Below are 70,690 nucleotides of genomic sequence, written 5' to 3'. Positions count from 1 at the left end.
ACTTTTTTCTCTTCCCAAAAATCAAGTCTGCGCTGAAAGGGACCAGGTTCGAGTCCGTGGATGCAGTGAAAGCAAAAGCGACGCAACTCTTGAAGAGCATAACACAAGATGACCTGCAGCACTGCTTCCAACAGTGGAAAATTCGCATGGAGCGGTGTAGGGATCGGGGAGGGGACTACATTGAAGGGGATAACATTTCGACTGTCTGATTTTTTTTTAATAAAGGGTTAGAGCATGAATCCGGTTTCTTTATTGCCACACCTTGTACATAAACACCACTGGCGTTCTTAAACATATGCATAAATATATATTAATAACATATGTATTCAGATGGGCCCGCCTCAAGGGCAGTAACCGGTCAGAACATGATGATAAATGAGTGATACAGAACTACGCTGTGCCTAGCCGCACAGAACTCAAGTTAGGTACGCCTCATGGCGTCTCTCTACTTCTCCAGTACAAACATGTACTTAGGCAAGCCTTGAGGGCACAAGGAATTATAAACAGCTTACATACACGCCTGAGGGGCTATCTGCTGTTTAGCACAACCTTAGACAAAACCAAATTATCCTACGCCACACGACGTTCATAATCGAAAGAAAATAATTACTTCAGTAAGTCACTTACTTGTATTGCTGAATTTACAAACTCAATGATTTACCTCACGACTTGATCCACCCTTGACCATGTCGTGAGGGCACTCTTCCCCCTTCAATCACTGCTGTGGGCCGAAACCGAATTTCCAACAAAATCGATTCAACTTTACGAAACCAAATTTAGACGCAGCGATGTTTCCTTTCTGAGGTCAACGGGAAGAAAAAGATACATTCACTTGTACTACCGAGGAAACCTCTAAGTCCAGGAGGGGGGATACAAGGTCAGCTGACCTGACGTCAGCCAAGGACATTAGCCGGAATGAAGGGAAACGCTCGCATCCTGGCGCTTGGGTGGGGGACTCCAAGGAACTTAACGAAGAAGAACCGTTCCACGGTTCAATTTCACCACATCCGGTCGAAGACCCGGCCAATAGAATACTTTATCTATGCGACGTAATGTCTTGGCTACTCCCAGGTGCGCACTCAACGCTGAATCATGGAAATACTCGAGTATCATGGCTCGCAAATCCAGCGGAACCAGATACCTATTCGACTTAGACCTCGGGGAAAATAAACGATCGTGTCGTTCACCAATCGGAAATTTCGAACCTGAGGATCTTGCTACCTAATCTTTTCATACACCGTTCTACAATACTCATCATTAATTTGGTGCTGTCTAATTGACTGAAACGCCGCCGGTAAGTGTTGTAGAATTAGCCCCGAAAAAGACCACACGGGCGCATCTTCATACTGACGAGTTAGACAGTCAGCGACCACATTAATCTTCCCCGGGATATGAACTACATTAAACTTATACGGGGCAAGTCGCAAAATCCATCTCCTTACACGGCCTAGTTCCTTTACACGTTTCAGTAACCAAGATAGGGCCTGATTATCCGTATGGAGAGTAAACTCCTTATGCTCGAGATAGACGGGAAACCGTTCGCATCCCCAAACTACGGCCAGACATTCCTTCTCGTAAATCGAGTATTTACGCTCCGCGGCCGTCAATACACGACTGACGAAGGCAATAGGAGCTAACCCTTCCTCTCGCCGTTGGTTAAGGACGGCCGAAATGGCAACGTCACTAGAATCACAGACCAACACGAACTCCTTTGAAAAGTCTGCAACTTGCAAAAAAGGGGCATAGAAATAGCTCCTTTTAGCTGCTCAAAAGCTTTCCTTTGAGATTCGCCCCACACAAATGTGGAGTCTTTACGCTTCAGCGCGTGGAGTGGCACGGCCAATTTCAAAATATCCTTCGCGAAATTTGCATAGAATCCGGCCATGCCAAGATAACGGCGAACTGCCTTCAAATTCTTCGGAGGAAGGAATTGAACAATCACATCCACTCTCTCCAGTAAGATTTGGATCCCTTCTTCAGATAGAGAATGCCCCCAAAATTTTATCTCCGATTGCGCCAAATGAACCTTTTCACGGTTCAACGTGAAACCCGCCTTCTCCAGGCGACTAAATACTTCCCTCAGTAGCCATCACGACAAGGAACGTAATAGATCCAACATCAGAGGACGCCGAAGAACAACAAGACCTTCAAAAGTGAAAGTGCTGTCAATGTGATGAGTTGAAGTTTATTTCATGAACTTTTTAACCAAGTGGTAATATAACTAGTTACAGTGAACAAAATTTTAAATTTTAACTTTTAACATTTGTATTTTTAACTTATATTTTATAAGAAGAGCTTGACACATTATTTGAGCGTGGACCTGAACAGGATACAGGATCAAAAATAAGTGGAAAAACGAAATGTGATTGCGTGTGATTATGCAACTGTGTTCGTACACCTGAGGATGACCTCTTGAGGTCGAAACATGTAGTGTGACAGTAAATAAAAAAAGTGTTGTGTGGTCGGTAAAATTAAATCTAATACTTCCCTCAGATGCCCTACGTGTTCCTGCATAGAATGCGAATATACAAACAAATCATCCATGAAATTATAGACGTACTTGTGTTTCAAATCTCCAAACAACGAATCGATCACTCGCGAAAGCACCTGACACCCTACACTTATGCCCATCGGCAACTTAATGAAATCAAATAATCCAAATGGATTGAAGAAGGCCGTAGCCTTACGGATTTTAGCGGAAAACGGAATCTGGTAGTACGCGGAGTTTAGGTCCAAGATGGAGAAAAACTTCGCCCCTTGAAAATTTGCAAACGCATGCTCTAGACTCGGCAAAGGAAATGCGTCGAACACGACCTTCTGGTTAAGAAGTCGATAATTTACTACCATTCGATATCCGCCCTGAGACTTAGGTACTAAGAACGCCGGACTCGCATTCTGGGAAAAACTTTTCTTCACCACGCCCTTATTCAACAGATCGTGAACAATCTCACGTAGGACTTGCAAACGGTGGGGTGAACATTGGTAAGGCCGGGAACGAACTGGTACGTCATCAATCAAATCCAGCTGACATACCATGCCCTTCACCATAACTAGCTGGTCAGAAAACAACTTCGGAAAATCTCGCACCAACTGATCAAGCTTACGCTACTCAGAAACACACAATGACCAGGTACTCGCTACTACTCCTTTCCAAGGCACTTCCGTACACAGAAAACACTGAGAAGGCATGGAGGAAACATCCACTGGTACAAAATTATACTGACGCGATTTTTCAAATGCAATGGAAAACGAAGACGTCGCAAAATCCAACCGCATTTTTGCGAAAGACAGGAAGTCAAGTCCTAAAATGCAGGGCACGGGAGAATTATCAAACACTAAGAAATTGTACTTCCAAGCGAAAGAGTGAATTTTCAACTGCAACGAGTCGGCCTCCTTGATCACACGGCTGTGGCCACTAGCCGTGTTAATCGTATGGTTTGCCTCCTTTATTAACCACGGCAGTCCTAAGCTCTGAATCTGCTGAAAAACGTCTCGTCTGATGAAGGAAAACGACGAACCCGAATCCAAGATGGCTGGCATACAATAATTTTTTTCGTCAACATCACCCATGGGATATGGTTACCACCTTTTTCGGGCAATAATCGCTGAGCAGACCTCCCACTCTCAGGTGCTCGGAGCTGCAGAGGGTCTTTCACCTCCGAGAGCCTAACCCGTTTCCCTGCCTCCTTACAACAGGGGCGCTGGAAGACGAACAATTCTTTGCCATGTGGCCTACTCGTGTACTCTTATAACATCTAATCTCCCGGTTACATAGCCCAGGGCTCTCCCTTGTAACCATGCTAATTCGACACCTATCGCGCTCGTCCCCGAAACTTTACTTCCGTGAACACGACGCTCTGGGCTTTCCCTGCGCTACTCAACAGCACGGGCTTCAGCAACACGACTCGCGAGAATATACAACTCTTCTATAGATTTCGGTTCCGTCTCAAACGTCAACCAAGAACGCACGCTGGGGAAATTATTCTGGACAATATGACGGGCTAATGCCGGCTCAGAAACTTGGTATTCAAGGATACCAGCGGCACTCACTAAGACGCAACGAATTTAGACAAGTCTTCTGTTTGACCTTGAAACCGGTCCAAAACATACCTTAACAAGAGACTATCTGGGATGCGAGAAGGAAAGAATACAGACAGGATATCTGAGCAAACCAACGCCCAGCCAGAAAATACATGCAAATGTCCACTAATTATTTACATAAGCCTTCCGGCAGTTCTAGCAATTAATAGGGCCAAGAATTCCCCATCCGTTACCAACTTCAGGTCATAGAACTCTTTGGCTCAAACTAGAAATCGAAACACTTGCTCCGACTCGGTATCAGTCAAAATGGGTATACTCTTCACTAAGCTCGAGACCACATTACCCCGTAATTTACTCTGGGTGTGACTCATCTGGTCATGGATGTCGCCCCCTTGAATCCTAACAGTACTAGTTCTCGCAACGTCCATACTCGCTGCAAACTTATCTGTCATCTGAGGAGGTAGGTAGGTTTCCAGTGCTCTCCACTTTTCCTTCAGCTTCTTCCGCAAATCGTTCAAGGTCCCTTGGACTGACACACCCAACTCCGCCGCCAGCTTCTAGGCATCCTCCCTCGGAAGGTTGTGGATCCATATGAGTGGAATAGCAACAGCATAGAACAACACAAACACAATATATATGAGTCCACAGCCAACCCAACACTTCAAGAAGCAAGTCCTGATGAAATCGATCCAAAAGCTGGTCGAATCACCGAAACACAAAGGAAGACTAGGTTAACCACAGTTAACCACTCTCTGCTACCTCTTTGAGCCGTGTCCCCCCTCTATACAGGTAAGGGACAGGCTCATAAGAAACGACTCGCTTGTTGACGTGGTGAAGTATGCCTCACTAAGATTGGGTAAGGGACCTCGAGAGAGGAAAACCCAGGTCAGTACGACAGGCCAAGCTGGGCGGATCAACTAGGCAGGAGCTAGTATGGAACATATTGCAACACAGTGTACATATACTCAAACACTTTCCTAAAACAAGGAAATATATTGATAACTTGAGTATACAAATAAAACATGCCTGAGGGGCAGTTACTGGTTATTACATAGAATGACTGACTGAAGCAGAATTACACGGCGCCTGGCGGCGCACCAAATCAACTGTCCCACGCCTCATGGCGTATCCACAAACATCCAGTACACATGTACTCAATCAACTTTTCGTAACACAAGGAAATACATTGATAACCTGAGTAAACAGGTGAACCATGCCTGAAGGGCAATTACTGGTTATTACAACCTCTAACTAAAACCAAAATTCCACCGCGCCCCGCGGTGAAGCAAATCAACTAACCCACGCCACACGACGTATACAACAAAAGCCAATAATCCTTACGGCGTGCACAAATCCAGTAAGTCACCTACTTGTGGTTTGGCCAAAAAACTCAAATATTTACCTCACGAACCAGCCAGCCCCGACTAGCTCGTGAGGGCTGCTTCTCCCCCTTCGATCCGCGCTACGTGCCGAAACAAAATTTCAGTATCATCAACTTAATTGTTCCAAAACCAAATTTAGTCGTAGCGATGTTACCAGACGAAGATGTAAGGGAAGAAGAGAACGATCGCTTATCTTGACTTACCACGAAGGCTCGCAATCACCCTAAGGAGGGGGGGAAACGTGATTCTGACGTCAGCCAAGGACGTCAGCAGGGAAGAAAAGACCAGCTCGCATCCTGGTGCCCGGAGAGGCAACTCCAAGGAACTAACATAGAAGAAAGGTTCAAGGGGAAGAAGCAGAAGGATGTCAACTTGCCGGCGAAGCACTTATTATCACATACACGCCAAGTAATTATATATGTAAAATATGTAATTTGTAAATAAAAATGTATGAATCTCTCAATTCTAAACACTACTTCCAACACTAATTAATATTTTGATCCTAAAGACGCAGCACTTTAACACAGCAATTATAAGTTATTGGAAAGTTAAACTTAGTTTCTTTTATCTCTACTGTGTTTGGAAGGTTTTAGTTAAGCTCGTGAGACTCCTGTTTCTCTTTTCCGTCCGTTAGCTTATTAATTCTGGGCTTAATTGGAGAGCCAAACGGAGACAGTCAGAAAGTTGCAAGCAGTTCCTCTGTTTCGTTTTAAGCACAGTCATGGCAGAAAATGCAGTTTCACCAAGATATGTGGTGGAAAAACCAAGAAGAAACCTCACTAATATTTCGTGTAAATTTGGATCTTCATTTTTCATTCTTATCCAGAATTTCGAATAACTCGTAGTATTAAAAGTACTTTCCAGTTTTTGTCCGATGACAATTCAGTAAGTTGAAGGGTTTCTTCATGGGAAAGGGCTGTCTCTTTGTGTCCAACAAAAGGGTTCACAATCCACATATTTTGCCTCCGGGGTCCCTCATGTTCGGGTAATACAAGGTGAATCGTATGGAACCGGCCTGATGAATTTGCTAATAATTCCACAGGTGATGCATATAAACACTCAAAATTACGACATAATAATCCGTGGGCCGTGTTGAGTCGAATGGTGTGCGCATGATCCCGCAAGTGTCAGCCCTTATGCTGTAAGGTCAAGGACAATCCCGAAACGTGTCTGCAGTGCGCAAGCGACAGTCATGGAGTACACTGTTTAACAGCGAGTGTTTCTCGTGCGCACGTACTGGGTGACAGGCTCGATTGCGAACACACAATTGGAATTCAGGATGAAGTTTGGAGTTCGCAAGAAGCCAGCGAACTCGACTATACAGTCCTTGGCCCAGAAATTTGAAAGGATAGGGACACTTTTAAGTGAACGTGGTAAAAACCGCCCAGAAATGCCAGAAGAAACGATTGCAATTGTGCGGGACAGGTTACTGCAGTCTCCCAAGAATTAATTACGACGTCTAAGGCAGGAAACCGGATATTCTTATTCAACGAGTCAACGGGCTGCAAAGAAAGAGAATTTTCGTCCCTACAAGATCACCAGTGTTCAGGAATTGGGTGATGTTGATATAGATAAACGGGCACGGTACTGTTTATGCTTTCGGGAATTTGTGCACGATAGCACAAGAATTTTGGATATCACTTGGTTTAGTGATGAAGCATGGTTCCACCTATCAGGATATGTAAACGCACAAAATTCCAGGATCTGGGCGTCTGAAAACCCATATGAGTTTGCTGAATCACCACTACACCCACAAAAAGTGGGTGTGTGGTGCACCATTTCTGGTTTACGAATCATTGGACCTATCTTCTTCGACAAGACCGTGGAGAGCACCTTATACTGTCGTATTTTTTACGATTGCATGCAGCAGCTGGATGATGTGGAACTTACACATGATTATTTTCAGCAGGATTAAGCGATGTGCTACACGTCCAACATGTCCATGGAACCGATTGAGAGCTGCTTCCCGGATCGCGTCATCTCTAAAATGATGTGGCCGCCAAATTCCCCGACCTTACCAGCCTGGATTTTTTCTCTGGGGTTTACTGAATATCTGTAGATTCGTCCAGTTGTAATGCAAAGAATTTCGATTCTTTATTTTTTTCAATGACTTGCGTTTCTGTACCTTCTGCCACATCAGATATCCGCCTACCAACTCTATCATTTGACAATGGAATGTCTTTCATTTTACTTGCCGCAGACTGGCCTAATACTTTATTACAAGGAGCAATCAAAGAAGGCTTAATGAGTTCTTCCCCAATGGAATATTGTTTTTTACATTTAGCTATCTGTAGTGATATTAAATAGGATGCCGTCAGAAGTGAAGTGCCAGTGATTGAAGCTTGGTAAATAATTTTTTCTACTTTAAATGCATCTTTTTACGCATAAAGAATTCAATGGGTTTGTTGACTAGTGCGGAATGTCTTGTGTTGAGATGTCGGGTAAGTCACGATGGCAGCTTCATTTCCCAGAACAGTAGCGCAAATGTCACATTGATGTCGTGGCAATTGGTCAGTTTTAGGGCATTGTATGAAACCAAATTTTAAGTAGCTGTTCATGTACTTCCGAATGGATGCAGACTTTTTCTTCTGTGTGCTGGTGGTTTTCCCTTCATTTTGTACATCCTGGAGATCGCTATGTAGGCTTGAGGTGGATGAATCACTACTTGTTGCGTCACAAACACCTTCAATACGAGATTTCTTAACACCAAATTAAACAAAGTCCCCTGTCTCTTATTCGTATTAAAATTTAAATCACTCAGGTTTCGAAACAAGCATTTACACACAGCCTACGAACTTGCGAAGAAACAGTATTCAGTATTACTAGATTTGAGAACGGGTTACAGAATGCCTTGATCTTCAATTTCAGTTGAAACATTTTCTTTATACTTCTTGCTGATTGGTCACTGACATTTGCAACATAGATGTTATTTCGCTCAGTTCTGAGAACAGAGTATATACCGCCCATTGTTGTAATCGACTTGCAGGCAATTTTTATGACTGGTCATAGACATCGGTATTGCCTTTCCAGAATGTTGAAAGATTTGGATGTCTGAAAATTCCCGATCATTCATGAATACTTCCATGTTTAAAAATATGCGGCTTGGTCACTGACATTTGCTACACAGATTTAGGTGTTCTGTGTCTGAGCTTCTCGACACAAATATTATTCTCCTCAGAATATTTCCACTAAAAAATATTTATTCATAAAAAATGCTTAGAAAATGAAAATGACAAATTCCAGAAGAGCCGCTCGCGACCCAGTATAATTGATGCCAGGGCCCACTACTGGGCCGCGGCCCGGCGGTTGAGAAGCACTGATTTAGACAATCGGCTCAAAGATGGCGGTAAGGTTGTCAGCCTTACGCGCCGCCTCGCCTCTGAAATATAAAATTGTATGCAAATCCATTAAGGGGTTCTCGAGTTGTTATGTGCAGACACACGTAGGGAACGTAATGTAACTGTTCCACTGCCATGCAACCGATTTAAAGGAAATTAATTTATTAATCTGAAATCTTAAAAGTTCACAAAGAGATGCATTGTACAAGCGTAGGGAGACTTAGGTTCATTCTTGTATGTAAAAGTTAGCGTCTTCCCACGCTTACAGCAGAAACAGGAAGACGCCCCGTCGAGGGTTTCTCAGAAAAAGTTAAGTGAAAGAATAACTAAAGAACCTTTTGTGAAGTCAATACTTGACATTTTGTGCATGCTATAATTTAAAATAGTGAAACTTTTATAACCAAAGCCACGCTTCACATTTGTCAAATTCTGAGAAGTTCCTTGGAACTCAGAATGCCAGAAACCCTTGTAAGCTTTAAACGCAGTGGAGGAATACCTAATTAAGATACTCCTATGTCTCAAATATAACCCATCACTAAAATTTAAGGGTGTGAAGGAGCCGAAAAGCTGAGGAAACAAGGACTTGAAGGTCCGAGTAGAAGTCAGTTGTCGAAGGGTGTCACACCCCGGGACTCGTAAGAACCAGACGTGAAAGTCACGTACCGGGAATCGTAGGAAAGAAGTAGTCTCACACTCCGGCCATTGAGGAAAATACTGTGTTAGTCAGTTGTAAAGTGATAACAACGTAGACTGAACCATGTTTTAATAATGATAATGAATTTAAACCTGGAAAGTGGTTTAGTTAGATAAATGGTACAACAAGTGTCTATTAATAATAATAATAACACATCAGAACTTTATAAGTGTTTGGTAGTCTGTGTTATTTCTGCTCCTTTGAGTTTGGCCCGTATACAGCTCTGAGATAAGAGAATCCAGTTCTACTGAATCCAACAACCTCACCCCTTTAGAAACCAACTAACCCTGAGAAATTTAGAATGAACACTGAGATAAAAATTTAGCACAAGAAAGATCACAAATAAGTAGAAACAAGAAGGTAGGTGAGAAGGACTGTGAAAAAGGTGACCTCAAGAAGAGGAGGCGAGAAGAGTGCAGTTACAGTAAGAGGCGCACTTTTTAGGCTTTCGTTGCGAAATATCCAGAAGATGTTGAAATAATTGCCTGAAATTCGAATCCAGAATGTGCTATATGAATATAAATGGAAAGACAATGTAGGCCAGGAATGTGTTGATGCACAATGCTGATTGATATTTTTACAGCGTGCCGCTACTATTGCAAATAAAGAGATTCCTCAAAATTTACTGCTAACAGGAGTCATTAACAGCATCCGAACTGTACGGCTGTTATAATCAGAAGGATTGTCTTCGATTATATCGGCTGTAAAGTTCTATTTGTTGCACGTGGTGCACAACTGCTAGCAGCCACTACTAACATTTCTTAGCAGGGTGCTGATTTGCTTGAAATGAAGAATTCAAACAGAAAAATAACAAATCTTGCAAAAAAGAAAGCAAACTCTCGTGTTACAAATAGCAGTGAAGTCTTGTGGAATGGATAGTTCGGATAGATAGGTACCAGACTACACGGCACAGTCACCTCAAACCTCGCACTGGTATTTATCTTTATAGGATTACGGATGCTCTATTTGAGGTCACACTCGGTAGGCCAGATGGTGTGAAATATTACTGGTTCCTCAGCTGCCATAAAATTATATTTATCTTTAAATTATTTGGAATGCACAAATATACCAGAAAATCATACTGTTAAATGTCCAGTTAAGAAGGACATTTGTTTTTGTTTGAAGAACTTCCACTACTTACGATCTGATTTAGATGTTCTAAAAGTTTGTGATGATGGTAAATTGTTACAATTAATATGTTGCTGGACATTATCCATCATCTTGTATGTTCTTAAAAACCGTCTAGTTTCTATTAAAAACACAACGTTTCGGAAACTGGAATCTGTCCCCGTCTTCAGGTAAAACCTACTCAGTTGGGTCCAATAGACAGAGCTAGCCCCTATCTCCGGACCCGGAGATAGGGGCTAGCTATAAAATTTCGTTTCATGTCAAGTGGGCCCCTTGCCACAACATCATGAGGCGTCCAGCGTTGCGAACGAAGCATTGCATAATTCATAATAATCATCATCAGTGACTTTACAGTCCTCTGTTGGGCCCTGACCTCTTCTTTAGCTTCGTAAACCTTTTACACAGATTGTAGGACTCCTTGGGCGAGTGATGAGCCCTTCACAAGGCCGCTACCTACACATAGAACAGCACAAACAGAATAAATGCACACACACACATCCATGTCGTGAGTGCAATTCGAACCCACGATCCAAGCGTTCGAGTGAGCGAAGTCAGTTGATGCCCGAGACCGCGCGGTCACTGTGACTGGTAGCATTGCATAATAGTTCAATTACATTCAGAATAATCCATAAAATATTATATTAATGGAAATATGTATGCATGATATGTCTTTTGAACTCATGTAGGTAAATCAAATGCTGGATGCATTTAGAATTCACAATGTGCCGAACCAGGAATTCTATATCTCAGTCTAGAATACGAATATATTATCAGTGATGTCAAAGAAAATCAAGAATACCTTCAACTGAATCATCTAAATCGCAGAATCTATTTCCATGTGTTAATTACATTCATGTGTCGGGTGATGACACAGGCCTACATCAATGATTAATGCAAATATGGTCCGGCAGCATGGCAAGAAAGAAGTATAAGTCTAGAAGTAAATACAAAAAAAAGTAAATATGTGCTAATGATAGGAGCGGGCACAGCGTAGTCGGTATAGCGACTGGTTACGGGCTGGACGACGAGGCGTCTCAGATCGAGTCCCAGTAAGGTGAAGAATATTCTCTTCTCTACGTTTTCCAGACAGACTTTGGGCCCACCCAGCCTCCTGTTCAATGGGTACTTAGGGCTCTTCCCCCGGGTATAAAGCGGCAAAGGCGTGAGCCCGATTACTCGCCTCCAGCTAGAGTCGAGGTCAAGAAAATGTGGATCTACGTATAAATTCACTCCTCCCTACGCCTTCATGGCGTAGAGCTTAATTAAGCACAGGTATCAATTTTACCCTTTTGATATGTTAATCATACGAAGTAAAATTTTGTAACAAAGTCAGGTTACATCAATAAACAGTATGCCCACACTTTATCTAGGAAAAAAATAATATATGTCACAAAGAAACAGTAAAAAATATTTATAAAATGGCATCTGTGTATTTATCAAAAATATGTTATAATCTACTCTGTTTTCCAAAATACTGAGGCTCCGGATGTGCATATACGAAAGAATTTTTTTTCTGTGGAACTTTGTGCTTTTCAGGACAGACCAAGCTCTTAGGGAAATGCTTGGGCGGAAGAGGGATGAATTAAGAGAATGAAAAGTAACAGAAAGTCTGAAATATGCGAACTCTAATTCACTGGTTATTATTAGACAAGAAGATGTTCAAGAGATCAGTGAAATAGGGCAAATGAAAAGAAAACATTAAAGTTTCATATTCTGGTTAGAATTTTCAAATTACTTCCTTTTAGCCAACTTTCCTTATTCTGTAAATGTAAAAGTATGCTTAGAGATCATCTTCCTGACTGTGCGCGTGTGTCTATGTATGACCCCTTCTCCTTTAACTCTTGAATGTCTGAACTAGTCTTTGTTAAACTTGGTATGTATTTCATGGCACCTAACACCATTCACAAATCCCTCCCATTAGTAATACTAACATTTTAATCTCTCACATTTCTGAGGCAAAATCTTAGTATTCCTTGGACGCCTGCAATGTCTTCATGAAACCTGGTATGTATCTTTTCACGTATAGGGGGGTATGCGGGATTTATATTGCTGGTTCTAGATTTGGTGACTGGATTTATAGGGCGTCACTATTACAATTATACTCGATTATAACAATTTACAAATTTAACTCCTTCTGGATAACGAAACTCTCAATGTTGTCTGGATCTTGTATATATTGTCACGTATTGGGTGTATAACGCGACAAATAACTTCACGCCGTATTTGATATAGCGAATTTTATTTCACATTCGCACTTACAATCACCCCAATTACAGATTCACAATTACTGCTATCTGCAGTATCACAAATACTACATTGCAATTGCCAGAATACAACTGACTGGTTGCTGGCTAACTCGGAACTAACTCGGAACTAACTCGGAGGTAACTCGAGGACTAACTGTGAATAGCCTTCGCTGCTCCTTATGTAGCCGCGTTCGGACAATACAGAAAACGGCCACGTAATAAGCACCACTGTTGTCTGGTGCCGTCGTGCTAGTAACAATGTGTACCGCTGTTACTAACATCGTCTCTCGCAACCACTGTTTACCCGCGCTGCCTAGCAACCGCGGTACCCCTTGGTGACGTCACCGCTATTGACTCGCGTTGCATAGCTACCAGGATGCTGGGACTCGACTAACTTCGGCTCCGCTCGGCTCACTTCGGCTGGCGGGGGGTGGGGGGAGGAGCGTCATCCATAGCTCAACATGTCACAATATATTCTTCTGATGGTGAATCCTCTCCCTGATGTAAGTTTTTGTAGAACCTTATGGACATCACCCCCTTCAGCAGTAGAGTTATCGTGTTCTTCGCTGTTACTGTGCTTGGGAGGTTCGTTGACGTGTGAACGGAAACGTTTCTGTATGCGTTGCCTAGGGATCGACGTGACCCTGCATGCAATGCATTGCTTCTTCGGTCGTTTTCTTTGCTGTGGAAACGTGTTTCAAAAATTAGTTACCTAGTAATGGATTCACATGTCACAATATCATACCACATGAAACCATCGTAACGTCGTACTCCATAAATCCCTCCGGCGAGTAGCACCAACAGTACAGCAATCCAAATTGCCGCGGTAATAACCGTGAAGTTATTAAATAAATGAACTGTAACAGGAGAAAACGTCTGGCTTCATATTCTGCACGTTTCACATTTTAGATTAACTTCATCAAGGTGGTTGCAGCCGATATATTGTTTACTTGATTGCACAAAATATTTTGGCAGAAAAATCAAGTGATGTGGCATTAATGTTAATCATGTCAGCCTACCTGAAACTTTGGAAAGGAAGTGCCATTGTGTTGATACTTGTGTGCTCCAGTGGTACGACACATGCTGGCAGAACGCACCCTCAGCCCGTCACAGGCTTGTCAGCCAATCGCGTTCAACGTATGCTGAATTGAGGGATGGAAAGAGTGCAAGCTACTCCAAGCTATAGAAAGCTATTATGACAGTCAAGGACGTCAAGCAGAGCTGCCAATGCACATCACATGCATGGAGCATGCAGAGCACGCAAGTAAGCCAAAAGAAGAAAAGGGGGACGGACGGAGAAACGCGCATTTCTGCTCCATATATGACATTCTTCAAGATTTTGATTTCAGCTTTATTTGACAGTAGTTTCAGGTGTAACACTCCAAGACAACAAACTCTGACAATTTGTGAACCAGAAGTGACGGCGTCTCTTAATGCTCCACAAAAATTGAAATTTATAATACCCTAACGGGGGGACTGCAAGAATTTTGAAAAAAGATTTGTTCAGGAAATTAAGCCTTCTCACAGTCAGATAAACAACATTCAGATTCTCCGACTTACAGAAAGCGACCGAAAAAATTTTATCGCAGGTTTTGCTGTGAAGTAACAGAATCCATAGAAGCACATTTGATCAACTGATTCTTTGAAATTCTCGTACTGAAGTTTGTCTGACTATTAGATTTCGGACACAAAATATATTACTGAAACTTTCCAGTCGCTGAGTATGAATCGTTATTTAAATCACTGAGACGGTATTTTAATCCTCTTCTACAGAAATATGAACTATCGTCTGTTTTTTCGAAATAAATTCCACAAAATAACATTACGAACCTGTTTCAATCTTCTGTCGTCTAAAATCTGAGTACAGCATTACCAAAAGTCACAATATTATTTGCGTTATCATTAAACGCTCCAGAAACTAGTGCGTCTGTCAAGCGGTCATTCTTTGTTTTGAAAATGGTTCATTGGATGGCTGAATGGATTGAGTCTTATACACAGGACTCTTAAGTACAAGTAATCACGGCGCTACAATTCACAAATCACCACAGCACTCGCTAAGCTATTTATAAACTGCTACATATGTCTTCAACTGTTCCCTGGCAACGGCTTTTAACAGCGTGGATTCTTCAGCTTCACTTCCTCAGGTCCTCTCTGCACAACCCCCGCACAGAACTAAACTGATCCCTTTCTTAAGGTATCTCAACACGGACCACGTAGAAACACCCTGTTTCCATTGTTTTAGTCCAAGTGTTGCATTATTAAGAATCTGCTTCCTAGCAACGGGAACATATTTACCGAGACGTTGCCCAGAAACGGTCGATGTTTACAGAGTCACCGCTCAGCAACTTGTGTATACGCCACAATATAGGCTCAGCAGAGACCCACTAAATTATCTTTAATTAAGTTTGAGAAGTACACATTTCATAATTCGGAAAACTTTACGAATTCTGTGACTCTGTGACAGATAATTTTACTGAATAAAACCGTTGCATGGAAAAAAGTATGAAGTGAAATAAAGGAAAAATAAGCTCGGTAGTCGCTCCCTCCTGTTTAATTCTTTATCTTAACTAATGTTTAAATCATATTTGCTTAGGTTTCCTCAACGAAGTATATGGTCAATTATAATTACTGGATAATAATAATAATTGGATATGGTTTTTAATCAACAATAGGATACCAGATTTCATGCTGAAGAGAAATTTCACGCAAATTTAAACTAAAAATATGAGTTTTGCAAAAAAAATTGACACGATGGATTTTTTTTACTATTTTTTTTCGGTTTTAGTGATTGAAAATCTATAAGAAACAGTAAAAATATTCTATGCAGTTTTTTGGTTTCAGACCTGTGTTATCAAAGACTTGAAGACCTCCTGTGTTGAGATTTGGGCAACACTTTCGGAAAAATCATGCTCCGCCACTGGGGAAAAATGAAGGCAGGGAATTTGTATGTTGAGGCCATAGTTGGGAAGAGAGAGTGCAGACAAATACTCACCATTGATCCATAATAGACTGCATTAGTTCAAGACGGGCTCCAATGGCATTCCTTTTTAGTGATGATGACAATTCATTTTCCATATTAAGAGAAATGTAGTAATGAATTTTTTGTGAAAAATATTGCCTCACTCTTTGATAAAATTCCTCCTTCTCTTGATGTAATTCCCACCATCCAAGGCACGAGTTCCAGGTCATCACTGAGAGGAATCTTCATCGGAAAATCATTGATAAATACTTCATCTCCCTCGCCCACCTGGGTCTCAATAACAGGAATGAACGCCATAGGGGAAATTGTCGAAGACTGAAAAGAAAAGAGGGTTATCAGCATCTGATTAACAAGACGTCAGTCATAATCAATATTCATACCTGAATGTCGCCCGGCTACCCATGGTTAACGCAGCTCCAGGAAAGCTCATTGGATATTAATGGAGGCGTGCGGTTAACCCCACGCTTCGGCTATCTTTACTACAGCGATAATACACGTACATCAGGAACCAGTGCTAATCACTTAGGAATTTCTCTGAGTACCAGAGAATTCTGAACATATCTCTGTAAAGGAAAATTCGAAACCTAGAGCTGGGAATTAGTCTTGGTCCTCGAGTACTAATTTCTTAGTATTATGATTCTTTTAAAGTATTTCTTACAAATATTTTTCTGCATATTACTGAAGTGGAGTATATCTCCTGTGTAACCGCACCATTGAAATCCTTCCCCCCTCTTCTTATTTCAGTAGCTTATAAAGTAGACAATATGAATTACGAAGAAACATAGGTATAAGACACACAGTCAGAACAAGCAGTAGGCCATGAGCAGATAGACCGAACTTGCGAGGACAAGGACTTCTGCTAGTCCTTGCGTCCAAGCAGCTGGTGTTGTTTTCGAAAAGGGAACAAATGATACTTCCAGGAACCCCACTGAGTTTCTTTAGAAATTGAGAAGTTGACTTACAGCGGCAAGCCACTTTGAGAATTCGAGAAGTGACAGTCACTACCAGCAGTAAGTTAAAAGTGGGAGTGCCAGGAGATCATTAGCGACCCCTCATAAGTTGCATCGCTGTCAATTTCGCCGTTTGGTATTTTAGGCCGAAACTCCCTCTAAAGCAATCGGTCATTGGCAGGAACCAAAATTAAGCTAACTCCTTTTATTTGAATCAGCCTATCCGGGAAATTAGGAGGAGGAGAGAAGAGGCGGATACAATTCAGTTAGGACCTCTGGCTCGGCAGAGAGTCCAGTTTAAGATTAGGAGTCTGCTACAAACTTTCGAATTTGGCGGAGGCAAACCCCGCGCTTATACTTGCTTGTTAAGTTAAATAATTCTTAGAAGTGCAAAATTTGACCATTACATAAAAGAGATATAGCTTAATCCATAGCGGACGGTGGTAAGTCGGCCTGATCGGGTAATTTGAGCAAGTGCAACACCGGCTGCTTGGAAGCCGAAACTAGGCCTGATTGTGTGGATTTATACCTCCAAATGACTGTAAGAAAACAATAAAGTGTTCTAATGGTACAGTGCATTGTGTTGGTTAGAAGTGTTTCACCCTCACTTGTCCGAGTCTGACCCTTAGCCGACCTGAGTAGAGACTCATCGCCAGGAGCTAGTCAAACCCATCGCCAGCTTCCACTCACTCACGCCTTCCCTCCTTTACAATGAATCGCAAATCGCACCTAGCTGTTTGCTGGCGCCCATAACATCAGGTCCTATCCTGAAATTCCAACCCCCCGTAATCAGCAAAGGAAGGAGGAAGCGGTGGAGCTGGAAGAAGCGGTGGAGCCTGGTCAAGCCGGAACCAGCCACGCCCCAACAACTTCAACAGAGGCAGAACCAGGTAGGCCAGTCAAAGTGACGCCGAACGTAAGGTGAACAAGACGAACGGTAAGAAAAGGTGGCAACCAACTTGTGAGCAGGAAGCCTCAAGGGAGGGCGGTTAAACTTGTGCACCATCACGGTTTTCCGCTGGCTACTGTGACAGCCAGGACAATAAGTTAATTATTTTAAGGAACATTTAACATGATGATTGTAGTTTAGCATCAGTGCTTTATATGTTCAAGATGACCTCCATGACGTTCGATATATTGCCTTCATTGCTGTCTGCATTTCTGCACAACTAGCCTCAATAAAGCATTATCAACTCTTCCAGTTCCCTCCGTATTGCGGTCCTTCAGTTTTCGGGTGAATTGGAGGTGAGCAGCGCGCAGTTAGACTGTCAAGTTCGGAGAACGTGATTGCCAAGGAGTCTCAAAGTCGTGAAATTAAGTGGGCTGAACACATTCCTCTAAGAAGATTCATGCTTTACCTTGCCATGTAGACCGTTGCGCAACACTGTTTAAATCCTACATTTCTCACACTTTGCCTTATCCTTCGCAGCCAAAATATGGTTGCAGCACAGTGCAGTAGCGTTCAGGATTCACGGTAGCGGTTTGGTTCGACTCACCCAAGGAAATGAGGCCCGATCACAGCAAAAGCAAGAAGAACACCTGAGACAGTTACTTGTCACCGTGGAGGGGTTTCTCGCGGATCTGCTACGATTATCATCGCTCCAATTCCTGAAATTCTGTTTGTTTATGTAACAGGACAGTGGGCCTTCTCTGGCATGATCAGAGTATCCAAAACCTCTTCGTCATTATCCACAAGGCTCATAAACAACAACAACAACAACAACAAAACTCCGTGATTTTAGTCCGCAAGCGAACTATACCGACTATGTGACTGCCGCTTGTCGGCGAATTTTAGTGCCAACTTTAGCAGATAGAGGGTGTCGCGTGGTCAGCGTAACGAATCCCCACTGCCGTTAATTTCGTTTTTCTAGACCGGAGCCGCTATTCCTTGAAATAGCTCCTCAATTATCATCACGAGGCTCAGTGGACCATTTTCCAGACCCACTGCTTCTCAGAAAAAATCTGGCAGAGCCGGGAATCGAACCAGGACCTCTGGCTCTGTAGCCAGTAACTCTGACCACTAGACCACAGAGGCGGTCCCAAATCCCATAAATTGTCTAAAAATATTCACACGGTAATGTTTATGTTGTTCTTTCAGTTAGTGAGTCATGTGGGTTCTGTAAGGACGAAGCCTAAAGTCTTCATACAAACTTATTGGAAAGAACTTTCTTGTCTTCTGTAAGGCGACCGCATACCGCGCCTTCGTGTTTATTACATTACTGCCCTCAGTCACTCAACACTTTTTGCATGAGAACGAAGCGTGCAGGGACAACACACTCACTCACTCACTACACTGCCATCAACATTTAAATATTCAACCCGCTTCAAATTGTCGTTCAGCTACTGAATTCTCGATCGTCAGATTCACGCTGATAACGACTTTGCGACTGCACACTACACACTACATGAAATGATCCAGTATTTGATCTATTAATAAAATCTTTATTTCAATTATAATATTAGAAACTGACATATAAGAAGAAAAGGAATTGCATGGAGATCAATCCTCTGCGAATCAAGTGTTCAGTAAGACCATCATTGCCTCTGGCAACTTCTTCAACAAGAACTGTGATGTTGATGATTACTCGACGGCACATATCCTCAGTTATGCAGGCCCGAATGATTAGTGCTCTCAATTCAATTACTGTTTGCGATTTTTTGGGAAAATTTTTCCTTAAAGAAACATCGAAGAAATCAGGACTATTCGGTAGTCAGTTCTGTCCACATGCGAAACGATCACGAAATCGGTTTCAGATGACAGACGAGTCGAAATTGTCATGCAGATAATCCAAAACATCCTCTGTCTGCGTCCTGTCTCCATCCTGTATGAACCCTTGATTTTGTAACGGCGTACATATATTAGGAAGGTGAGGTACAAAAGTATTGCGCAACAAGCTTAAATAGTGCTCACTTTCACTCTCTCTTCAATAGAATTTGACTCTAGCAGGCCATGACTTGAGATGGCTACCGACAATGTAATTCTCGGTGCATGATGCACCTTCTCATGAATCACACATTTCGCTTATTATCCACGCCACCCTAGTTGAAGTGTGCCACATCAGAGCCCAGTTAGCAAATGCCATTCATTGATGTTTGTTTCAGATCACATTTCTGTATTTGTTGCACCGATCGTCTGGATATCCCTAGTTGTGCTGCAGTCTTCTTTGTCGATTTGCTGGGGCTTCTTTGCAGCGCCACTATGACAGCGTCATTGTTCTCTGGGGAACGCACAGATGAAGGTAGGTGACGTTTCTTCTCCAACACTGAACCATCATTATTAAACTGGTTATAAAGTTTATGGATTATTTTGAATGAAGGCGCCCATTGCGTTTGAAAATGGGCATTAAACCTCCGCTGTGTGACCAGAACACTTTTTGTTTCAGTAAAGAACAACATTGTTTTTATGTGCTGTTCTACAGACAGTCTCCTTTGTCAGTCATTTTGTGTAAATTGGAGCATAAGCAGGAACAGCGCGATAGTAGCGCGCTCGGGAAGAGTTAGAATTAACCTCCATGATCTACTGTAAGTGCTACCATATTACAAGACGTCGTTCATTGCATGGTTAAATCATTAATACTAAATCAAACACAGGATCATTTCGTGCACCATCCTGTATGTTGTCGCATTGAAATCGCAAAGTTACACGGCCCGGTTCTTCACGGATACTAAACCGAATACCAAGGTGTAAGCGCGCATGCAGAATTTGCTTTCTCCGCTCTAACCACTCCGTTACAACAGCGATGTGAAACACGTTTCTTTTCCGCGCCTCACGAGAAAGAAATTTCGGATATTTTTCCCACCGGCTAAAACCAGGAAATTAAAGGGCTACTACCAAATGGCAGTGCATGTATCAGAACTGGCTCATGTAATAAAGAATAAAGTTTTATTTCTAAATCTGAGATTCAGCAGTGGGAAATTTGATCATATGGAGGAGAGTTGGAAATTTTCTTCATCGCCCAACTGCAATCCTGCTAGTGAGTATAAATATTCCCGAGGGAAAGGACAGTCGAAGCACGAATCTATTCACCAGCAACTAATGGTAATATTTAAAATGGAAGAAGCCTTACCTTGATATCTCCTACATGCGTTAATGACACAGTGGTCTGGCCCAGGTAGTCACTTTGCATTTTGTGATACTATTATATAAGTTGTTTCTGTGCTTAACTAATTAATCATTACGCCGTGAAGGTGTATGGAGAAGTGGATGTAGATCCAAATTTTCTGGAGGTGAGTCGTCAGCTTCACGCCCCGGCCGCTTTACGCCCAGGAGAAAGAGCCCCCAGTACCCATTTTATACGAGGTTGTGTGGACTCCAAAGGTGGTCTGGACGACGTGGAGAAGAGAAAATTCTTGACTCTGCTGGGGCTAAAACTCCAAACCCTCGGTCGTCCAACCCGCAGCTATACCGACTACTCTATCCCAGCTCCTCGTGATACAATTAATGATGAAAAATTATGACGCACGTTGTATTTGAATGTCCCTCTTTGAATGACTTAACTTTTGCAGAACCTTCCCTTATTAGTATTCAGCTACAGAATTCAGTCTATGTTGACGTCACAGAATTGGATTCGGAACTTACTGGAATCGAAAATTCCGTGCCGTATAACTTGTAGGCGTCCTGTATTCTGAGACAGGAGATCAGCTCGGAGCTCGGCTGAACCGGACAGTTAAACACACTTGCCACTAGTGCTGCCAGTAACTTCGGTCTTCTTGGAGGTGTAAGTACCCAGGGGCTTGAAGCAACACCGCTCTGGGAGATAGGGCGTTTGAATAAACCTGTAAATCAAATGTTTGCATTTCGATTGACTTAGTTTAATGTCAAAATTTCCCGCCAACTCGAAACATTTCCGAGTGCTGGTTTCGCTTTAGATTGCGAGGGAAGTGATGAGCTTTCTAACGCATTTTGATAGCTGGATTCTATTCATAATTAGAGTAAATTATTCCCCGAATAAGTAGGTGTAATCCTTGAAGACGCACGGCGTAGTTCCAACTATTCTTAACCTTCGCAGGAGATAGAAGACATTCGTTAGCTTCAGCCATTAACGCTGAATCTTGGAGGAAAGAGGACCCGGTGTTCTTGGGATGTGAGGTTGGGTGAACCCCACGCCCTGTTGGGACGCCTTGGTCAAGAAAAATACATCAGCCTGCAAGAAAAGGAATCCCAGTGGCCTAGCGGGTAGCGAATTACACACTGACAGAGCAAACCCGGCCCCCTCTCTCTTTCTGCATAAAGAAGAATGTTTGTCTGTTTTTATTCATTTTTACAACGTTGCATTCATGCCTACTAAAATCTGGCGTGATAATGGACAATCTCATTGTGGTGGGTTTAAACTCGTGGATACATGCAAGTGGTCTACTCCAAGCCACCGCATACCCGCATTACTCTGTCTGTATAAAATGCGTTGGGATTGTGAGAACAATGGGTTCGTTGTAATTAGGATAAGGAGCAATGCCCAAAATACCATCCACATCGGTGGAAACTCCCCCCCCCCAAAAAAAAATATTTTGTCATTGCTGGATTTACAGGTAATTTTTGTTTCGTCTACGTATGCAATAAGACCAGACAATGCAACGCAGGGTTGCTGGTTACTTTAAATTTATAGACACAGACGGATTTTAACGATTGTTGTTTCCAAGTTCGATGTAAGATTTTCGGCACATCTCACCTTTGCTTGCAGGGGACAACATGTGTAAGTGAGTTCTGCCACCTCCAGCACTTTCACCGAATGTCGTCACGCTGTTCGGGTTTCCACCGAACGATGCGATGTTGTCACGTACCCAGCGCAGTGCTGCCACCTGGTCTTTCATTCCGTTATTACCCGGACACTCTGCATCTTCCGTACTCAGGAAACCTGTAGACACGGGTTCAAGCCTTTAAATGTGAGGGTACAGGCAGCATACGGGCTAACAATTCTGTCTGCCTTCTTTATTAAAAAAAATGCTTCAGGTAGTTTCTAGCACGACCTTCCTGAATGGAAATATGTATTTAAACATTGTGTTCTGAAAAAATGCAGACAGTCAAACAGTGATTGCTAACCTGTCAGGTATGCCTCCCACTCTGCGTGTTCTCATTACAATTTCGGGCACCCAGAATTTCTACGTAGCCGAGCACAGTGGCCGTGCGGGCTAAGACATTAACAGTCTTACAAGGAAATGGTCCGATCCGACATGTCGAAACCTGCCCTGATTTTTTTTTCACTGCAAGAGTACACACAACAAAATCCACTGTCAAAATTTTGGCTGCCGAAATTACTCATTTCTTGTGTACGCGGAACCGCTTGTACCAGAGGTTTGTAAAACCCCAACTGTGTGCATGCCAGATTACGATGTATTTGTGCCGTGTTATCTGTTTACCGATGCACCGGAAGCCTAGGCTGTGAGTCAGCCGTCTTGCGTGTTGCATACTGCTCTGCTCTGCTAGGGGTGGACATTTCTCCAAGGGTCTGGCAGGCTATAATACAGGCCATGTTCAGCAATTTTTAAAAAATATTTGCAGTGAGTATTAGCATCTAAAATTTTGACAGTGGATTTTGTTGTGTGTACTCTTGCAGTGAAAAAAAAAAAAATCAGGGCATGTTTCGACATGTCGGATCGGACCATTCCCTTGTTAGCCCGCTGAAACTTTGGGGTCCAATCCCGCTCGAGCTTTGGATGTCTGTGTGCATTTATCCTGTGTTTGTGTTTCTCTGTGTATAGGTACAGGCCTTGTGACTGGCTGATCCTCCATACAAGGAGTCATACCGACTTGAGTATAGGATTAAGAAACTGAAAAGCGGTCAAAGCGCAACAAAGGGCTGTAGAGCCATAGACTTCTTATGTACCTTTTGTCGCAGAATGCAGTTACATTGCGCATACTGAGGATTGAGTGAATCACTTCGAGAAAAGAAATCCTCATCCTTCCTCTTATGTAATACTTGAAGGTTATGTGGGATTTCAGACTCTCATGGCGGTAGTTAATGGAATCTAGATCATCTGGCATATGTAGCCATTTAGTCTGGTAAAACAATATGCATCCACCGAACTGTGCAGCTGCACAACACAGAAGGCCGCAGTTTTGATATTATGACAGGCTGACACAATTGACAGGCCAAACTGACTGACTCGGGTGGCAAATAAAGAGGCTTTTACTCGCAAGGTACCAGATTCGGAAACCAATCAGAGTAGCAAGGTGAATGTAGTGTTGGTATCTGCACAGGCGCATAGCATGTTCACACGTAGTCTCTTTGTTTTGAACTTGTTCCTTTAATAGTCTCGAAAAGCGAAAGAATTCCGGGAGACGTCCCGTAATTTAGATAAAATAAATAAGTAAGATTACGCTGGATATTTCGCTTGTAATCAACAGACATTCAACTTTTATTCAGGTATTCACTATTACTTGATACGTAGAAGTCCCAGCTGTCGGCTTATGCCGAATGGATAGAGTCAATATCGAGGTTTCGCTGTTAGCTGTTATTACACACACTAAAGGGAAATTTAAACTTATCCTAAAATTGCTACGCCATTTAAGACATTTGTTGAATTCTTAACATATTGTAACGTATTTCGTAGGTAACGAGAAGAGAAAATTTACGCGGGTCTCGGATTTGGGCAATATGTTTATTGGCCAATCTCTTTTTAGCCTCCAAGTACAATTATCATCCACATATAGCGTCGTCAGACGTTTCTTACAGCACTGTTTAATTACTTCTTGGTGAAGTCTTTTGTTTCTTTGTCTCATGCGAGCTGGCTTCTGCTCTAGTCGGAGCTACACTAAGAACTCTAAACTTAAAACCTGACTGGTCCAAGTCCAAGTCAAAGTCACATTGCGACTGACGGTCAGTCAGTCTGTCTGTCTTGGTGTAGAGCCCCACCCATTTTTTTTGTTTTTTTTTTCTTATATGAAAGTTACTATCCTCTCAATTTGGGGTGCCCTCTCTGACGAGAGGTCGGGTCCGTCATTTGTCAGTCATAGTCCGTATTAGTAAGTCCATTGTCAGTATTTACATATATTTACAAATTTAATCTTAATTCCTATTTCTTTGTACAATATATACAAGGCCTCTGTCAATCCAGGCTCAGTACAGCATGTTATGCCCTATTTCTAGTAGTATTCGCTACCACGGCAGTCTAGTCACTTGAACGTTCGTATGCCTGACCGCCGCCAAGTTTAAGCCTCTTATATATTCTCTCTGTCGGGCTTCGCCTTGTTCGATGTTGCGAACATTCTCATTTTCATGATTTTGTATGACTTCTGCTTGTTGCCTGCATAGTTATATAATCATATACGTACGGGATTTTGAATGCCACGTGAAAATCGCGGACCGGTGTGCGTCTTGGAAAATTGCCAATGGTGCGGAGAACCTTGTTTTGCAGGCGCTGCAATTTCATAAGATGGGTGTCTGCAGCAAACTCCCAGGCGAGAGTAGCATAAGTCATTACGGACCTAATAAGAGCTTTGTGCAGGGTCAGTTTAATGTTAGCGCTCAATCGCTCCCTTCTGAATAGGGAATATACCCTAATGAATGTTCTGAAGGTCTTGGCTTCGATTATTTCTATGTGCAATCTCCATGTAACTCTCTTATTGAAGATTACATCTAGATATTTTTCACTATTTACAAATGGAATATTTCGTCCATTTAGAGTGAGACAAGACTCAGGCGTTCGATGACTGAGAGAAGTAGACCCCCTGAGTCTTATCTTCACTAATTTTAATATTCCAGCGCTCACACCAGGTCTCCATTGAGCTGAGACCGCGCTGGAGTTTTCTAACAATAAAACCCTCCTTTTGGTCTGTCACATACAGACAGGTGTCGTCCACAAAGAGGGCCAGTAAACCCCATGTGTTAGGGGGGCATCATTTATGTACAACTTGAAACAGTTGGTGGAAAGAACTGAACCTTGTGGCACCCCTGCTTGCATTTCCCTTGTGGTTGACGTTTCGCCTTCAACCGAAACCTTAAATTTACGTTGAGGAAAAAGGACCCAATAAGCTTGATCGATTAGATAACTTATACATTAATCCTGAGTGCCACGTGGTATCAAAGGCTTTTTCGATGTCCAAGAACACCGCAGCCGTAGACAAGTTTTGTTGAAATTAAGGGTCACGTGGTCAGCCAGTCTCATTCATTGCAATTTCGTGCTGTGACGTACACGAAACCAAACTGGTTTGCGTTGAGCAGGCCTCTTTCTTCAATATGTTTAGGTAGTAATTTCAAAATTACTTTTTCGAATAGTTTTCCTGTCGTGGACAGGAGGCTGATCGGACGTAAATTTTGAGGCAATTTCGGGTCTTTACCGGGTTTATTTAAAGCTATTAATTTTGCTTCCTTCCAAGTACTTGGAAAATGAAAGAGCAGAAGACAGTGATTAAATAAAAGAGTTAGGTGAACCAATGGTCGGCTTGGAAGTTGCCTGAGGCATTCATTCGGGATGCCACCAATTCCACAGGCCTTTCTCAATTTCAAGGATTTATCAGTTTTTGTACGTCACATGGTCTGATTCTTTGAGGGGGTTTGTCGTCTACGGTTTCGAGCAGTGCTTGAACTCTAGCCTCCCCCCGCCGTTCATGGTTATCGTCGCACAGATCGTGCGAGGCGTGAACTGAATTTCCAATCAGCAATTGCGTTTGCTTTTCCAGAAGAATGAAATTTAAGGCCTTCAGCACCATGAATAACAGTTGGTTCATTCCTCTTTAGGAGGGACCTAACTGGTCTCACCGAAATTGGGCTTTTATAACTTGCACGCGGACTTCATAGGGAATACCATGTCGAAGGATTCATTTCGCTCGCTGCTATCGAAACGCTGCTTCAGCAATTCGTGTGTAACGGTTGAACCTCCACTGTTAGGAATTACTAGAGTTCTGATTCTTAGCCGCTGTCGTGGGAATGTAGGTCGTTGCCTAGGAAATCAACTCTGAGCTCCTTAACCATTCCGGATTTCTGGCGGCACGCCACAATATTCTAGAGCACTATATCAACTTGTTCGGTGAGTCCTTCTTAAGAAGTTAATAGTTACTCAGCTACTCAAAGTATTCCAGCATATTCATAAGAGCCCGACAATGTCCTCTGTCCTGAGCCCTATGGCTCCAGCCCAAACTATTAAACACTATTTCTTGAAGATTTATCTTCACAATATCTCCCTCAATATCCTAGGCATTCCATCATATTTCCCTACCACAAATTTGTAACCATTGCTCTCTTCTCGTATGCGTGCTACATGTCACACCCATCCCATTTCTCCTGTTTTGTCATTGGATAAATACAAAACTATAAAATAATAAGTATTCGGAAAAAATTAACGTGATTTGCGCCCTTGTGCATTATGAGTAACATTTATGAAGTTAAATGCAGCTTAAGAGCAGTTTCAGGAAGAAATATGTGTACTGTGTGCCTGCGTGCTACGTAAGTCAGCATAAGAGGACAGGATGGGGGGATCTCTTAATGTAGCATACAAAATCACTAACGGCCTACTAAGACTTATCAAAGATCACTATGGCAGTAAACCAGATTTGCCTGGTGTACAGGATACAAGGAAATGTCCAATTATGGCCATATATAAGAGGATTTATTATTGTCACGTACACTGAGTGACTATAGACGGGTTTTGGATCGATGACCGGATTTACTGCAATCTTTGATACAGCGCGTGATTATCTTACACATATATACTAGTGTCCAAAGTCATATCTTCATTAGCCTGTGCTTGGTAGCGGTTTCCAACAGCTGGATTCCCGAATAGTTCCCGGCCTCAGCTTCCAAATTCTAACAGCAACATCTCACAACGACTGAACCGCAGCATTCCTCTAACTCATTCACTTACTCACCTACCATATCTTCACTCAACGACTGACTCACTCATCTATGTTGTCTTGGTTATAACATCTCGGCACGGACCGCACAGAAAGCATATATACCAACATTTCTTCTGTTGTTGCTTGCTCCTCTTTGACCATTCTTTACAGAGACATTACCTAGCAACGGTTGTTGTATAACTGCTTATTTCGCTGTCGTTGCCTTGCAACGGGTCTACATGGCACACTGAGGATTAATATGGTTGCAATTTGGAATTACTCGACAAATTTAAGTGAAAGACTTCATATTGAATTTAAATAAATTCTGCCGAACTTCATAGTCCCTGACATGGACCACAGAAAGACTGAGAGGCATAAAGGCGGAAGAACACAATCACCAAATAAGGCGATCTAATCTTCATTTTGCAAAGAACGCCTAAACATTCAACAGTCTACAAACATATGTAAAGAAGAAAAGCATGAAGTCATTTGGAAATGTAGAGTAGAATTTCGCTAGTAAGCAATTGAATGTGTCGCGTTACCTAGGGCACGATAAGATAAGAAGTCAACCACTTCCGATCGCTGGACTTGAGGGTATCACAGCGACCATTGTAAAGCTACTGCCTTTCATACCAGCAATGCCGTACGCCGCCTCCTCCATGACATCTGAGGAGAGAGAGTCCAGCCGGACCAGCTGCCTGCGCTACTGAATGGACTTACATTGTCACCAATCTTACTGGATTTAAACCCTTGTGGATATTTACTGTAGAGGTACTTGGAGGACAGAGCGTTTTAGACAAATCTGCATATATTTCGGGAACTGAAAACTGCCATGCAATCAGAGACTGATGCCATTTTTGCAGAAACTGTAGCCAAGGTTCTGAACAAATTTATTCTTCGCTTACGTCAAGCTCCTGATCTTCGGGGATATGACCTGGAACACGTGTTACTGAAATAAACAAATTTTCTAACTATATGCAGATGATCTGTGACAGTTTAGTATGAATACTTTCACTAATGAAGAAGTTGTACAAGATGTAAATTGCCAGAGAGGAAAGAAAATGCTTTGTATATGATTTTAAAGCAAAAGAAATGAAGTCGTCCAATTTAAGCTAGTGATTAAATTGGAATATTAAGGGTAAGACTTGGTGTAAGCGGAGTATAAACAACTGACACTCATATCCCTGCGGCACGGAATAGTGGTGCCATAGTGTCAGTTGTTACGTGAAACCAATATAAATACATATATTATGAGCAAAGGATGCCGCTTATCGTTTGAAATATTACACTTCGCAGCTGCAGTCNACGTCTTCTGCAAATAATATATTAAACCAGTAAGCAATTGTAATGTGTGCAGTCGTAATATCATTACCCTTTGTCTCATAATCCAAGACCCGTAAACGATCCTGAGGAAGACTATCATTGCCACCGGAACCCAACCAACATCAGAAAATAAAGGGAGTAAGAGCGGTTGCAGAAACTGTAGGGAAAATTTGATCCCGAAAAATTCCAGTCTTGTTGACAATTGTTAGACTTATAGATTAATTAACGACATTGTATCAGCTGTGGATGTTATTTACGATGAAATGGAAATGAATATTAACTTCCGAGATGTGAAGTTTAGTTCTACCAGACTAAACGGCGTCTAATCATATAAGATGGTATTCTTCATACCCACAAGCAAGAGAACTTCAAATCATACAAAAGGAAAGGGCGATTACGGAGAGAGGACAGGAAGCAGAAGGGGGGCCTTTCTACATGTGCATATTACTTCTGCCACTTCACGCTGACTGGCTGTCCATGGAGCTGAGCCCTTCTGGAGGAGTTGCCAATTCTGCAGCTACTCAAGATATCCCCATCATTTTCTGGAACACGAAGGTTTATTACCGTGTTCACAAGAGTCCTCCACTGGTCTCTATCCTGAGCCAGATCAATTCAATCAATACCATCCCATCCTATCTCTCTAAGATCCATTTTAATATTGTCCTCCCACCTACGCCTTGGTCTTCCCAGCGGCCTCTTTCCTTCTGGCTTTCCCACCAATACCCTATACGCATTTCTCGCATCCCCATTTGTGCTACATGCCCTGCCCACCTCATTCTCCTTGACTTGATCATTCTAATTACACTTGGAGAAGAGTACAAGTTATGAAGTTCCTCATTATGAAGTTTTCTCCAACCTCCTGTCACTTCATCTTTCTTCAGTCCAAATATTCTCCTCAACACCCTGTTCTCAAACACCCTCAGTCTATGTTCCTCCCTTAATGCCAGAGACCAAGTTTCACACCCATACAGAACCACAGAGAAAACGATAGTTTTGTATATTTTAATTTTTATGTTTTTGGAAAACAGACGAGAAGACAAAAGGTGCTGGATTAAATGGCAGCAAGCATTACCCGATTTCAGTCTCCTCTTAATTTCCTCCTGAATCAGGTTTCGATATGTTGTCGTTGCTCCCAAATATCTGAATTGTGCCACATTTTCAAAACATCTGTTTCCTATCTTTATGTCATGATTTTGCCCTGCATTTTGGTGACGAGACAGTATCAAATACTTAGTTTTCTCTGTGTTTACTTCCAGACCAACCTCTTTACTTGCGTCAATTAAAGTTCGCGCATTTTCTTTATGATATCTACATTATCACCCAGTAGATTCACATAATCGGCATAGGCCAACAAATGATGTGTCCCGTTTAATTTCAGTCCCACCTGGTTTTCCTGGATCTTCCTAATGGCATAACCTAAGGCAAAGTTGAAAAGGAGTGGCGATAAAGCATCTCCTTGTTTTAGATCATTCTGGATAGGAAATTTGACAGACAAATGTTTACCTATACGGACTTCACTATACGTTTCGTTTAAACAAATTTTAATCAACCTAACTAGTTTCATGGGTATCCCAAACTATCAGAATATTTTACAATACTTCCTTCCTAAATGAATCATAGGCTTTCTTGAAGTCTATAAATAGCTGATGTACTGTCTCATTGTACTCCCATTTTTCTCCAATATATGACGAATGCAAAAGATTTTATCCATAGTTGATCTGTTACGTCGAAACCCACACTGATGATCCCCAATAATTTTATCTATATATGGACTTAACCTTGAGAGAAGAATATTCGACAAAATTTTGTATGAAGTTGTTAGCAGTAATATACCCCAATAATTACTACAGTCAGTTTTATCACCCTTTTTGTGAACTGGTACAGTAATAGAATCTTTCCACTGATCAGGCAATTTTTCCTTGTGCAAAATAGAAGTAATTAGATTGTGGATCTTAGAATGTAATATTTCGCTTCCTACTTAAATAAGTTCTGCCGGAATTTGATCACTACCTGGTGCTTTATACTGTTTTAATTTTGCAATAGCACTTTCAAATTCAAAAGGGCTCGGATTAGGTATTAACGGCGGAGCTGTATGCATTTCCATCTGCCTAACATCACTGACCCTGTGTACATTCAATAATTTTTATTGAACGTACACAGGGTACAACAGACCCGGGATGGAACCCGAGTCCCACGGTGGGAAGCCAGCGACTAACCGCTTGAGATATGGCGCGGCCCATGTACATGCAATAACTGAGAGAAATAATTCTTCAACCTATTCAAAATATTGTGGGAATCTGCAAGCAGATCACCATTCTCATCCATCACTAAGTTACTGCTAGGCTGGTAACCCCACTTAAAGTCATTTATTCCTCTGTAATGTTCTTGTTCTTACTGTTCTTTGCAAGCTCATCAATTTTGTCTTTCAGATATTCCCTCTTTTTGTTCCTAAAATACCTGCTGGCTTCAGTCTTATATTGTTCAGATTATTCCCATTTAACTCGCTTGGATCCAGTAACCACTGCAATTTGTCCTGCTTTCTTTGATCTAATAATTTTGAGCATCCTTCATCGAACCATGGCTTATGCTTCTTCGGTTCATAATAACCTACACTCTCTTTGGCAGACATTTTTATATTCTCGCTAATAATTTCCTAAGCTTTATCAACATCCAGCTCAGTTTCCAAGTTTTCCAAAGCCGCAAACCTATTTGAGATATCAACACAATACTGCTCTTTACCCTCTACCTCATTAAATTTCTTGAGAATGAACCTCTCCATATGAACTCTGTGTGTTGTTTGTTTGCTCACTGCCAGTCATTCCCTAACCTTTGCCACCACCGGGTAGTGGTAAGTATCACAATCTGCTGCCTTGAATGATCGAGTATCAAGTATACTTGAGTGCCGTCTCCTGCCTATCAAAATATGGTCTATTTGATTGTGTATCTTCCCATCAGGAGATGTCCAAGTAAATTTATGGATGTTACGATGTGGGAACATTGTACTTTTGACAGTAAGATTTTTGATGTGGCAAAGTCTACTACTCTAACTTCATTATCATTACTAATTTCATGCAAACTTTCATTCCGAATTCATCATCATCAGTAATCTGCCAAGACGACAGGTCCACAGTCTCTTCCAAAACAATTCCTCCACCTAACGCCATCTAGAGCTTTCTCCTTCAAATGACAGTATCCTCTGTATTCTGTCATCAAGGTCATCCAGCATCTTTTTACGTCTTCTTGTCACTTCTGTCCGCCCCTCCATCTTTCCTACAATAACTTCTTTTAGAAGGCAGTTTCTGCGTAAAACATGACCAATCCAATTAGCCTTCCGTTTTCTTATTTCGTGTAGGATATTCCTCTGCTCACTGATTCTAATTAGCACTTCTTCATTTCTCACATAATCGGTCCAACTGATCTTCTCCATCCTTCTCCAACACCACATTTCGAAACTTTCCAGATGTTTCTGATCTACTGCCCTAAGTGTCCATGTTTCAGCCCCATACAGAGCTATGCTCCAAATGTAGCATTTCACTAGTTTCTTCCTAAAATTTAAGTCCAATTTGCTGGTAAAAAGATTCTTCTTGCTAAATGCAGCTTTTGCCATGGCAATCCTGGATTTAATTTCACTAGTACACCTTCCATTATCTGTTAACAAGCTACCCATGTATTTAAAACATTTCACATTCTCCAGTTGTTTTTGGTCTATCTGTATTTTGACTAGGGTTGGTTGTCTCGAAATATTGATTACTTTTGTTTTCTCCACATTCATTTCCATGCCATAACACCTTCCAATTTTCATTAGTCCATCAATCATACCCTGTAGCACAGTTTCTTGAAAATGTCTTCCCTCCCTACTTTGGCATTGAAATCTCCTAACAAAATTTTCATAGGGTACTTAGGGAATTTATCAAATACATGTTCTAGTTCTTCATAAAATCTACCTTAAGTCAAGATTTTCCAAACTACGGCCTGTGATGTGATTTTATCCGGTCCGCGAAAGTATTGTGCAGAAATGCGCCAATTGAACTAATTTTCCCATGAGTACTGGTAAATGTGATTCCGAGCTTATTGACCTGACATATTATACTGCAGTTCTGTGGCTTAGCTGTGGAAAGGTTCTTTCGCGCTTCTTTCAGCTCAGGAATGAAACTGATATATTTCTTACCGAGAAAAACCATCACGAAACACTTTTATCAGATACCGAGTGGCTTTGGAAATTAGCAGTTTTCCTGATCTGGTGAACCATATAAACCATTTGAATTTAAAGTTGCAGGGTGATTTATTTGCACTTATCAAGGCATTCAGAGCAAAGTTGGTACTTCTGGAAAGCCAAGTGAAAAATTGTAACTTTGTTCATTTGCTATACTCTGCAGAGTTGCATAAAAAGGGTAAAGCAGAATTTCATTCCTCGTTTGCAAATTTAGTCATTTCAGATTTGAAAGAACAATTATGGAAGCGATTTGCTTATTTGGATTCCAGTGCTCAGGAAATGAGATTGTTTCAAATTCCGTTTGACTGTGATGCTGCAGATGTCCCAAGTCAAATTCAAATGGAAATTATTGAACTTCAGGAAAATTATCGGACAAAAGACAAATACAAGGAAGGAAATTTGATCGAATTTTATAAATTTCTGACCTCTGAGCAATTTTCAAATTTAAAGAAATTTGATTTTAAATTTATCTCCATTTTTGGGACGACATATCCGTGTGAACAAACTTTTTCCCAGATGAAGTACATCAAGTCAAAATACAGGGTAAATTTATCTGATGAACATTTAAAGTCGCTACTTGTGATTAACATTTCAAAATTTGAATCACAATTTAATCAGATTTTAAAAATGCAAAAAGTGATCCGTCATTCACATTCATTGTTTTATTTTAATTTGTGATGAAAATATGAGCATTTGCTGCTACTGTCTGTTGTCATTAATATACGATAATTTATTCTCACGTACTTTGTATTTAGTTTATGAAATTCTGTGCTTTCAATAAAACTAATATACCTATAGTTATTAATTTCTCATTTTACCCGGCCCGTTTAAAGTGCTGAATTATTTAATGTGGCCCGCGGATCGAAAAGTTTGGAGACCCCTGCTTTATGTCATCAATTTTATCTTCACTTGGGTCATGAACATTCATAACAATGATATCACGCCAGTGACCTTTTAGTATTATACATGATATCCTATCACTAACGAACTCTAACCTCTAAACTGCTGATAAGATTCTCTTATGTACGAAAAAACCTGTACCTAATTCACGATTTTCATTCCCCATTCCATAGAAATATGTATGGTCTCCTGCTGGTGCGATGCCACCTCTGTCCCTTCTGACCTCCTGTACTCCCGCTAAATCTAACTTATATAGGGCGAACCTGTTCTATACAAACTCCGAATATTAGAAGTGACAAATTTTCATTAGCTTAGGTCGTTTATCCAAGGAATGAGTCCAGGTCCGAGGCTTTGTGTTCATTTTCGTGACATAATGGTTTTTCACGGTGAGGAGTTGTTAGCTCCACGCCCAACCACCAAGCTGGAGGGCCACCCCTTGTCGGCTGTCCGCCACTGCTTATTCAGTATATTCGCAGCTTCCCTCCAAAACTGGAGGGCGTCTCCTCCATCCGCAACGTGAGGACACGCCATGCCATGGTGACAAGGGTCCCACCTAACATGGGAGTTTTACTGACATGTTCACAAATTCCTGTTTTGGCTGAAATCGTTTCTTTGCCTACTCTAGCATAAGTCGCTAAGTACGTATCATAGCGAGACACATTTCAGACAAACACTGTATACAGAAATGAAGCACGTGTTTCAAGTTCAGTTCACCATGCCTATACGTTTTACGGGTTTCAAGATAATTAGTTTGCTTGCACGCAGTCCTAGCGTGGCTTGCCCTGCTATAGTGGTTCGGTTTGTGTAGGGCACTTGGGTAGGCTATATGGGACTTGTTGACCTGGTTGTTACTCTCTTGTTATTATAATTGTTTCGTGTTGTAATGCCCTTCAGAGGGGGCGTGGAGGCCTCCCTCCTCGCCTCCACGTGTTACGCCGCGACGTTGGTACTACTTGTAACTTCGTGACGACGGGGTGTGCAGGTACCCCTCCTTGCTACCCCAGCTTATGCTGTAAGGAGTTAACACAATACTCCTAGCTCACCCTTAGCTAGGATTCTCTATTTCGGGGTTTCCTTCTCTCAAAAAGCTGCCACCATCTATTATATGTCCTTTCTATCGTGGGGACTACTCCCTGGCAGATAGTCATAGCTCCGTCTTGACCACTCCTCATATAGTTTACAGGTAGCCGCGTGTTACATCATTATTACACGTTATCATTATATCTTAAGGGGGCGTGATATCCAGGCTACCAAACTCTGCCTGTGTGGCAGGAGCCTATCCCTGTCTATTCTTAGCACCTCTTAAGCCTTCGGTTGCTGTTGCCTCTCATTGTGGTAGGATATTCTGGATGGTTCGAGGAAGGTGGTTGTGGTGGGTGAATCACAATCCCCGGTACATCCTACTCTATCTATTCTATCTATTTACATTGATATTTACATTATTTACACTATCAACAAAGACTGACCTTCAGTCGGGACTACATAGAGTCTTTACTACACGTTCTGTTTCTTCAAGTTCTCTCCCTTCAGGGGTGGAGGCCTTTAGCCTCTCTCTCTCTCTCTCTCCGACTTGACTAATGAGGACTACAAGTCCCCCCTCGTTAACATATATCTTCTTACTGCACATTTCTTACTATTCTTTATCTATGATTACACTATCTATACGTCTTAACCTAATCTACCCTTGGTTATACGTATTGAATCCCGCATACTCTATCTATCACTACAAGCTAACCATAACCTGGACACATACACTATAAAACCCTTCTTGCCTGACTCACATCCTAGGCAATTACATGATTCTAGTATCCTCATCTTAGGGCTCACTGGGCACACTTGAGATTGCACATTCAAATCTCACAACAACACTTTTATCAACAATCTATTAAACAACATTATTAACCAGCATGGCTGTTATGCGTAAATAAACTTACTTGTAGTACAAGATGCAGGCCCACTGCCTCGGCTGGTAATGCCCATGTTGAAGAGAGCCTTCGGCTGACAACTCAATATTATGTGTTAGAACATGATCCAAATCCCCCGAAAGTCCCTAATTTATGGTTTTAATTCGCTGATTCAGCGTTGACGACAGAGGGTAGGTACTCCTACTCGGTGTCCTCAATCCTCATAACAACATCCTCATTGGTTCTCATGGGTGGTTGTGGGCGGACCCCTTGCGTCTTATTGCTGTGTATGCGGTCTCTTACGATTACTCCAGTGACCGAGTGAGGCAAGCTTCTTGCTCTGTGAGTACACAGACTTGCTGAGCATCCACATTCTTAACCTAATTGCCAGTCCGGGTGTTTACAAGTTACGGCAATAACTGCGAAACACTCTTCGCAAGTCGCGAACATTTTGGGTAATGCCTTATGCTCTCCAATCTCAAATTTGAGGCACTACACGTGTCTATTTCGTCAGCAGCATTATGGAACCACAAACAATCGTACCCGAATTTTTTCATAAGGATGAGTTTGCGTATGAGTTGGAGGTCCGTGGTATTAATACGGAAGGTATTGTAATTTGTTTCGTCACTGAATCCCACTTCTGACACCAATGTAACGTGTTTCGTTACAGAATACGCCGTAGAGATCGTTAATTGGTTTATTCAACAATCTACAAGAAACGGCTACAATTAATTATAACACAGTTGCGGGTTTCCACACTTTACAAACCCTACAACCAAAATCTTCACGTACTAATAACGCGGGAGCTATACAAATCTCCCTGAATTACACACTCCAGATATAACTGTACTACAGCACTCACTAAGTTTCGAAAGCACACAATAAGTCTTCCGCTCGCTGACTTCTTAGTTATCGCACACTCGCAGGCTGCTACCTTGAGAACTGTTGATAACACACTCACTCTCGCTTGCTGCTCAGCCGGCTTTTATTCCGTTCGCTGTTGCTAGTGTGACGTGAAGTATAGCCTAGAAACACTGTTACCCCTTGGTGACGTCACCGCTGTTGACTCGCTTTGCATAGCTTCAAGGTTGCGGGGACTCGGCTAACTTCGGCTCCGCTCGTGACGTCACCGCGGGGAGAGTTGCGGGGTGATTACTCGCCTATTACGCGAGCGCTACGTTACCGCTACGTGCCGCTGGGGAGGTAGGGGTCAACATGTCACAGTATAAATGTTGCGGATTTGCTGTCTCTTTTCCGTAAGTTACGAGAAGTAGAAGAAAACCTTGACGCGTGTACTAATTCTGATAACTTTCTGGCCCCTAATAAAGTGGTAACATTTTGCCATGATCGTTTTCAGCAAATTAAGAATTTGGTAGAGAACACAGACTGTTCTTCCGTTCGTCTCGATTTTCCTCGTTACCTCCATCGGTTGCGTCATGTCAGTACTCGGCTACGTCATATATTGCAGTTGAGCAAACTCGCACCAGATGTGCGGGCTGACATGGTAAATTTCCAGGAAGGAATACACCAATACATGCAGCATATAGTTGCTCAGGTAGATTCCTTGCAGACGAGTCACCCTCCAGGGGATCAGCCTGCTGCTGTTTCCTTTCTTAAGGTTCAGGTTGCCGCTCCGTCCGACTTTAATAGGCCGGACCTTCAGAGCGGAACGCTTTTGACTGCCTCTAATCTCACTCCTCGTACTTGTTTACCTTCTCAGTAGCAGCCACTATCCCCTAGCCAGGTGGTACATCCGGTGGTTAATTACGATTCAAGTACTTTGGGAGGATCTCTCCGTTTTGCGAACTTGCCTAATCCTGTACACAAAATGCTCGAAAGTCTTCATGTTACTGACGGACTCATTGTATCCGAGCTTATTGAGTTCCTACGAGCTTTAGTACCTTTGCGACTTATGGCACCTGCGTTCCGTATTTCTACGGCGCAGATTTTGCAAATTCTATATGGAATTGCTAAGGGTCCATTGGCATCCAAGATCTTGGCCGCTATACATTCTGGTGATACGCTTGATGCTTTTCACGAAAATGTATTAGCTTTCTTTATTCCGCCCCGTACAATGTTGCCATTGTTGAACGCTGACTATTACCGATGGAAAAGGAAGGATGAGTTGCTCGCTGTCTATGTTGCAGACGTTAAAGAGATAGCCGCCGTTCTTCGTCAGGATATCGATCAGTCCGCTGTGGTCCGCAATATTCTCGATGGGTTGCATCCATATCAGAGGAGCTGTTTAGTGTTCAGTGACAGGCCGCATAGTTATGCCGATTTGGATAATATGTGCGTGTATGCTCATAATGTCGAGAGTAAGGGTTATAATGTAGGTAATGAACTTCCTACACATCCTGTAGTGTCCAGCTCTGCTCGATCGGTCCATTCTGGCAATCCCGTATCTCGCGCTGCCTCATTAGTCTGTTTTCGTTGTAAGAAATCAGGACATAGTCGTCGGGACTGTCGTACGAATCTACGATCTACTCTTACATCGACGTCTCGGGGGCATCCCCCGATTCTTGACTAACACGGGATACGTCTCGCGCGCCTGTACGTAACGGTCATTTTGAGAGCATTAATTCCCGTAGTGTGCATATCCACATGATGGGAAAGAAAGGAGTTATTCCCCATCCGTTGCCTACTCTGCATGTCGAATTAGGTTCTGGCCTGTTATCGGCTTTGTTAGATTCCGGTGCAGTTCATAGCCTGATGTCGGGTTCTGCTTACTAAAGGCTTAAACAAGCCGTCCCGTTTGTTCAGGTAACTTCTGTTAAAGTAAATTGTGTTACTGTGGCTAGGCAGTCATTTCCGGTTTACACTGCTGTTACGTGTAAAGTCAGGATAGACAGATACACGTGGAACTTTATGTTCTACGTAGTGGAGAATTTAGCTTACCCAGTTATTTTGGGATCCGATTTCTTGGGTAAGACTGGCTTAAGAATGGACATTTGTGAAGGTTTTGCTTACTTTAAATTTCACCCGGCTAATAAGTTGCCGTTGATTCGGCGTCAAGTTGATTCGCATGTGCCCAGAATTTGCACATCTGTGGAAACTGGTCCAGATTTGTCCCATCTCGCTCTCCCATTGTCGGACTCGCTTTCGGAGCTGATTAATCAATTTACCGATGTGTTAATTCCTAAACTAGGTCTTACCACTCTCTTGGAATATGACATTGAGTTGCTTGACCAGTCTCCTGTCAACCTTGCCCCTTATAGGCTTATGCCTCCGAAGATGGGTGTGTTGCGCCGGCATATTCAGCGTATGTTGGAACAAGGCATTATCCGTCCCTCCACATCTCCATATTCTAGCCCTATATTCCTAGTACCAAAAGGGAAGGGCGAATTTCGTCCTGTGGTTAATTACCGCCCACTCAATAAGAAGATTAAGTATGAGTCAGTTCCCTTGCCAGATGTTCATTCCTGCTTCCATTGGTTTTAGTCAGCTAAAGTGTTTTCTTTACTTGATCTCAACTCTGCTTGCCATCAAATTCCATTGACCGAGCGATCGAAGCCTCTCACGGCATTCGCGACTGACTGGATCTTGTATGAGTATACTAGGGTTCCCTTTGGCATAGCAACAGGCGCTCAAGTTCTTACGCGCTTGTTGGATCAAGTGTTCTCTGACATCAAATTTAAATATGTCTTCCATTATTTGGATGACTTAGTGATCTATAGTGATTCTTTTGACGAGCATCTCCACCACTTGCGTGAAGCCTTTACCAGGCTGCGCAAGGCCGGATTGACCGTAAATCCTAGTAAGGCTGAATTTGCCACAACTAAGTTATCATTCCTGGGTCACATCAGTGCCCCGTCAGGTGTCTCTGTGGACCCTGATAGGACTAAGTCTATTAGGGATTTCCCACCTCCGCGTGATGTTAAAGAAATCGCGCGATTCATAGGAATTGTAATTTTTTCATAAGTTTATTCCACACTTTGCGGAACGCGCCGCCCCTCAACCTCCTTCGTAAGAAGGATACTCCGTTTGTTTGGGGGTCGGAACAGCAGCAGGCGTTTCAGGATTTGAAACTTGCTATCATCAATCCTCCGGATCTACGCATGGCCGATTTCTCTCATGGGTTTATCCTACAGACTGATGCCATTTCTCTTGCGGTTGCCGCAGTTCTATTGCAGGATTATGAGGGGGAACGCCAAACAATAGCGTTCGCTTCCTGCACGTTGTCTCATCAGGAGAGGAAGTTTTCGGGTTATGAGTTAGAATGTCTTACCGTGCTTTTTGGTCTGGAAAAATTTCGTCCATATCTGGAACACGTCGAGTTTGATTTAGAGACAGACAATCAAGCTCTTACGTGGTGCCTCTCACATCCACGTCAATTAGGAAGAATAAGTCATTGGGTCATACGACTGTCATCATTTAAGTTTCAGGCTCACCACATTCGTGGCACACAGAATGTCATTGCCGACGCCCTGTCACGCATGTATGATGACCAAGCTGAACTTGTAGTTGCACCGGTTCTTCTTGAGTTTCCTATCCTATTCCAAGATATCGGTATTCATCAGCGCTCTGATCCAGAATTGAATGTCATTATAGAGAGGCTGAGTTCAGAAGAAGTTCCCGGTTATTCGTTGAAGAAGGGAGTCCTTCACTGCAAGGAGTGTTATGACCGGCAGCCCAAGATAGTTCCACAGGTTCTTGTACCCTCTCTTTATAGCTATTTTCACGAGTCTCCTCTCGGCGGTCATTTAGGTGTGCGTTAGACTATTCACAAAATCCGTCAGTCCTTTATTTGGAAGGGCATGGATTTTGACATTGCTTCTCGAGTCAGAGCTTGTAGACTCTGTGGGCTTAGTAATCCCGCGCAGAATACGCATTACGGCATGTTGTTCTCGGACGTAGCTATTCGCCCCATGAAAAAGTTGTTTATTGATTTCGTTGGCAAATTTCCTTGGTCGAGAGCAGGGATCACGTATGCCCTTGTCTTGCGTTGACGCTTTCACCAAGTTTAGTTGGATTTTCCCCGTGAGGGAAGCGTCTACTTCAAAGACAACACGGGCGTTGAATTCCATTTTTCCTGTGTTTGGTGTTCCGGAGATTTTGGTGTCAGATAATGCGGCTCAGTTCACATCACGCGAGTTTCGGCGGATGTGTTCTGCCCGAGGCATTCGTCACGCGACCACTACGCCGTATTATCCTTAACCTTCTCATGCTGAGCATTTTAATAGAAATCTTCGCGTTGCTTTGATTGCCTACCACCATTGTGACCATTCGCGGTGGGATGAGAAATTGTCATGGCTCCAATTTGCTTTCAACTCAGCGCGACATGATTCGCACAAAGGCTCACCTTTTAGCTTGATATTTACTTTCACACCCAACTCTCCGTTGTTGAATTTGTGGTCCCTTGAAGACCTGTTACCTGACCACTGTGACGAGAACTCTATTCGCGAACGTTGGGACGCGGCACGGCGAAATTTAAGTCTAGCGCACGAGGTTGTGCGAACTAAATATGGTATTACCCGTTAACCCGTTCCCTTTCGTACCGGAGACCTAGTTTGGCTCCGTAACTTTCCCGTTAGCAAGGCGGAACGGAAATTTTCAGCTAACTTGAGCCCAAGATACAGGGGGCCTTTTCGTATTGCAGAGTTCACCACCCCAGTTTCTGTTCGTTTGGTTGACGAGGTGGGAAGATTTAAGGCCCGCGCTCACGTATCTCAGTTAAAATTGACGTGAGCGCGTTCTTCTTTCCCTGTTTGGTTTCATTACTAATGTATTTTTCATTTCATGGCATTTGTAAAGGGAAAGGAGAATCTTATTTGTTCAACTATTTCCGTGGCTATTGTTTATTGTGCATAGTTCGGCCACGTTTTTCTTTCTATTTTGTATCTCTATACGTGCTAGTTGAGCACGCCTTATATGGTCTTGTATTTCTTATTTATTATATTTTGATTCCTTGTTAATTTTCTTCGCTAATGTTGCAGAGTTGCGCTTGGTGTTATTCTCCTATGTTCTCCTTTCCCCTCCCGTACCTCCTTTTAATAGGGCCCCGAGTCGGGTCGTGGCCAGGCGCCGGCCACTAACACGGATTTTGTGTGGATCCCTAATTTGGATTTTCCCCCGGCAGTTCCGCTCGGCGTGATCAGCGCATTGGTGGTACGATGGACACTCGCATGGATGGTAGATGCGCAGTGGAAGCGTGCTGGGCGGGGGTAGACTACCAACGCCACCTGGGAGGTGTAGCGTCGTTCTCCTGTATCGTCGGCTGCGCCCTTTGTGCGGGCTGGTGTTTTGCGCCAGGCCCTGAGTGTTAAACCCGTAAGGTTGGTGAGAGACTTGTCGCCAGAACTTATGGCGGGTAAGATCAGTGTGCCAGTGTTTGTATGACCCGCCCTACGAAATTTCCCATGCGGTGTGCGCCTGCCCGAATGAGGCCAGGTTCGCAATGTATACCTGTGGACGCTGAAAACTTTGGTGGTTACACGCTTATACTGGACAGTGACACCTGCCGGTGGGGCGCTCATTTCGGAGGAAGGGGGATGTGCCGTCGGTTCATGTCCATGGTCTGTGTGCGCATTTCTCCCCTCTACTGTCTCCACTGTCCCCCTCTCTCCTGCCCCTCCTGAGTCGGCTTAGCGGCCTAACGAGTGGTGCTAAGGGGCTCTTGGCTTCCCAACTGTTGACGGGGTAGGTTGTTCTCATTTCGGACCACCGGTCGAGGTCATCCTCGACCGTCCAAATTGATTTCTCTACGTGGTATTCAATCTTAGAACAGCGAACTCTGCAATCATTCTGATACAGGTATTTACATCATGTTTGTATTCTTTCTTTATTAATATATTGTGACATGTTGCGCAACGGAGAACCCCCATCCTACCCAGCAGCAACGTGGCAACTCAGGACACAGTGACGTGGCGGATAAGTCAGCGCTCCCCTCCCCCTTCCGCACGGTAACGTAACGCGCAACGTGCCGTGACGTAAGACGGCGTGAGGTAACAGCGTGGCTACGTAACAGGCCCACACAGCCCCTATATAAGAGAGCTGCGCTGCCTGCGAAGTTAGTTGTTGAAAGGGGACCACCGCCGAGTTCAATAGTAGTCGAGCCAGTGTGTTATCAACAGTTCTCAAAGCAGCAGCCTGCGAGTCGAGTTGAAATACAGCAGCCGTCGCGGAAAGAAGTACCGGACGTATGTGTAACTGTGTAATTGGGAGTGTGTGAGACAGAGAGACTTGTATAGCTCCCGTACTGTGAATACGTGTTGACAACTGACAATAGAGTGAATTCATTATTGCGAATAGGGTTATATAGTGTAAAACCCCCGCAACATTGTTATAATTAATTGTAGCCGTTACTTGTAGGTTGTTAAATAAACCAATTAACAACCCGAACGGCGTCTTCAGTGTTTAAACACGTTACAATATTATATTTATTTTTTGTTAATGTTTCATTTGGTTATTTCTGTTTGGGTATTCCCGCCTTGCTGATTTCTTTGTCCTCCCCTGCTCGCCCAGTCCTGTGGTCACGAGAATCTATACGCACCCTGAAGGATCCTCTGAAGGGTACCTGCGCTTCAATGAGGAAATTAAGATGAGATTGAACTCGGGTAATGCTTGCTACCATTCAATCCAGAACTTTTGTCTTCTCGTCTGTTGTCCAAAAAACATAAAAATTAGAATATACAAACTCTAATTTTGCCTGTGGTTCTGTATGGGTGTTAAACTTGGTCTCTGACATTAATGGAGGAATATAGACTGAGGAAAACACTGACAAAACTAATAAACACTATATATATGAAAATGGGGAGTGGCCCAATGACTTTAAAAAAAGTGACAATGATTGCCTTAAAGAAGACGACAAAAGCTACAAAATGCAGTGACCATCGCACAATAAGCCTTATTGCATATACAACAAAGATAATAGCAAAGATACTCAAAAGAAGAATTGAAAGGAAAATAGAGGATGTACTTGGAGAAGATCAGTTTGGATTTAGAAGAGGAAAAGGAACCAGGTTTGCAATTGGGATGATGAGAATTATAGCAGAACGAACTTTGGAGATAGATGAAGAATTGTGTGTTTGCTTTATAGAGTGGCAGAAGGCATTTGATCGTGTAGATTGGACCAAATTAATGCAGATTTTAAAGGGAACAGGCATCGATTGGCGTGAAAGAAAATTGATTAGTAAATTGTACATGAATCAGAAAGTTAGAGTGCAACTGGGCAGAGGGGAGACAAGAAGTGTGAAGATTGGAAGAGGAGTTCGACAAGGATGCTGTTTATCACCAATTTTGTTCAACTTCTACAGCGAATGCCTTACCAAAGAAACTCTGAATGGGCTTGGAGACTTGAAATTAGGAGGGCAAATTATTCAAACTGTGAAATATGCAGATGACCTTGTGTTAATGGCTAAGGAAGAAACTGTGCTACAGGGCATGATTGATAGACTAATCGAAATTGGAAGGTGCTATGGAATTGAAATGAATTTGGGAAAAAACAAAAGTAATGAAAATTTCGAGACAACCAACCCCAGTCACAATAAATATAGACCAAAAACAACTGGAGAATGTGAAATGTTTTAAATACATGGGTAGCTTGTTAACAGATAATGGAAGGTGTACTAGTGAAATTAAATCCAGGATTGCCATGGCAAAAGCTGCATTTATCAAGAAGATGGATCTTTTTACCAGCAAATTGGACTTGAATTTGAGAAAGAAACTAGTGAAATGCTATATTTGTAACATAACTTTGTATGGGGCTGAAACTTGGACACTTAGGGCAGCAGATCAGAAACACCTGGCAAGCTTCGAAATGTGGTGTTGGAGAAGGATGGGAAGATCAGTTGGACCGATTATGTGAGAAATGAAGGAATGTTATTTAGAGTCAGTGAGCAGAGGGAATATCCTACATGAAATAAGAAAACGGAAGGCTAATTGGATTGGTCATATCTTACGCCATAACTGCCTTCTAAAAGAAGTTATTGAAGGAAAGAGAGAGGGGCGGATAGAAGTGACCAGAAGACGAGGAAGAAGATGTAAGTGGATGCTGGATGACTTTGGGGACAGAAGATGATATTTTCATTTGAAGGAGAAGGCTCTAGATCGCATCAAGTGGAGGAACTCTTTGGGAAGAGACTGTGTACCTGTCGTCTTGACAGATTACAGATGAATGAATGAATAGTCTGAGGCTGTTTGAGAACCGGGTGTTGAGGAGAATATTTGAACCAAAGAGAGATGAAGTGACAGGAGTTTGGAGAAAACTGCATAATGAGGAGCTTGATAGCTCGAACTCTTCTCCTAGTATAATTAGAATTATCAAGTCAAGGAGGATGTGGTGGAGAGGTCATGTAGCACGAATGGTGAGACGAGGAATGCGTATATTATATTGATGGGAAAGGCAGAAAGAAAGAGGCCACTGGGAAGACCAAGGCGTAGGTGGGTGGAAAATATTAATGTGTATCTTAGAGAGATAGGATAGGATGGTATGGATTGGATAGATCTGGCTCAGGATAGGGACCAGTGGAGGGGTCATTTGAAAACGGTGATGAACCTTTGGCTTCCATAAAATGCTGGGAAATTCTTGAGTAGCTGCAGAATTGGTGGCTCCTCCAGAAAGGCTCAGCTCCATGAGTAAGTAAGTAAGTAAGTAAGTAAGTAAGTAAGTAAGTGTTTATTTATTATGCACAGACACAAATTTACCTTTTATTCGTGTTATATTATGTACAGACCTTCTGAAAATAAATGCAAGTCTGCTTCAGTTACAATTACAGCATTACGATGAGGACGTTGGAGGTGAGATAGAGGGCGACTGAGAAATCCTCTCGCTACCCCTCCCTTCTCCTAATAATACAATGTTCCTCAACCAGATTGTAATCCACAAAATATGAAACGCTTTGGTTACTAGGCGGCTCCAAATCTGCCAAACCTTTGGCTAAGGGTTCTCCTGTGGCCGCCGAAAATGCTGACGGTCTGGCTGTCGTGCATATGAATTGGCCAGAGAAGGCCACAGTTTTCTGTCAATGGCACTGAACCTAAAATTGTTAATAATATTTGCTAATGATACTCTTAATATTACTTGCGTGTGTATGTTGTCTTATTTTATTGTTCTCCCCTGTTAACGTTAACTTTAATTCATCTTGGCATCTTCTCATTATGTAGACTCAAATTTTTATTTGTTTTTTAATTATTTTTATGTAATTCTATGTACTCATGCAACCTTTTAATTGGCCTCTGTGCTGTTAAGTTGTACATAAATAAACATGAATTGAATTAGGATGTTGAGCTGCCACACGAATAAATAAGAATTAATTGGATTATTATTATTATTCATCCTATGTGTGTATGTATGTGTATTGTCCTTACTCACCACATAATGGAATAACCATTGTAATGGCACAAGGTTTGTGTACACGTAGATATAGTTCTTTGGGTAAATTTGGAAAAAGTGTATCGAGACTTTAAGATTAAGAAACAGAAATAATGAAACGTACCAGGAACCTTGAGTGTAACAGACTATAGCTTAGTAATCAGAATGCTAGCATGACAGGTAATAACGATGACATTGAGGAAGAAGCTATATGAAGTAGGTCATAAGCACTATGGTATGAGGAAAATGCTGAGTCGGAGAAGGCGGTAGACCTGAAAGAGCCAACCCCTTTTCGATAAACAGCCAATGAGTGGGCCACACCGACCCAAAATCACGTCAGAATGGGCGGGCCAATACACCCCGGAACCCAACGAGTCAGCAAAAAGAGGGTACACAAACCCTAGAGGAATCAATCAAAAAACTTTTGACTTTTGACTTTTTAATATTTTTAATTGACATAGAGTGCAGCCGGAGGCTATCGCCGAGAGAGTAATGGCAATGAGCAGGAGTTGGTTGGTGATGGCGAGCGTCTGTTTCCTCAGATCAAGTAAGTGAACCAGCTTCATACAGCCATGAACATTAAGTGTGATAATATTAAAGTGCAAACCCCAGGGAGAGAAAGTGAAAACTAAATGGACTAGGTTTACTGAGAAAGAGAGACAGAGGCATAGAATACCCAACAGCAGGGTGACAGGAGATAGAATTAATGTGTGTGCTACAGGGTCATAACCAAACGTAATGCGAACCGACGAACGTCGGCAAAGTGTGTATATATGATGTATATAGCGACATAGGTGAATAGAGTAGGATACAAATGCGCTGTGATATTAATTAAACCTAGCATTCCCTCAAGTGTTACCCTCTTCCCTGACGACTCCAGCACCTCCCAAACTTTCGGCGAATTGCGAGTTAAAGGCAGGACCAGTGACGTAAGCGATCGATAAGTTTACTTGAGTTTTCTTGACAGAAGAAGATGGTGGCAGCATACTAAACCAGGTGACAGAGAGGGACACCTCCACGCCCCCTGTCACTACGGCGTAACAGTGGAGACAGCGGTGAGATAACCAATGCACCCCTGTCGCAGGGGCGTAACAGTGGTGGCAGCGGGGGGATACCTCCACTCCCCCTGCCACCACGGCATAACAACCATTCAAAATGTACTTATTTTATTTTCTCACCTGTTAATGCTAACTTTAATTTTTCTTTGAATTATTATTAATTTAATGCAATTATATAGACTATCTTTTTTGCATTTTGTCTTTTAGTTATATCTGTATTTCATGTACTCGTACCAACTTTGTTATTGGCCGCTGTGTTATTAAGTTTTGCACGTAAATAAACACGAATTGAATTATTATTACTATTATTATTATTATTGTTATCATCATTGCTATTATTATTAATTAAATATTTATGTTTCATTTCTCACTTCTTAATACACTTAGTTTTATGTTAATGAAATTATTATTATTGTTTTTATTATCATTTATTTGTTTGGTCACTTTTCTTCATTATTGTGTTTTCCCAAGTTTTGACTGTAATTTGTCTATGACTTATGTGTTTGTCTATAATAGAATTACTTTCATCTACCCTGTGCTCCGTCTGTAATTGACCGTGCGGCTGTTGACTTGGCACATAAATAATAAAGAATTGAATTGAATTGAATTGAATTATTATTATTATGGTTCTACAGCCTTTTGTTGGGCCTTCGCCGCTTTTTCAGTTTCTTAATCCTATACACAGTCGGTAGGATCCCTTGGACGGGGGATCAGTCCATCGCAAGGCCTCTACCTACACACAGAACAATACAAACGTACAATGAACTCACACTGTACAAATATCCGTACCTTGAATGGGATTCTAACCCACGATCCCAGCGTTCGAGCGAGCGAAGTCAGTTCATGCCTCAGAAAGGGCGATCACTGTGATGGCCAGGGAGCGAATAGTTGTGGGAAATTTACACACTTCGATGCCAACTGATAAGGTCGGCTTATCATCCGTGGAAGAGAACGTTATCCGTGGTTTGTAGACGTTGAGGTTGAGGCAGTCTTCTTGTCTTCTGACTTCTATATCGCTGGGGAGGAACCCTCGCTGGACACACACAGGGGCTTCCTTGGTAGCGTCCAGCACACCGGTCCATGGTTCTGCAGGCTGTGGAGACTGTCAACAAAAATAACACATCGGGTTAGAGGTTTGAATCTAACACAATGCAGCACGGTTCTGCTTCAGAGATGATGGTCGCTTAGCTTGTCGAAAGATGTCACACCATTCTTGACTCTGAAATTTTATTTTTGTGTTCATAAGAGCCTTATGAACACTTCATGGGCCTTATCCCGAGCCAAATGAATCCTGTCCATCATTTTTCCGTGAGATCAGTTTTTCCATTTTCCTTCTACGAACGCCTAGGATCTCTACATGGATTTTACGGTTCTCATTAAAATTCTGCATGCTACATGTCGTGCCCGTCCCATACTCAACAGATATTCCATCAACCATTGGTTCATTGCTAGCATACATAACGACACTCTTCCAAATATATATGCAATAAGACGAGAGGACTTCTACTGCGCACACCGAACGGCGAGGACGTGTTTCGTGTATCTCTCCGTGAACTGTGTACATAGTAAACAGTATAATTCATAAGACACAGAGTACTCGCTAGAGGCTCTTAGCATAAACAAGTAGCTGCAACCCGACCAAGTGAGTGCAATAACTAGTGAATTACTAGCGAATTTCAACAACAAACATCAAGAATCAACTGTAGTCAAGGAGTTGACTACGGGCACGTACAACAAAGTAATGTAAGTAGACATTAGACGTAATCATGTTTCCGTACGGAACTAATTCCGACCAAACCAACATGATAAGCACCCAGCCACCAAATCAATGGCACCCAATACCTGCCACGCAGAACTCAGCATACCCACTGACACAAATAGTGCAGGCTATCCAACCAACTTTTCAATATGCACCACAAACTGAATACTACTTCCCACCACTTCCTCAAGTAACACCAGTAATTGGTATTCATCCAACCAACTAACATAACAATCGACAATCCCAACGAATGACATCCACGAGCGAAGAGGAAGAAGAAAGGTCACCAACCCATTCCAGTAATTGGCAAGTGGTCAAAAGCGTCAAAAGAAAAAAGACCCTCAAGAACAAACCCGTTCATGACACAAATACAGTAACAACAAACAACAGATATGAATCTCTAACCATTGAGGATCATACTCCACCTGACAATAACGACAACCCCACCCCAGCAAGAGAACCAAAACCTCCACCAATCTTTGTACACGGTGTGGTCAACTACAGAGAAATGGTTAAACAAATACAAGTACTGGTAGAACATGAACAGTACTACACAAAAAGCCTAGCGAATAACGTAGTTAAAATCAATTGTAATACACCAGACACTTACCGCAAACTAGTAAGAGAATTCAAGGAAAAAAACATATACCACCATGCATACCAACTGAAGGAAGACAGAGCATATAGAATTGTCATAAGATATCTCCACTACTCCACTGACACAGAAGACATCAAAGAGGAACTACTCCGACTATGACACAAAGTCCGCAACATAATAAACGTACGGAACAGACTTACAAAGGAACCATTGAACATGTTCTTTGTTGACCTCGAACCAGCCAGTAATAACAAAGAAGTGTACAAAATTAAAGGACTACAAAACAAAATCATAGAAATAGAACCACCTCGAACAACAAAAAAAAATTACATGATCCAGTGTATGAGATGCCAGCAATACGGACACTCAAAATCGTATTGCAACAGACCGTTTGCTTGTGTCAAATGCGGAGGTTCGCACAACACAACAGAGTGCAAGAAATCAAGGAAGACGCCAGCTAAATGCGCACTATGTGGAGGAGACCACCCTGCAAATTACAAAGGATGTGAGCATTACCAGAGGCTAATCGCTGGCAACAACAAACCCATCACACAACGCACAGCGGCTACATCAACCTCACAAAAACATACAACCTATAGTACACCCGCAGCGGCCAAGTTATGCCGAAGTAACCAAACAAAGCATAATCCAGACAGAAGACACACACAACATATTCTTTACTTTCCTAGACGAATTAAAAAACCTATTTAACCAGCTAATGCAACAGTATTTGAGTTTGAGTATGCCAAGGACCCTGAGAGCTATACCAGCGGTAGCGTAGCTACTGGCAGGGCCTCCCTTGCTGGACAGGTCAAAGGGTAGGCATCAGACGAAGAGAGACACCAAAAACTGATGCCGGAAGCAGCGTCATCAGCAGCGACTTGAAGCACAGAGCAAATGATGCTCGAGATGGTTCAAGTTCGTATAGCAACAGGCGTGACCAGAGTGGTTTGAACGGCTGTTGTACTGCGATGTGGAAAGCAAATGGAAAAACTACCACATTATCACTTTTCCTGGATAGTCTCTTTCCAAAAACAGAAGATCGCATTAAGTGGACGAACTGTTTTGGGGGAGACTGTGGACCTGTCGTCTGACAGATTACTGATGAATGAATGAATGCAACAGAACAGTATGATACTCAACATGCTAACCATGCTAATCAACAAACTTAACTAAAAAAATGGCCGAGTTCCTACGAATAGCACAATGGAATGCCAATGGTCTCCCAAGCCACAAAGATGAAGTAAATTTATTCCTAACACAAAACCGAATTGACGTACTCCTCATCAGCGAAACTCACTTCACCAACAGAACGTACTTCAACATCCCGAGGTATAAGCTATACTACACTAACCACCCAGATGGAACAGCTCATGGAGGATCAGCAATACTCATCAAGGACAATATAAAACATTACGAACTACTAAAACACGAAGAAAACTTTATTCAAGCCACATCAATAAAAGTAAGCTGTTTACAATACGAAATTGGTATTTGGTTTGCATCTCGGTCGCAGAACCGGCTCAATTGATGGGCACTTTATTGATTGTCCTTCCGGACTAAACCGGATACCTCCTTGTAGTTTTCAGTCTTTCTAACTCGCCAGTCATGATCGTTTTCTCAAACGACGATAAATATCCCCTTCTGTTCATATTGTCACGCATAAGGGTTTTAGTGTGACGAATAATAATGGGTTCTGGATTTGATGACTGGGTTTATTGGAACTTCATTACAACTACAATCAATTACAAGAGCTCACACATTGAACTCCTGAATGAATTACGACTCCTGTCTGACGAATGCCTTATGGAGAATTTCGGAATAATCTCTTAAATTCACAAATGAACTCTCTATTATAACTGCCATGCGACCCGAATATAAGTCCCCATGTCGATCAGTTAATTGCCTTCTGTTTTTCTGTTTGTTGTCACAAAAATATTTTATTAATACTTGTTGCCTCGAAAACAGGAATTAACAAGCCTTTGCCTAGAAAAGTGACTTCCGCTTCTGCTGGTATTCCACTTTTCAAGCAGTGTTTAACGAGCCGTTGCCTAGCATTGATTATTCTATCACAATATATATCATAACCGAATAACTTCTCAACTGAATCAGTATAGTACAGTTTTGCTGAGTCCTTCAGCTGACTGAGGCGACAGACACATAGAGGCCAGTCCTACAAGAGTAGGGACTGATTGTCGTCATGGAGCGGGTAGCATTCCTACTTGGTATTCGGGAGGTCACGGGCTCAGATCCTTAGTATACGGAAAGTCAGTAGTGAGTTTGGGACGCAGAAAGCGAGACACCGGTTACAGTCTACTACTGACGCGATATTGTATCATGTATCCGTTCCTGGGTAACGACCACGAAACAAACAATGAAGCAATAGATTCTTAACAAGCAAATGTTCGCAACTATTACTGAGTAACGCCTTCGCAAAGAAACATGTTGTCATGGCAACGAATTCACACGTAACAATAGAGGAATTATTGGAAACGGTGTTTACTACGCTATTCGTGCCAAGTGATTATCATTGGGACAAGTTTAGAGTATAAGTGTAAATCAGTTGTAATGGAGTCTGTGAACAGAAGGAATAGCCGGTGCATTTGAGAACAAGCAGGCAACAAAGTGAGCTCGGAAGATGAAGAATCTACACTGTTATAAGCCGTTATAAGGGAACTACCGGTGAAGACACAGCAGACCAAATAGACTTAGCGTACACTGTAGAGAGTTCTAAACTGTGGAGTGGGCGATGGAGCTAAAATTTATTGTAGGCACGAGTCGTGTGTTAATGTGATCAGTAAGTCCAGTCTCCAATCTAAACCCCGTCTATAGTCACTCCCTCACGTGATAGTATTTTTCACCGAAACAGAAATAACATACCACAGGAAAAATTTTCTACTGCAGGGTTACAACTTCCACTGCTGCTGATTTAACTCAATGCAATTATTGGAGGTGGGGGTGGGATTGTCATAGTGTGGGGGTGTCCTTATACACGTAAATCGGAAGCGTTTTACAGTGACAGTCGTCAAAAAGCAATACGACATAAGTAGGATCATGCACACAGTCACTGCTCTTGCCGATAGCTATATTGCTGGAGAGAATTCACACAAAAAAATCGTAATGTGAATCGACAGATGCAATATGCCTCTTCCTTTTAGCGTTTTTCCTCGGTTAAAACTGAGTATACAGATATTTTCCATGGTGCTCTACGTCCTGCCTATCTCATGCTCCCAGACTAATAACATGTAAACTTCGGTTACTACGTAATCGAAGCATGGCGTATAGTCAGTTCTTTGGCTAGAATGGAAGTTGAAAGCGAAGTTGTAATTGAAGTTAATCATGAAGAGTGGATTTGTAAGTTGTGTCAAGAAGCAATGGTTCAATACAGCCACCTCCCAGACACGCAGGTGCTGCACAATCCAGCATCAACAAACATAGAAAGGGACTTCCCCATTTGCTCGTAGAATGACCGCGAAACCAAAGAAACTACCCCCATGTCTTACAAATAACAGTGTTACATCAAGAACTTGGGCCAAGCCGCTCCGGAGAAGAACAGCACAACAAATGAAACGCGTGAGGCGGTCAGCTAATGTGTTCAGCGCCCCAAATTCACATAAAACATTCAAAACTTACAACTTCAACAATACAACTATAATGTTAACCAATAGACAGAAAACCAACACATTATAATGTGTAAATAGTGTACACCGCTGTCCAAATAGTGTCCGACTTTATTTTTTGCTGCTGTAAGTAATGGTCAAAGGGATGGGGAAACTGAGCGTAGTGGCAGAAGGGACATTTACGCGCATGAGTGATTTTTTGCTGACTCGCAACACCGCCCGATGCGTCTGTGGCTGCCAGATAGCGAAGTGGTGTAACAAGTGTTCGTCTCATTCTCGTTTCGCTAAAGATGACAGAACGCTTGGAGCAGCAATACTGCATTAAGTTTTGTCAAAAACTTGGGGATACCCAAGCGGAAACAATCCGCAAAATTCAGCAGGCTTTCGGCGATGATGCAATGGGGGTCACTCAAATTAAAAGAGTGGTTCAACCGCTTTAAAGATGGCCTGATGTCGGTGGACAGTGACCAACATTCCGGGAGATCGTCAACGAGCCGAAATGCTGATGTCACTGAAAAAGTGCGGACACTGATCATGGAGGACCGTCGTTTGACTATGCGGGAGGCTGCTGATGATGTTGGGATCAGCAGAGATTCCGCAAACTCAATTTTAACTAGGGATTTGGGAATGCAAAGGGTGGCGGCAAAATTTGTGCCCAAGTTGCTTTCCCCCGATCAGCAACAAGTCCGTCTTGAGGTCGCGCAGGACATGCTCGAGTGGGCCGACAGGGCCCCTGAGTTCCTGAAGACTGTGATTACTGGTGACGAGTCGTGGGTGTACGGATATGACCCGGAAACCAAGGTCCAGGCGCCACAATGGAAGCATCCAACATCCCAGAGGCCCAAAAGACCACGACAGGTTAGGAGCAATGTGAAGGTTATACTGTTCTTTTTCGATTACCGGGGTGTTGTGCATCATGAGTACGCACCACTAGGCCAGACTGTCAATAAGGAGTACTACCAAGAAGTCCTCCGCCATCTTCGTGATGCAGTTTGGCGCAAGAGACCGGAGCTGTGGGACGCACGCAACTGGCAGCTGCATCATGACAACGCCCCAGCTCATTCATCGCACCTGATCCAGGGTTTCCTGGCCAAGCACGGCATTCCGCAGGTTCGCAAGGCTCCCTACTCTCCTGATATGGCTCCTTGTGATTTCTGGCTGTTCCCAAAATTGAAGACACCGATAAAAGGTTCCCGTTTTGACAGCCGCGAGGACATCATACAGAACGCGACGGCGCAGCTACACGCCTTTCCAAAAGAAGCCTTCCAGTATTTCTTCCAGTGATGGAAGGACCTCTGGGCTAAGTGTGTGGAGTCACAAGGGGCCTGCTTTGAAGAGGATTATGTATTGTAACCACCCAGATATAGAACTTTGTCGGATTCTTTCCGGAGAGGGTAGTAGGGTATGTATAGTACGTAACGCATCAGTAGATCCACTCGGCTTGCGAGTAAATTTGCGATAAGTACGTGATACAATGGGCACACGGTAGCATAGCTGGTTGAGGGTCTGTGCTACAAGCGGGAAGGTAATTGGTTCGATTTCTGTAGAGGTCACTGGACTTTCTAATTGACCTAACCTTTTCAGCAGGAGCCGGGATAGCGACTGGTTGCGGAGTTCGAGTCTCGGTAGGATGAAAAACGTTCTCTTCTCCACGTCATCCAGACTGTCTCTGGGACCCACCCAGCCTATCCAATGGGTACCGGGGGCTCTTTCCCTGGGGTAAAGCGGCCGGGGCGTGAAGCGGACAACTCACCTCCAACTAGTGCCGAGGTCAAGGAAATATGTATCTATAATCCACTCCCCCATACGTCTTCATGGCGTAGTTAGCCTGTAACAGAAATGAGTACCAGGAAACTTATTGGGAATAAAGGGCGACCTGTCGGCGAGTAAGGCTGACAACCTCACCGCCATCTGTGAGCCAACTGTCCTGAAGATGTGGGTGCCTCGACGTCTCACAACCCTATGGGGCTCTACGGCCTGTTACGGGGATAGCATTACCTTTTACATGATACAGTAATTGCAATGAGCCTTGCAATATGTTCGACGGCTGAGATGTGGCGATTTCGGGCTTATGTCTCCGTTGTCTTTCCTTTTCTCCTCACACCGAAACGTGCGAGTTGTGACGTATTTCCCATATTATGTCCGATCATCTTATCTATCACGCGATTTCCCTTCCCTCCATGTTCTGGAATGAAGTTTTGCCTGGATTTGTCTTAACTAGCTTCTATCTCTCTCTCTCTCTGTCTCTCCATTGCTTTCCGTTGGTGGGCGGAGATGGATGTAAACTGGATCTCAGTAGCCTTGTGTACTTGTAAATTGTCAGGACTCTTTACCTAGTCCGATGAGGGCAAGGGAGTCATTGGAGAATATTGCGACAAGATTTTGGGGTTGATTTTTCATTTTATAAGGACCCATTTGTTTTATTCATTTACTTTACGTTCGTGAAAAAGTATTGTACCGTAATGCCGTATTACGATTTGTGTTTCGTGAATCTTCTACTTTAATGTACGGGTAGTATACTTCTCTCGGTCTGTGTCATACAGACGCGCGAGTGATTACATAATGATGTTTGATTTGCATTTAGGGCGACCAAAGTGTCGGGCTCGCCGTATCTTGTTCTACTGGAGCTATTGTTCAGAGTAGTTTCGGTTCACCTTTATTTTCTTCGATTATTGTGAATTTTGTGTTATTAATTTGTTATATCTGTGATTGTTATTAAATATTTGTTTTGTATTCCGCCTTTTTCTACTGAAGACTCTGTGGAGATTTACTATGACTCATTGCTTGTGCAGGCTTATGTTTACGCTACACCAGCACCTTATACGCCCAGCTTAAGCTTTGGCACCAATTCCGTTCAGTCAGCATAATAAATCAACTGAACCAGGGCTGATGCAGCGACTTCTCTGTCACTTTCAAATTTCTGCAGGAGATGCAGAATAACTATTCGAAAAGATAGTAAAGATATCCTGTAACAGGCGGCGGAGCCCAAGAGGGTTATGGGACACCGAGGCTCCCATATCTTCTAGATAATCGGTTCACAGATTGCAGTGGTCAGAGCTACGCGCCGGCCGCCCTTCATATCCCAGTAAGATTCCTGGTACTCATTACTCTTAGAGGCTCAGTCGACCCAAGGGCCATAGTATCACTGGAAGGATTAGGTCAATTGAAAAATCCAGTGACCTCATCGGAAATCGAACCCGGGACATTCCGACTTGTAGCATAGTGCCTCAACAAACTAATTATTTGTCATAAAGCTGTCGACCCTTTAATTGTCTGCAATAAAACTATTTAATTAAGTAAATCCATGGGGTTCAGTCCTTCTAGTGAAGTCCCCAGTACCTCAGCTACTCAAGAATTTCCCAACGTTTATGTAATCGGAAGGATCATTCAGTGTTCAGAAGTGGCCTCCACTGGTCCTTATCCTGAGCCAGATGAATCCAGTCCATACCATTCACCCTACTTCTCTGAACCGTTCTTAATATTATATTCTCACTAACGTCTAGGTCTGTTAATTCCTGGCTTTCCCACAAAAACTCTATACGCATTATTTTTCTCCCCATGCGTGCTACATGCCCTGGCCATCTCATCCTCTTTGAAAACTGTCAACATTTTAGATCATATGTCTTGAGTATGTAAGCTGTTTATTGCGTGTCTGCTCATTGAATATCTTCGCTGTTTCACGAGTTGCAATGTTGACATTCAGTGCTTAAACAAAATTATTAATCTATTGTCCTTTTCTTGTGCCGAGAGAAAACATTTAAAACATGAGAACATACCTTGAATCTCAACTCCCCTACTGGTGGTTTGGCATAAGGGATTTCTTGAAAAGCAAATATCTCACCGCCCTTCCGTGACGTCATCCGATGCCCTTTGAGATTTCCTTGTTTTAGTACAACTAAATCATCAGCTAGGGCTGCGACTATAAATGGCAACGCCATCTCCGAGATGTTGAGCATTTGTACTAACAGTAAAAACTAAAAGTTGTTACGTGACTTTAAAGCTTGGTTATTATCACTACACTATATCAGCCAGTTTTCATTAATTAAAGAAGATGAGCTGGGCTGCGTACGTAGCATACGTGGGGATATAGGGAAATAAAGAAAAATTAAGTATGGAAACCGAAAAAATTATCAGTTGGTCTGGATTCTTCTAGCTCAGGATGAGATCCTACGGGCTGCATAAAAGATGGGGAAATATCTGACTAGCTCAGCGATTATTAGCTTATTGAATAGTATGGCACGTCAAGTGGGACAGCATTCGTTTGGGAATGTGAAAGTCCCCCTGCACATGTTTCGGCAACTACTGGCCACCATCAGAAGGCGTGGTCAGCGATGAAAGGAAGCGCTTTACAAATATGTTGAAGGTAATTTTTCATAACGAGATTTCTACAAGCCTAAAAGTCGAGAATGAAATATTAATACAAATGAAATAAGTTGTGTTTGTTAAAAGAATTAGTATCAGATAACGTTAATTAAATGTCTTGTACAGAGTGCGTCAATGAATCGGGCGATTTTAAAAACGCTATGAACAGTAAACTATTGCATTTATTTGGTTTTAACACGTGAATACAGTATAAATATAAAAGCCTTTGGTTTTACCAATTAAATCACTGAAAACATAAGTCTATTCCCCGAAAATAACACCCGACAAATGACCACCATTCTGCTGTAGGCACTCGGTAAGTCTCTTTCTAAAGTCTCTCATTACCCTCTGTAGCATCTCTACGGGAATTCGTTCAACTTCTTTCCGAATTCGATGTTTGAACTCCTGAACTCTGTGGGTGCTGGAGCTTTGAAAACTGGGGATTTCAGATACCCCCAGAGGAAAAAAATCACATGTGGAAAGATCAGGTGACCTGGCGACAGGTGACATATCTCCAGATATGTCCCCATATCTGGAGATATGAATTTTATAGGGGTAGAAGTGGAGATCTTTGTGCAAAATCCGCCGAACGCTGGCTTCGGACAGCCCGAGTGACCCGCGTCTGGTGACGCGCAGACCGGCGTTGACTTCGTTCAATGGCTTCTCTCACTGTCGCTACAGTCTCGGGTGTACGTTCTGTTTTTACGCTACCACATTTCTTCTTTAGTGTAGAACCAGTAGCCTCAAAGTTTTGAACCCAGATCTTGATGGCATGGGCAGATGGAACAGCACTATTGCAATAATACCAAATTCTCTTCGAAATTCAAGCTGAGCGATCACGAAAGTGTCACCGTTTTTGTAAGGTGCTTTCACAGCAAAAGTACTTTGTGCTCCAGTCCACGGCTCCATTGCAACTAAGACGCTTTGAAGTAGGCTGGAGGGTGGCAGGAGTGGTATCCTTTCCCTGCAACCCATTCAGGAGGAAACACCGCTGCCAAATCATCCGATTCATTGACGCACTCTGTATAAGTAGAGGGATATAACGACGCCTTAATTTTTCTACTGTTGGTTACGTAGAACGTCTTATAGATTAAAATTCTTTACTGTGATCCGTCGTAACACAACAACGAAACGGTCTAGGTCAATATCCCCTTGGCTACATATTATACAATAAAATATGATTAAGAACTATTCACGTAATATTCCATACTATGAAGTCAGTTGCTGCGATCTTGTTGTTATATTCCAGCGGACATATAGTGGTATATTCATGACTTGCACACGTATAGTTAACTGCTTGGAGCTCCGTGGTATTAGTGTAGTATTATTGTTTAACCGGAGTCTCATTTCACAGTATACTTTGACGCTCTGGTTGGAATAGAGATTGAAACTCTTATAAAATATTTTATTGTTGGCCTATGTCTGTCTGTGTATGATCCAGTGAATCATGTGGTAGCGTGGGGTTCGAGCTGTGGTGGACTAAGCTATCGATGATGGGCAATAGTGGCCGAAACATGTACTTACATTACAGCACCCGCAACCAAAGAGGGAACATACAACACAAGACACGATATACACTGATGTAAGAGGAACGACTCCCATAGTGGTGGAACTAGGCGCGGTGTTAGAATTGGGACAGATAAGATAAATAATCTTAACAAGGTTTTAGTATATAAATATTTATTATAATTGACGAACATTTTTGAATACTTTTTAAAATTTACAATGACATAATGGCAAGCAATGAAATAGATTAACGTAAATGGAGCACCTGATGATGGCACTATAGTGCAGAAACATGTTGTGAAATAACAAGTGAAATTGAGTGCACTAAAAGACGGACACTGCATACATATCACGGACGAAAATCAGTGTAACAGGACGCTAAAATACAACATTATATTACATTTGTTACACTGACCTTGCTACTCTTCTATTTATTAATAAGTGTAACGGCTCAATATAACTGACCCACTCAGTGAGGCTTCAAGCCCCACAAATTGGTCGCCACTTATAACTGTCCTCTTAGTGCCCTTACGTTGGTGTTACTTTCATCCGCCTCTTCCTTGTTGCTGTCTGGTTCAGGGTACCATGTGGGATTACTCTGAATTTGAATTTGTATGGGCGCCAGTGGACTTGGGTGAAATCCACGAATTTGGAACTGGGAAAACAAAGGTGGGACTTGGATAGGCGGGCGCTTGGGGTTCCGACTGCTCCGACGGTAGGACGAGATTCTGTCTCAGGGCGACTTCTGGGCCTTGCTCATACAAAGGGAGAGGGAACACTTAAAACACACACTTCACAAACACTGTTGCTCTTTATTGTAGATGTGAACTAGAATTACACTTTACAAGGTTGTAGCACTTTGAATTTGTGTACCGGACTCGGCCAACGCCGATTCCACGTCCGGAAGCTTACTCCTGTTAATCCCTTTAGGCGACTGACTCCTCCGGAGAGGCAGAAGTCTTGACGGTTCCGGGAACGCCCAGTTTCCTCTCCTCTGAAATTTTGCTGATTGGCTGAACCTAAAATTTGGGTGTTACTCTCATTTCCATTCCGCCAATCCCTGACAAGATCCATGTAAATTTGGCCTAAGTAGAAGACGGTCCTTCTGACAGCTCTCAAATAAATGAAGGTACGCTAACGATCGCTCGGCACGCCCCTTCGAAAATAATTGCGACTCGTATCTATCAAGTCTCAAATTTTCAAAAACCTGGACCGTCGAAGTTAAGCATTGAAATTCCCAGAAAACGCAGCTGGATACTTCCTGCTCCGTTCTGGGTTTTCAAGTGACCTGCAGCTTGCTTGTCCCTCAGAAAAACCAGATGTTGTCCTTGGCGTCTGCTGGTGCTGGGGTCAGTTGTGTATCATCTTGTGTTAACAGTAATACAGTTCGTTTACAGTAGTACATTGTAATTAAGAATGTAAATCAACAACATTGCTGAGGTTCCTGCATGGTGCCTTTAGATCAAGATGTCTCTTATAAAGATTAATTCGCTTCTTGATAGGAGATCTGTATTTGAAATTAGTTGCATCATCTGATATGAAAAGAATTACGGTTACAAAATTCAATACGTCGACGCATTGCCTATCCTTTACACGCCTGATAAGTTTATATTATTTATCTAAGATAGTCAGCAGTTTTCTGCGCTCATGTGCAGACATGAAATACGGTTGAAATTTTGTTTCAGGTGACGTTGCCACGAAGTAGAAAGCGAAAAGCTGGGAAGAAAACTGTTTCAAGTACAGTCAAGTTTACAGAGAAAATAGACGACAGATTCTTTGCAAAAAATAGCGCTCTAACAATCGCTATGCAATGGATGTTCCCGGCAATAAAGAGACTAAATTATGGGCTGGACGACCTAGGAATCGATGTTCCATTTCCTGAACGGGCAAGAGATTCTTCTTTTTCTTCTACGTGGCATCAAGACTGACACTGTGGCACACGCACCGATCTATGCAATGCACACGGTGAACTGTTTCGCCGGAAGTAAAGCTGTCGGAGCTTGAAGCTAATCATTCCTCTGCATTTTATGCCGAGGTTAGAAATGGTGGAGTACATCTACGTTCCCCCAAATATCTTCATGGACTGTGAATCAATTACTTAAGCACAGTTATAACTTCAGATTTGCTTAAAGAAAATCAGATGGAACAATAGACATCGACAGAACCGAGAAGGGAAAGTCAGATATTGCCGAGAGCCGTGACGGAAATGAATGTGAGTAGAAAGTGCTAGGAATTTCATCGTGCGATAATCTACCAGCCGCATTCTGCAGCTCGCATCGCACGGCGATGGCCAATGGTAGCGTTTTCTTCAATATACGAATGGCAGACATCATCGTGCAAGTTCTTCCCTATTCCAATACAGAAAATCACAATGAACACGGAACATATATATATACATATATTTGCATTTAACTGTTGTCCATGGTAAAGCCTTATTGGATAAAAATTGAGTCTTTCCGCGCTGATTTGACAACATTAATGCCGAATCGCTGAGAAACCGCTGGAAGCAAAGTGGATGCATGTGGAGAACTGGAGAGATGCTGGTCACGTGAAACATATGTACGCACACTGCAGAATATAATTCTTGCCGTCACGATACTAGCAAGTTTCATGCAGCTGTCATATAGGACACTACGGCCTCTAAAGGTAATACATATGCGTTCATTGGACTACACAGGAGATGAGTTGCAATTGGCTGTATTATTTTAAATTGGATGTGAAAACTACTATTGGTTATCATAAATCAACATCAGTCACAATCGTGAGAACCTCTGACCTCGATTGAAAACTTCTTAATTTTATGTTTTACATACATTATTTCTAAACTTATACCAGACTACAGGGCAGTGACGTGGGGTACTATTTTTGGTAAGGGAAGCAGTGGTATCTAATAAATGAACTGATAGCAATCAACTCACCAAGATTTAATTGAAGACCAAATCTATTCTCCGGTTTTTAGCAGCAAAATTATTGATGACATGGTCGTAGAAACCTTCATTGTTGCGAATGTTTTCCAATAATTCTCAATAGACAACGAGGACAACCTGGACATTCTACTGTAACCGCACGTAGGAGTGCCAAGTGATCATTAGCGACCCCTCATAAGTTGCATCGCCGTCAATTTCGCCGTTTTGTCTTTTAGGGCGAAATTCCCTTAAAAATAATCTGTCACTGGCCGGAACCAAAATTAAGCCAACTCCCCTTATTTGAATCGGACTATCAAGGAAATTAGGAGGAGAGGAAAATAGGCAGATACAACTTAGTTAGAACCTCTGGCTCGGCAGAGCCTTCAATCTAAGATTTTTAGTCATCTATCAACTTTTGAACTTGGGGGAGGCAAACCCCGCATCACACGCGCTAAAGATAATTCTAAGAAGTGCAAAATTTTGCTCTCATAATGACTCATATTGAGATTTAGCTTAATCAACAAGAGCGCGGCACAACGGAATTTGGCAAGCTGATCGAGTGCATTTTATTGGAAGTGTAACACCCGCTGCTTGTAAGCCGAAACTAAATGAGATTGTGTGAATTTATGCAGCCGAGTGTCTTTAAGAAGAACAACAGTAAAGTGTTGTGGTGGTACAGTGAATTGTGTTGATTAGAGGTGCTTCACCCTCACTTGTCCGAGGCACCCGTATCCGACCGGAAGAGAGACTCATCTCCACTAGCTAGTCAAACCCACCGCCAGTTTCCACATGCTCACCCCTCCCCCACTTACTCTTCTAGCTGTTTGCTGGCGCCCATATTATCGGATCCAAATGCTGAAATCCAACCCCCAATAATCTCAACAGAAGGAAGAAGCGGTGGAGCCGCGTCAAGCCGAAACCAGCTACTACCTAACAACTTCAGCAGAGGCAACACCAGGTAGGACAGCGTCAAAGTGGTCATCGGAGCAGAGGGGCCGATCGCCATCGACTCCCCTTCCCTGCACTACTATTCAGACGGAGCCGCAGGCGGGAGGTAGGAGGGACGGTTACACTACCTTCCCCTTGAGAGTTCCTCGCGTAAGTTTCAAACGAACTTTCAACCGAAGCACTACCTGCAGGAATTGTTACGATCAGTTCACATAACTTTGTCAGCTGGTGTAGTGCACTGTCAATGTTTGTAGTTTTTAAATGTAGCAAAAGCTGCTTGCATTCTGGATGTTTAAATCTTCATTAGAATAAAATACACTCAGTTCACTTCTTAGACGAGGAAAATTGAAGTCCTGACCATACGCCGTTTTCAATGACAAAAAAGGAATTTCAAGAGATGTCTTTTCATACTCCTTACTGCAACTAGAATTTATTAATTCAAGAAATTTTACCTTTTCTAAGTTCTGAAACCTTAATTCAATATGTTTCACAACATTATCAATAATTTCATAATAATGTTTTATGAAGGGTTTCTCTTACATCTCCTACATTGTCAAGACGCAATCGTTTGCTCTGTGGTTCATCAACTTCTTGATTTGAGGACGTTTCGGAGAATACGTTCTCGGAGTTTTCTCTTTTCTTGGCTATATCTTCTTTTCCTTCGGTCATTTTACGGATAAAAAAAGTTATGTCATTTGATTCTGTTTGTAGTATGTTGAAAAGAAAGGTGGTTACTGAAAACAAATATGTGAAAATAGGAAGTAGAAAATTAAAGTTGAAATCTTGCAGCACAGAAAGAAATCCTCGAGCGGCAAAGTATATTTCATTATCCCAGTTATCTGGATTTTCAAATATATTTTGAACATGGTGTTCAATTCAAATTTGTACTCGTATACTGTCTCTACTAGACGACTGTTATAGTTCCACCTGATTGGTGCGACTTTCGGAAACCTCTTTTTCACTTCTTGATCCAAACAGTGCGCCCTTTTACAAGATGCAGAAAAAGGAAGAAAAGCTTTTCAGTGTTTTGAAAAAACACACTGCACTCTTTAATACTGGAGACAGACTGTGCCGTACAATGTATGAACGTTGCATTTGGAAACGTTAGTTTGCAGCCCATTAAGTTCACCTGACATGTCTGCCGCCCCATCATACCTTTGTGCCACTATTTTGCTGCCAATACTGAACTAAACAGTCTATAACGCGTTCAGCTAACGCCGATGCTGTTCGATCAGCACTCACATCCGAAAATCATAAAAACCATTCTTGTATTTCACCATCACTAGTTGCATATCATAATAAAAATGAGAGCTGTGATTGTCTTCCAATGTCAGTCGTCTCGTCAACCGTCACAGCAACAAAAGGGGCCGAGCTTACTTCTCTTTTTATTTCTGTTAGAATTAAGTCACTTATTGAGTATGAGTACAAGGGGTGAGCCATAAAACTGGCACTCGCATTGCGACCTTCAATGATCTATTGTGCTTCCCCTTTGGATTAACCACTTCGAATGAAATGTAGGACTTTGTTTACGGGGTCATCATAAAAGTCACTTGGTGCCATGAAGAATTGACCAAGGTGGCGATATCTTAAATAAGCTATAGCCTCACAATCACATAAGATGTGTGTGTCTGATTCGTTTTCTTGTAGGCACCTTCACAAGTTGGGTGATCTGTCAGTCCCAACTAGAAAAGGTGTCCTTTCAGGTGGCAGTGTCCGGTAAGTAATCTTACCACCCATCTTAGTTGATCTCTGTTTAATCTCAAAAGATCCTTCGTTCTTCTGACAGAGGGTCCTGCTATAAAACCCTTTGCCTGTCTGAGTCCAATTATGGATTCTCGGTAATTTTTATGGTTTCTATCAGTCCAGTCCCCGATCGCTTTTTTTGGCAACTCCAATTGAGATGCCGCAAACAGGTTCAGGTCCTATGAACGGCTGTTCAGATCCTGTTCTGAAGTTCTAAAGTTAAGTGGAACTGCAAACTGTAGCGAGGGAAACGCAGTGTATGTTTAGGCCACGGATCCAGGGCTAGTTTGCGCTTAAATGACACTTTCGGAACCTACGTATTAATATGTATATAGTGTAAAAAATAATGCATTTAGCTATGCTCCTCCCTTGTGTCAGAGGTTACTCCAAATCTCCGTACCCGAAGAGATCTCTGTTTTGACCGAGTGGTGGCAGCACCAGTCGCCCTTTACCTCTCCCTCCAACTTGCCATCTCATCGACTGCCTGCACAATCCAGGGGTTAACGGCTGTTAGGCTGAATAACAAGATGAAAGTAGGGCGCCCGAGTGGCTGAACAAGTAGAACACAGCTTAGGTACTCTGAACCGACGTTCTATTCGTCTATAAATCCACCTTCGTAGTGGCCCCTCCACTGTGAATCAGCGACGAAACTGTGAGGAAGTACCCGCCTCGCGGTGTAACAGCAGTGGGATAGAGCACCCATTGCGTAGCAGAGGCATAGAGGTGGATATTCTTGTGTCCTAACATAGTGAAAGGAAAGCAGGCCATTAATTCTTCTCAAACTACTTGTTTTCTTATCCAAATCTCCATCATAGCTATACACTTGAGCATCCTGTACCATTAATACATCACCCATCCACCTGTTTCCGTCTCTAACGCATCATAAACTTTTATTCTAGAATGTCATTACAATCATATTTAAACCTCCTGTCATTAAAATCATATTTTATTTCATATTTCAGGCTTATAAGGCCATTCTCAAGTAAATGTCAACTGACTGAAATCTCTGCACTGCATCAGCTGATATGTCAACATTTACAAGCTACTATTACATGTCGTCATTGTATAAGAATGTATGCCTCGACTTCACTCATGCTGCCTTCATATTGCGGCGCCAAACACTCTGTAATGTATAATATTGTTAGGTGTTGGGTATGTGTAACGCGACTAATAACTTAACGCAGTTTGGATCTAGCGAATTTATTCCACATTCGCTCTTACACTTACATAATTACTGCCATCTGCAGTATCACAATTGCTTCTCCTGATGGAGTCACTTCCATTCACTCGATACAACTCGACTCCTAACTCAATACTCACTACTACTGAATCAAGTCAAAGTCCAAGTCACATTGCGTTTGACGGTCAGTTAGTCTGTCTGTCTTGGTGACGAGCCCCAATTGGGGCTCATGACCAGATTTTATTTTTCTTTATATGAAAGTTACTGTCCTGTTCATTTGGGCCGCCCTCTCTGACGAGAGGTCGGGTCTGTCATTTGTCAGTCATAATCTTTGTTAGTAAGTCCATTGTCAGTATTTACATATATTTACAAATTTAATCTTAATTCCTATTTCTATGAACAATATATACAAGGCCTCTGTCAATCCAGGCTCAGTATAGCAGATTTTGCCCTATTTATAGTAGTATTCGCTACCACGCAGTCTAGTCACTTGAACGGTTGTATGCCTGACCGCCGCCAAGTTTAAGTCTCTTATACTTTCTGTGGCTGGCTTCGCCTTGCCCGAAGTTGCGAACATTCTCATTTTCTTGATTTTGTATGACTTCTGCTTGTTTCCTGCATTATTGTGTTGTATAGTCATATACGTACGGGATTTTAAATGCCATGTGCAAGTCGCGGACCTCTGTGCGCCTTGGAAAATTACCAATCGTGCGGAGAAACTTGTTTTGCAGGCGCTGCAATTTCACAAGATGGGTGTCTGCCGCAAAATCCCAGGCGAGACAAGCATAAGTCATTACGGATCTAACAAGAGCTTTGTTGAGGGTCATTTTAATGTTAGCGCTCAATCGCTCACTTTTGAATAGGGAATATACCCTAATGAATATTCTGAAGGTCTTGGTTTCGATTATTTCTATGTGCAATCTCCATGTAACTCTCTTATTGAAGATTACATCTAGATATTTTGCACTATTTACAAATGGAATATTTCATCCATTTAGAGTGAGACAAGACTCAGGCGGTCGACGACTGTGAGAGAAGTAGACCCCCTGAGTGTTATCTTCATTAATTTTAATATTCCAGCCCTCAAACCAGGTCTTAATTGAGCTGAGACCGCGCTGGAGTTTTCTAACAATATAACCCTCCTTGCGATCTGTCGCATACAGACAGGTGTCTTCCGCAAAGAGGGCCATGTGAACACCAAGTGTTTGGGGGGCATCATTTATGTACAAATTGAAAAGGTAGGGGAAAGGACTGAACCTTGTGGCACCCCTTCTTGCATTTCCCTTGGGGTTGACATTTGGCCTTCAACGAAAACCCTGAATTTACGTTGAGAAAGAAAGGACCCAATAAGTTTGGTCAAATTGTTTGAGAATTCCAATTTTGATAACTTATACAGCAAGCCTGAATGCTACATAGTATCAGAGGCTTCTTGGATGTCCAAGAACACCGCGGCCGTAGACATTTTGTTGTTGGTCACGTGGTCCGCCAGCCTCATACATTGCAATGTTGTGCTGTGACGTGCACGAAAACCAAACTGACTTGCGTTGAGCAGGCCTCCTTCTTCAATGTGTTTTAGGAGGATTTTCAAAATTACTTTTTCGAATAATTTTTCTGTCGTGGACAGGAGGCTGATCGGACGTAATTTTTTAGGGAATTTTGGGTCCATACCGGATTTAGGTAAAGTTATTACTTTTGCTTCCTTCCAAGTAGTTGGAAAATGAGATAGCCGAAAACAATTATTGAATAAATGGGTTAGGTGAACCACCGGTCGCCTTCGAAGGTTCCTGAGGCATTCTTTTGGGATGCCATCAATTCCGCAGGCCTTTTTTAATTTCAGAGATTTTATTAATTTCTGTACATCACATGGTCTGATCCTTTGAGGGGGGCTGTCGTCTACGGTTTTCTTCAAAGCTTCAATTCTAGCCTTCAGCCGCCGTTCATGGTTATCGTCGCACAGATCACGCGGGGTGAACTGAATTTCCAAACAGTCGGCAATTTGGTTGGTGTTTTCGGAAGGGTGAAATTTAAGGCCAGAAGAACCATGAATAGCAGTTGGTGTCCTTGGTCCGCCTTTCTTTAAGAGAGATTTCGCAATTGGCCATATACCCTGATGTGTGACTTCAAAGTTACCTATTTTTGTTTCCCACTGTTCAAGTGCCTTTTGACGGGTCATTCGTCTGATTGATTTGGTGACCCAATTGACTGTCGTTTTACACGCTGGATCCTGGGTTCTTGCAACAATTTTCGTAGCCTCTGCTTATAGTTTTATCAAACGATCTAGACCAGGAAGATCGTTTTTATGTCCGAAAGTGTAACTTTACTTGTTGACAACCTATATTCCGAAGCAATAGAAGCTGCAAAGTTGCGTGACGCTTTAATGGCTACTACCTCCGACTTAATTTCTAGTTTAGGTGATATTACTTCAGAAGAGAGACTCTGAAACCGCTCCCAATCTGTAAATTCTTCAATGGGTTCCGAAAGTGTCCTAATTTTAACGTGGTCCAGTATGTGGAACACTATTAGTAGGTGATCTGAATCCAAAATATCGGAGACGATGACATTCTGATATTTTTGTGGACCACAATATCGAGCACGTCACCATTTCCCGTAAGGGAATAATGAATGGGGCATTGTGGTGCTGAGATTTAGAAATCACTCATATCAAATAAATCCATGAGTTTCAAGCCTGAAGGGTTTGAAATTTTGCTATTCCAAAATGGATGCTTTATTATGTTTGTCAACGTAAAGTTTATTACGGTTCTGTATAATTTGATCCTTTGTGTAATTGTGTGTTCTTATTTATAAGGGGCAGTCAAATGAAAACGGTTCGTCACGCATAACTCACACGGTGCGCAAGTTGGTAACACTGGAATTTGCTTACGGTGCGAACATCTGGTGGGAACTCGGGAAAGCACAGTGACAACGTGCCCTTGCACACTAGTAGTTTGTTTATTGTGCTGGAAGTAAGGTTAGTGCTACGTGTAGTCGTCCAACATCAGTAATGGAAGTGGGTAAAGTAGAACAGAGAAGTGTAGTGCGCTTTTTGACTGCTGAAGGAGTAGGACGACGAGAAGTTCATGGTCGCATCTCTGGTGTTTACGGCGAACACAGCCGCGTTCACATGTTCACGTGTGCTGGCGTGGCATAAAAGATTCCGAGAAGGACGTGTGTCACTGCAAGATGATGCTCGCCAACGACAGGCTCATCGTGTCATTACTCCTGATGTTATTGCTGCGTTGGATGGTCATATCAGGGCAAACTGTGGAAGAAATCAGTCTTTTCATGGGAATAAGTCATGGTTCCGTACGCGCCATTGTGACAAAACATCTATTGTCCCCCCAAATCTGCGCGCAGTGGGTTCCACATCAACTCACGGAGGAACAGAAGACTCAGAGACGAAACTTGGTGTCACCATTTTGAACCCGAGAGCAAATGGCAGAGCTAACAGTGGGAATACGTGAATTCTCCCTCACCGAAGAAATCCAAAGCCGTAACCACAATTTCCGGTAAAGTGATGATGATATTCTTCTTCGACTGCAAGGGCCCTCTGCTTGTCGAATTTCTCGAGCATGGTGCCACAATCAGTGCACAGCGCTATGAAGACACTTTGCAGAAACTGAGATGTGCCATAGAGTCAAAACGCCCTGGAATGCTACCGAACGGCATTATCCTTCTTCATGATAATGCGCGCCCCCACAGTGCCAACTCTGTGAGAAATGCGCTACAGAGATTTGGTTCGGAAGTGCTTCAACATCTCCCATATAGCCCAGATCTCTCCCCATGTGATTTTCACATTTTTGGAGACATGAAGAGAGAGATTCGTGGACATCGGTTTTGCATCGTACGAAGACGTGTGACTGGGTAAAGATGTGGTTCCGTAGACATCCCACAAACTTTTTCAAAGAAGGGATTGAAGATTGGCAGGGGAAACCAAAGTACTCAGAGAAAACCCGCCCCTGCTTCACTTTATCCACCACAAATCCCACTTGACCAGACCAGGGCTTGAACCCGGGCCGCCGCGATGGGAAGCCAGCGACTAACCGCTTCAGCTACGGCGCAGCCTAAACATTAAAGAAACTGCAGCTACTATCTGTGAAAATTACCCACAGAGGAAGACATCTCTTGAAAATGAGATATTAACCATTAAAAATGACATTTTTATCAAGACTCGTGCTGGACAAGAATCGTTTTGGAAGTTAGTGCATAGACACAAATTTCGCAACTTAAGAAGATGCAGTGAAATTGTACACTCCTGTTTTGGTTGAACTTATTTGTGTGAATCTGTGTTTTCTTACCTAAAAATGACAGAGTAAACAACGTTCCAACATGACAGATTAACATCTCCAGGATTGGCGGAAACTGGCCCTCACTCAATACTCACCCGACTTCCAACAGCTGGTGGATGAAATGTGGGCCCAGACGTCTCACTAATGAACAAGGTAAGTCTGTACTTTCAATGTATGTTGCTTTTACAACAAACATGTGTTGTGTTATTTTTACCAATATTTGTGCTTAAAGCGAGGTACGACGATAGGAGGGTGTGGTAGATCACTGGCAGTTTTGACACTAAAATTCGATCACAACTTGTTTCAAGTTCGACATGCCTGATATATATATATATATATATATATATACATATCTCTCCTTTTGAAATATATATATATTGTCGCGTATCGCGGGGTATATCGCGACAAATAACTTCTCGTTGTATTCGATGTAGCGAATTTTATTTCACATTCGCACTTACAATCACCCAAATTACAGATTTACGGTTACTGCTATCTGCAGTATCACAATTAGTACACTCCAAATGCCACAATACAACTGACTG

The 70,690-nt window shown here is 42.4% G+C and overlaps 1 protein-coding gene across 1 annotated transcript; it reads right to left on the bottom strand.

Moving 5' to 3' along the window:
- Positions 1 to 15,595: 15,595 nt before the first annotated feature.
- On the bottom strand, positions 15,596 to 57,152 carry LOC111861857 (venom carboxylesterase-6). The gene is made up of 5 exons (XM_023846782.2): positions 56,991 to 57,152; positions 48,141 to 48,339; positions 22,426 to 22,611; positions 21,339 to 21,535; positions 15,596 to 16,124 (listed from the first exon to the last, which is right to left on the bottom strand). The coding sequence occupies exons 1-5, from the start codon at positions 57,150 to 57,152 to the stop codon at positions 15,906 to 15,908; spliced, it is 963 nt and encodes a 320-aa protein (XP_023702550.1). The 3' UTR covers positions 15,596 to 15,905.
- Positions 57,153 to 70,690: the final 13,538 nt, after the last annotated feature.

The sequence above is a fragment of the Cryptotermes secundus genome, unplaced genomic scaffold (genome assembly GCF_002891405.2).
Source record: "Cryptotermes secundus unplaced genomic scaffold, Csec_1.0 scaffold1136, whole genome shotgun sequence".
Taxonomy (NCBI): domain Eukaryota; kingdom Metazoa; phylum Arthropoda; class Insecta; order Blattodea; family Kalotermitidae; genus Cryptotermes; species Cryptotermes secundus.
This window is presented reverse-complemented; position numbering and strand designations above follow the sequence as displayed.

What these genes read in the sequence shown, in the direction of transcription:
- LOC111861857 (XM_023846782.2), bottom strand. Translation starts at nt 57,152, where the DNA reads ATGGCGTTGCCATTTATAGTCGCAGCCCTAGCTGATGATTTAGTTGTA. An exon ending in TAGGGGAGTTGAGATTCAAG is followed by an intron (nt 48,340 to 56,990) that starts GTATGTTCTCAT and finishes TTTTGTTGACAG; the next exon opens with TCTCCACAGCCTGCAGAACC. An exon ending in GTTGTCCCCTGCAAGCAAAG is followed by an intron (nt 21,536 to 22,425) that starts GTGAGATGTGCC and finishes TTTGATTTACAG; the next exon opens with GTTTATTCAAACGCCCTATC.